Below are 60,948 nucleotides of genomic sequence, written 5' to 3'. Positions count from 1 at the left end.
CTTTTGTGTCGAACCATAATCAAACAAAGTGAAAGTGTAAAAAGTCTAGTGTTGCGGTTAGTTTTTATTAAAAATCTTTCTTTTCGTTTATGAAAACCTACCCTGTTTTATGAAAACTTCCAATCCAGTTTAGTTTGGTCCATTATAAGGGTCCAATAATAGTTTAGTTTGATGGGGCTTGAAAAGACCTTTCCAACGATATATTATAAGCCCAATTCCGATGAATAATGAGGAAATTATGGTCAAAATACTAAATTGGGCCCAAACTGGATTTTACCTACGACCCAATGATCATGAGGAGGGTCCAAAGGTTTAATCCTATTCCTAAACTAATTAGAATTGATTAGAATCTTCTATAAGATTCTAAAAGATCTTAATTATCCTTTTTTGAAAAGATAAGATCATAGAGTTTGAATTTGAATAAAACTTTCCTTTTTTTAGAGTCCTAATTCTATTCGAATTTAAAGATGTTCAAAGACAGTCAGATATTATTTTTGTGCCTCATATTCTTAAAACAAATTTTATATGGTTGGATAGATCTTGAAATTATCTTTCCAATGATATATTATAATATTAAATCCGAGTTATAACGAAAAAGATATGAAAAGAATACGAAACTCTATCCAAAACTGACACCCTTTCACTATTTCGGCCATATATTTTTATCTACAAAAGATTTTAATTTGATTTTAATTTCATTGGAAAGTAGACTTCAAGAGCTTTCCAACGATATATTATATGTCTTATTTGGACTTCTGGATCAAAAGATATGATAAAAACAAAATCCGTAAAAAACTGTATTTGTCGCAAAACGACAAGCTTGTTGCCTGGCGACAAAGTTGATTTTCGGCGACAGCGCGGAGTTTTATTCCTTTTCAAATTTTGATTAGTTTTCTATCAATTTTCAGACTATTTTCTTATAAATAGGGTCCTGAAACTCCGTTTTAATGGATTCACAACCACCTAATTCTCTCTATTCTCTCTTTAAGCAATTCATGCTTTCTTTCTCTCTCTCTTTCTAAACTAGCTTTTTACAAACACAATTCTGCATTCACAAGATCTTGAAACACCTAGCCAAAGGTTTATACTTTTTTGAGGGTTTGGTCCCAAATCCAGTCTAAACTTTTTAACTCTTTCTTTCAATTTATTTATTTTAATTGTTTGATTTTATTATTTTCATTAAAGTTTACTAACGCGTGTATTTTGTTATTAGAAAGAGGTACGAGGCTTCCAAGTAAGTAATTAGCTTACTCCTTATTTTATTTCAATGTAAAAAGCATGTTTATATTTGTTTAATTCCTAATATCATGTTAGGATGTATTTATTGCTTTCTAGTATCATGTTTAGGGTGTCATTTATTCTTTCTAATATCATGTTAGTACCATATTAGGTTTAAAGCTTTGATCTTTGATGCTTAGTGACATGCTAGGATTTGTTATTAATCTTGTTAATATCATGCCTAGGATCTTACTATTATATTTAAGCTTTAACGTGATTGTTATTATTGTTATTATTATGATTGTTATTATTATGTTGCTTGATGCATATTTATTGTTATTGCTTGATCATGCCTTTTGTGCATGTTTAAAGGGAATTTGTACTTGAAATCACGCTTAATAAGATAATTAATAATTTGGTTTAGGCTAATATGATTTTAATTCAAGTGATCGCCAATAATAGTTTGTTTGTGCATTAATATTCAACCAACATAGATAAACAGGTTTAGGGCTAAACTTATTGTTTGCATGTTAGTCAAAAAGCGCACATGAATACGAGTAGAATAAAGTAGAGGCCTATTTTTATAGGGCGAGTTCCTTCTTTTGTAGATTGGATTCGTACCCTCATCCCCGAACCCTATTTGGTTCTTGACCTTATGGAGTTGACGATCTCCTAGATCGTTAAGGGGTGTAACCTTCACCTCGTGAACGGTTTACAAGTTCCTAAAACTTGTTGGCGACTCTTTTGCTCTCTTTTCTTTCCCTTTGGACGCCACCATACTTAAGTGTATGATCACAGTGGGGTTCAAGCTTGGGGTTATGATGCTTGAAATATTCCCCACAGGATTCATAAATAATTGAAGGGGTAATTTATTGTTGTTAATTGTCAATGCTAGATTAATTTCCTATTGATTGATTTAATGATATGCGGTTAGATTTGGCCAGATTTAATTCGTATGAGTTTAGCAATATTGATTCGAGATTCGAGAGATGAGAATTGATGTTTAGGCTTAGTTTCAATTGGCAGGTTACTTTATAAATGGTTAAGTCGAGATTTGAGAGATGAGATTTAATACCGGTAGATTAATTCTGTGATTGTAATACGTAGTGAAAGCCCTTTATGATCTGGTTAATTGATGCATTGATGATTGATTATTATGTTTTACCCTGAAATATTGTTTATTGGTGAACCTATGCCCTAGGTCTTTTATTCATTGATTTTTCTCTATTCTTACTTTTCCCTACTTTTACTCTTCGTAGTTTAGTTTCCCTTTCAATTACACTATTTTTGGTTACTTAATAATTTAGATTGCTTTAATTTATTAGGAATAGAAAGACTTGTTTTCGCGTGGATTCGACTCTACTTCCCTATCTACATTAGTTAGAGGATTTAGGAATTACTTTTGATTAGGTGATACGACTTTAGCCTGTCAACGTTGGTGAGACTTGAGAGTGAGAATGAATTGTTTCTTGATTATACCCAAAAATTTTTAAAAAAATCGGGTTTTCGGTTTGGACCGGAAAATTCCGGGTTAAACCCGGACCGGACTGAAAACCGGAATAGACAATTTTTAAGGACCGGGACCAGACCTGAATGTTCCGGTCCGGTCCATGTCCGGTTTCCGGTCCGGTTAATTTATGTACACCCCTACTTGCAACGGCTAGGGATTAACCCTAATCATCAGCTATATAAGGCATCATCAACAATGAACACACAACAACCGAGCTACTAAATCACTCAAAGCATACATTGTAATTCATTCTCTTGATATTGTGAAAGTTTGATAGATCCTCATTCTACCCGCGGTTTTTACCTTCATTGAGTTTTCCGCGTCACCAATTCCTTGTGTCATTTCATTATTTTTGCATTATCTTTATTCACGGTTTTATTTAGTTGATTCATAGCCAAGATTTTGTTATTTAATCACACTTGACAAAAATTAGCATAAACAACCATATTTGTGGAAAAACTTAATACATACGTGGTATAATTTATTTTTAATAGGCAACATAAATATGATTCATCTATATCTATTGTAAATTGTTTTATAATAGAAGATACATACATGGTTTTAAATTACATAAAAGAGCACCAAAATGAAACTAAAAACAGTTTCATAACTCACATGACACATACAAGGTAGGTTTGGTATCAAAATGACAAATTAGAAGCAAACACACATAACACACGTCGTTGTACTCATTGTAGTAGTTCAAAGAAGTTTGATTAGGAAGATTAAGAGGCATTACTTCTGACTATGTTTCTGATTCCAAGATTTGATATCTGAGTATAATTTTTTTAAATAGTATAATTTTTCGGGTAAAAAATAACACATAACGTAGGGTCTACGCGATATGATACTGAGAAACTTGATATGTGATCTTCTCATGAGCAAGATAATGAAGGAGCAGAGGACGCAAGTGAAGATAGCTAACCAACGAGTTTCGGAAATTGTGGTGACATAAACTCCTGTCATAAAAGCTACCAGAGTTGCATAAAACGATATCAGCAGCAGTTTGATGGTCATATATACAAGCAGCACCTGAAACGTCTGTTGTATTTCTTTTATTTCTTTTTCATCCCAACGTAAGCGATCTAAATCCTGATGTGACAATAACCAAAGAAGACAAAAAAGGACCAACATAGAGCTGCACATCCCTACCACATCCGCAACCATAAACACTTGGAATGCTGCCTTCTTCCCTAAATTGGGAATTCCGATGTCACCTTTGTATCCGCCATATTATCTCAAATAACCCTCCACCTACAACCCAAACACCACCCCCACCTGAAAGATAGTCAACCAGATCCACAAAGAAACCAGCCTAGATGATTGATTATGTGTGTGCAGTTGATTCTGCAACTTCTCATTGGTGTAATTTTGTTGCCTATGATGATTTTCATGTTCCATTAAAGGCTTTCATTGCTCAGATGTCAAGTGTAACAGAACCAGCTACTTACTTTGAAGCAACACAACACACTACTAGAAAACAGCCAAATAACGACGGAATTCCGTCGGAATTAGTGGTCGGAAAACGTTTTGTAGGAAAATGGGCTTTTTCCGATGGAATTTCCGTCGGAAACACTATTCCAACAGAATTTCCGACGGAATTCAGTCCGCTGGAAAATATTTAGGTTCGAGAAAGTCCGTCGCAAGTTTCCGACGGATTGAGTTCTGTCGGTTTGTTGCGACGGAAATTCCGTCGGAAACTTATTTAAAAAAAAAAACGCCCTCCACCACCCCACCACCAGCCCACATCACCAGCAACAACCCCGCACCACCAGACCTCGATCCCACCTTCAAACACCAGCCCCGATTCCACCATTAAACACCACCGACACCAAAAACACCCACAGTAGCCACTAATCCACCTTCAAACACCGCCACCGACACCAACCCTAGCCCTCTCCCACCTTTAAACACCACCACGCCAAAATAAACCCCAACAAACACAAAACTTAGCAAAAAAAAACTGAAAATAACCCCAATAATCGAAAATCAACCCCAAAATTAAACCCCAAACACCACCACACCAAAAATAAACCCCAAAAAACACAAAACTTAGCAAAAAAATGAAAATAACCCCAATAATCGAAAATCAACCCAAAAATACGAAAATTGAGACAAAAAAATCGAAAAACACCACACAAATAAATCAAAACCAATAGATCTACATATTTAGCAAGAATTTCATAAAGAAAATTCCAAACATATAACTTTCATAATTTTTTACAAAGATGGAATTAAAGATACATGACATTAACCAAACAAAATTATGAAGATTTTATCTGATCTGGTTGAAATTTTCTGATCTAGTTTGATTCTAACAGAAGTAATGAATAATAATATGTTGAAGAGAACAACAAAACCAAAAAAATGTATTTGCATAAAAAAAAACCTAATAATATATTATCAATTCTCTTTCATTCATGTTCTCTATTTGAATAAAAAAAAAACTACTTTCTCTCACATGATATTATATTTTTATTAAAATAAATTAACGATCCTTTTCTCAACTTATCTATTATATAATTACAGAGTCGTTTTTGCAGCACTTAACCATATCGCTCCAAACCTCCAACTCTCAATTCTCATGCACTCCCCCCCCCCCTAACTTCCAAATAATTGCATGCTACAATATTTAAGAGTTAATTTTGCAACACTTCACCACAATCCTTCAAATCCCCAACTCTTAATTCTCATGCACTCTTTTTTTTAAAAAAATAATATTTTATTTGGCATCCAAACAACTTCCACCTCTCTTAACTTCCACTATTACTTTTCGTAATAACTCCCAACTACCCAAAAAACTACCTTTTTATTATATACCAAGTACTAGCTATATATATAAAAATCAACTTCCGGATTTGAAATATAATTTTATTATATATCGAGAACTATATAAAAATCAATTTCACATATTTGAAATAAAATTGTGTTAATAAAATTTTTTTTTATACATAGCGTGCATTTTGCACGGGTACACTCTAGTACAATATAATATTAGAGCAAATAAAGTCTCTTGAAACTTGGTGTAAATGAAAATGATATTATTATATTAAAAAAACAAAGACAGTATTCCCTCTATTGCAAATTAATTGCAACAATTAGATGTCGTATGACTTATTAATGAATCAATTTTATTTCAAAAAGGAAAAAAAAAATAATTAATTGCAACAATTTATTTTTTCATTCATTTGTCTATAGTAAATAAAAGTACTCCCTTCGTTCTTTTTAAATGCATCACTTGCCTTTTATGGGTGTTTTATTTTAAATGCATCACTTCTATATTTGTTAACTTAATACTGTATTTCTCTCTCTTACATTAAGTCATCCCACTCAAATTAATTTATCATTTCTCTTCTTCTCAGGCCCCACTTATATAATACTTTCTCTCACAAACTTTCTCTTTCAAACCCGTAGGAAATTTCCGACGGATTTTTAATCTGTCGGAAAATATACCATTTCCGACGAAATTAATTCCGTCGAAAATTTGCGATGGATTTTACAGCCTTTCTAATGGAATTTAGTAAAATAATAATAAAAAAAAACCCCCCCCCAAACCCTAATTAAAACGGCTCCCCTACCCCATATTTCACATTTCTCTCTCTCTCCGCCTCTCTTCCTCTCATCTTCTCTTTCTCTCTCCTCGATCTCCTCATCCCTTCTCTTCTGACTACCCTTCCCTCCTCTCCTAACTCCCCTTCCCTCCTCTCCTCCTCCTCCTCCTCTCATCAACGCCTTCTCCTCTTCTCTTTCTATCTCCTCTTCTCCTCCCTCTTCTCTTCTCACGGTCTTTAATGATTTTTAAGGTCGAGTACGACCATGAAAATGCTAGATCTAGCGTTTTCATGGTCGAATTTGACCTTATTAAACCAAGTTCGAGGGAATTTCGAAGGTTTTTTTATTTTTAAGGTACGTTTTAATGTTTTTATTTTTGTTTATTATTTTATTTTTTTGGATGGTTTTAGGTTGGTGTGTTTGATTGTCAGTTCGGTGGTGGTGGTGGTGGTGGTCGTCGTCTTATGTGTTGAGGGTTTTAGGTGGGTGGGTTGGAGTATGGGTTCGGTCGAGTTGAGTGTTTAGGTGGGTAGATCTGGGTTAAGTGGGTATGGGTTTGGGTTCGGTGGTGGTGATCACTACAAGAAATAACCTAATTTTGGGTTCGGGTTTTGGGTGTTAGGTTGGTATTTTAATTTTTATTTTCATATTTTTTAATTTTTGGTTGTGATTTTGTTTCAACGGTTTTGGTTGTGATTTTGTTTCAACGGTGACGGTGGTGGTGGGGTGGTTTGCTTAGGTGGGGTGGTAAATCTGGGCTTGTTTGTGTAGGTTAGGGTTTTGGTGGTTGAGGGTGGTGGAACGGGTTAGGGGGTTGGTGATACGGGTGGTGTGAGCTGGTTGGTGGTGGTTGATACGCCGTGCCATGGTGGCACGGGGTTTTTATTAATTTCTTAAAACAATTTCCGACGGAATTTACTATTCCGTCAGGAATTTCACACGGATTTTTTTGGTGCTAGAAAACCTCCTTCGACGGAAAATTCCGTCGGAAGAAGACAAATTTCCTACAAACGCTTTTTCGACAATCGGTTACAATGGAATTCCGTCGAAAACGAGTTTTCCGACGAATTTTGGGGTGGTTCCGACATAAATTTCCGTCGAAAATGACCCTTTTTCTAGTTGTGAATCATGAAATTTAAGATATTTTTATAATTTAGGATTTATGTAAGTATAAGGGTAATATTACAGTCGAAATAACTGTGTGGAATTGGTCTAGATAGATAAAATTGTGCATGCTTAGTTTTAGGAAAACAATTGGCTTTAAAATCCTATCTCTTTATTTTATAAAAAGGATTTTATTTTATTTATTTTCAAAAATCAATTAAACTAATAAAATTTATTTTGTTTTCCAAAATTTACGGCATACTCCCCACGATCTTTTCTTAAGTCATGACTTGATACATTGAGGAGTTCATGCCCTTGAATTTAGGACATGTTCTTCTTAGTGGTTGGAGTAGTGGGCGTTATGGATGAGTTGCACAAAGATATTTTTCCAAGTAGAATCTTGGTCTATAAATAGGTAATTAATTTTAGTTGGAAAAATCTCCCTTGCTCAAATAGATTTCAACTTTTGTTTTCTTTAATGGAGTCAAGAGTCTAATTCCACATTAGTGAAATAGAGTGTTCTAATGTCTTTGTACTAGAAGTTATTCTTTCAAATTGTATTTTGGAGAATTGGGAAGTTTGAGTGAACTTTTGTTTATGAGAGAGAGAAGTGAGAAAGAGAAGAGAAAAAGAGAAGAATAGAGAAGAGTAACAAGTTGGGTGATTTGTTCCTTGCGGCGTTGGGTTCGTTGAGAAACTCAAAGTTAGAGTCTTTAGTTTGTAGTAGGTTTTTTGCCCTGCTATTCTAGTGAAGATACAATTCAATTATTTTCCTAAAATACCAAGTTGTCGTGGTTTTTCTTCTTGATTAGGGCCAAGGAGTTTTCCACGTAAAATCTCTCTTGCACTTTCACTTCCTTAAGTTTACTTATTTTTATTTTCACAAAAAGTTTGATAAATATGTTATACTACAATTCAAAACCCCCCCCCCCTCTTGTAGTATTCATTGAAACAACACAATGGTTGTTTTTGCTTTCTTCTCTTTTCTTCCTCCTTAAACTCTCAAATTTAACCGAAGATTTCCCACTATACAAAAACGGAGAGTATTATATCAAATTCATCAATTAAACATCATGCACCCTTGGCCACACACAAGGAATACGAGTATTAAACTTACAGTGGGATTCCTGACATAGCAAGTGCAAAGGAGTTTGTTAGGAATGGTTGAACTCTCCAGCTAAGTTTGCATCTATCTCAATCAAGTACTTCGCCAATTCAAAGTTTCCATATTTAACTGCAGAGTGAAGGATGGTGTTGCCTTTTACGTCTTTTACCTTCCACGGCGGTAGTGGTAGTGGTAGTGGTAATTCTCCTCGCCCTTTCAAATTCATCCATATATATTTGAGTCCCAAAACGGATCTGGCTTATCTGGTGCAACATCTCAAGATGGAGAGGTGTTTTGCCAAGGTGGTTAGTTTGACAAAGAAGGGCAGGGTACTTATTCAATGCATCCACAATCAACTTTTCTTCTGGATAAGCCTCAGACTTGAACCTGTATAAATTTTTATTTAGCAATTGTTTGAGACCCTGAATTGCTAAATGAATAATGTTGCTTCCGTCAGGTAGTCGAGAAAGAAATTGTTTTTCATCGTTTAGCATTATTTCTTTTAAGGTATCCCACTTCCCATTTCCAACTGCTTCATACAAATCATTACTCATAAGCTCATCTTTTATTACCTCTTTCTCAATTTCCTTCTCCTGCAACAACAACATTGTACATTTTACACTTCAGTTTGGTAATTATCAACCACATTAGTTTTCTAAAACATCTCCAATGTTGTAGCTTGTCTTGCCACATCTGATTTTTGAACTACAAAGGTTTTAAGCTACAAAGTTCCACATTGATTGGCTACAACACCTTGTAGCTTGCCTCATCAAACAATTGTTTAATTTTTTTTTTTTTATTTCATGTTTATTATTTTATTAAAATTATTATATACTATAATATTTTTTATTTACTACTTGTATATCATAGATTGATAGATATTATATTTAGGATAATATTTGTCGCAGATTAGGATATATTAAATGTATATTTTGTATGTTTATCGTATCTTAGGCCTAGCGTTGCAAACTCTATATATTTGATCAATGATACACACTCCAGATTGAGGAGTTTTCCCGAAATCTAACACAGATGAATGTGGTTTTTTTTCCTACCTTTTTAGTTTATACAAATAAAACCAAAAAAAATTAAAAAATCAATTTCTGATTCATAAAAATTAAAATTTTTGAAAATAGTGTGATTGAATTAAAACAAAAAAAAAAAAAAAAAAAAAAAAAAAAAAAAAAAAACAGAAACATATCACATATCTATCATATTAAGTATTGTATTTTTTTTTTTTTAATCTCTATCTCTACTCCGTAGCATTTTGCTTGCCAAGCAATTTTACACACATAGTCTTAAGTCTTCCAAATTATTTCCAATCGGTGAAAATTACTTTGCATTATTTTTTTAATTAGAAAAATATATATATATTCTTCAAATTTTCAAGCAGTGTTGCTCATTAAAGCAGGTCTTCCAATGTTATTCCAATGGTCAAGCTACTACTTTAATACTTTAAAATTTGCAAGCACGACCCTATAATAAACCATTGGAGATGCTCTAAGATCATCTTTATTTGATCAAATAATTCAAGTTTTAACTTAATCAAACTGAATAAATACTAATTTTTGCCATTGAAAAATAAAGGTGACTGTTTACCAAATTAATTAAATTTTTGTTGATTAATTTATATTTTTGCAATATATGCTAATCACTTAGAGCAACTCCAACAGTGTAAAATTAGGACTAGCTTGCAATTTATGAAACTAATAAATAATTAGCTTAACCATTGGAATTGCATTACCAAATTAGCTGGGCAAAGCTATTCGCTTAGCTAAGCTAATTAGCTTAGCAAATTGTGGGAATTAAAAAAATTAAATAAATAAATAAAATTATTAAAAATTAGCTTAATCATTGTGGGATTAATTAGCTACAAGGTAGATTAGCTTTGCAATCCTAGTTGGCATGGCAAGCTAATTTCACAATTAGCTTACCTTTGGAGTTGCTCTTATTAGCCAAACAAAATAATTTATAGATAAAAAATGGATTTACAGTTACATTCTTTCGAAACCAGTATGTCCTAACTTGTTAGATCTAGATGTGTAGTAGCAAAATATCAACTTTGGCACTAACGACTGGAGACCCTTGAAAAACAAATGTAGCAAAAATGGATCTACATTTGTTTTAATTTTATTGCCGATACCATAGAGGTCGTGGTCACACCACGAAGCTCTCAAAGCCCGTACGAGGGGTAAAATTAATTCGTAAAAGCCCGTATGAGGGGTAAAATTGTAATTTCATTTAAAACATTTCTTTTATTCCAAATAAAACTCATAAAACGTAATTATCAATCCTAATCCTATTAGGATTCAAAAGAACCTTCTAAAAGATTCTAGAAGACTATAATCAATCCTATTGCATTAGGAATGATAATTCATAATAAACCCTCCTCTAGATCATTGGGTCGCGCATAAACATAAACATTGTTGAGTTGAGCTTCAAAGACGTGGGTAGTTATTACCTTAATATTAGGATGCTTTAGTTAGTGGAGTTTTGCATGGCTTAATAATAGGATATGATTGTTCTTAGTAGTGGAGACGTGAAGTAGTTTAGGAGTAGGTTAGTGGTCCTACTTTCTAGCTTTGGTTTGTTAACATTAAGCTTATATATAACTTTGTATATATCTGTAAATTTGTGTGTGGAAAATGAATTAGAATTTTAGTTGTTTTTTCTCATTCCTTCTCTAGATTTTATATTTCTATCTATATTAAAATATCTAACAAACATCAAACCGAGTCTAGTTTAGTAATTTGGCCATAACTTCCTCAGTATTCATCGGAATTGAGCTTATAATATACGTTGGAAATCTCTTTTCGAACCCCATCCAACTATTCTATTATTGGACACTTGCTATGGACCAAACCAAACTGGATTGACTGTTTTCTTAAAATAGGTTTTCAAAAACAAAGAGAAAGAAAAGAATTAAAACTTAACCGCAACACTAGACTTTCCACACTTTCACTTCATTCGATTATGATTTGACGTGAAAGGTACTCATCACCGGGTTTGATTTTGGGAGACACAAATGGGTGTCTACAATAATACAAATATTAAACCTCATATTTTCTTAATCCTTAATTAATTAATAGTCAAATATTACATTATATTTTTAAGACTTTTTTTGGATTTTTTAAAAAAATATATTATTCGCATTAAAATATGGTTTAAGGTGTAGTTTGGTCTAAATTTTTTTTTTAAACTGCAACACCCGGCTTGGTCACATTTAAAAACCGCATCGTACTTTTCAAACTGTACTCTGAACGGCCTTAGAAAAAAGCAGCAAAATATCTCAATGAAGGAGTGCTAAGCTGTAGTAGTAAGGGAGGAAATGACGGAGTGACAGATAAAATGTTAGTGTAATGGGTATTTTTATGATTAGTATAAGTACCAATTTTAAGGATACTTAGTGTACATTGTACTAAAATATATTGTATTCGATACTGAAATTGTAGTGATGGTTAGTGTACTCTTGAAATTATTGCTAGTGAACTTGTTTTCATCCTTGGAATTTCGGACCATAATTATTAATTACCCATTATTGTTGAGGAGAGATTTTCCACGTAAAAACCTTCTGGGTTGTGTTTGCCTTTTCATATTTTATAATTTTTCCCGACATTGTGTTTACCAGTACCTTAGACCCCAACAGAAGTTACCCCCACTCAGAATATCTCCCAACTACCTCAAAAATAGTCTTACCTAGAGGTGATCAATGGGCAGGCCGAACTGAGTTCGGGCCGGGCCAAGATTAAAGAATCAGCCCATTTATCGGATCATGCCGGGCCGGGACTAACTTCAGGCCGGAAATGTGTGCCCAAACCCGCCTAAACTAGGCGGGCCATGTGGGCTTTTCTGGTCAATTTTCAATCGGATCAAAAAAATCAACTAAAATTGCATAAACTTGATTTTCCAAGCCCGCCTAAATTTTTAAAAAAATATTGGGTTGGGCCAGGCCTAATCCGATTTCGGGCCGAAAATAGGTGTCCAAAGCCCGCCCAAAACCGGGTCGGGCCCACAAGTTGTGCTCAACTTGATCACCTTTAGTCTTACCAACTTGAAAATCAATAGTTACGATGGTTTTGAGGGTATTTTTAGGTGGATTAACGGTAAAAATCCGATTAGAGGTAACATTTTATCTTTCATAGTAGTTTCTTATATTATTTTTTTATTAGGTAGTTTTTCATAAAATTTGGTTTTTATTAGGTAGTTTGTGACAAAAAAAATCCTTTTTAAAACTTGTTAGATCTATCAATAGGTGTAGTAGCAAAATACCAACTTTTAGAACTAAACAGTACAGAACATTCAAAACCAAATGTTGCAAGTAATTAATTTAAAATGTTCTTCCTTAAAAAAAAAAAAAAAAAAATTAATTAATTAAGTTGATATGTTTCTTTTATCATAATGATTACAAAATTTTAGGGTTCGTTTGGTATCGCTGTGGTTTTCTGTTTTTTGGTTTTTTGTTTTTTAAAAGTATATTATATATATTACATAGTGAATTAAAAATTATTTAAACTTATTAAAATCATGATAATTTTGAAAACTGACAATAGAAAAGTGAAAACATCTTTTTCTTGTTTCTTGTTTTTGGTTTTTAGTTTTAAAAAAAAAAAAACTGGAAACTGAAAGCCAAAAATTATGTCAAATAAGCCCTTAATAATTAATATCTCTAATTATCAAAAAGTTGATATCATGAAATTATTTATTATTAAGACAATTTAATTGTGCAATGTCCCACGTGACTATGTTATATTAAATCACAAAATCTAGTTAAATCAGAGTTCCTAAAGAGCCAAAGTAACCTCGAGGTTACGGGATCGATCCTTGCCCCCCGCATATGCTGGAATTTCCCCCGCCCCCTGTTGTACCCGCCCTTGTGGCTCATATGAATCAAAAAAAAAAAAAAAAAAAACCGCAAAAAATTATAAATTAAATTTTTGCATACCACAAAGTGAAGACACTTGTTTGGTTTTGATTCAATTTGAGCTTCGGCTGAGATATCCAGCTTGTTGTTGATAACAAAGTGATCAAAAAGAGTTTGTGCAGAAACACCCTCCTTATTTTCTATGGAAAAATTAGCATTATGTTCAACCATAGCTTTTACCATTCTGAAATCATGGTTCATCACAGCCATATGCATTGGTGTGTTCCCGTCATCATCCTGTTGATTGATGAGCTCCACGGGAATTTCTGGCTTTTCCAAAAAATTTCTTGCCTCTAAGGAAGTCGGAAATCTTATGTAATGTAACACATTTTTTCCCTTTGGATCACATATCTCGATTGACTCAGGACAATCGTTAATTATGGCATCAACAACAGGTAAATTAGAGCGTACTGCAGCTCTAAGTAGAGGGGTCATCCCGTCTGCATCACACCAACAACATACCTCACTATTTTTCTCTACTAACGACTTTACCAAGGACAGCAACATGTCTTCATTTTCTTGTACGAAAAAACTATTCCTGGTAGACAATGTTGCCCCTTGGCTAATAAGCGAGTTTATCATATGTATGGCTGACATTTCAGTACCTATAACATATATACCAGAGGGAGTAGTATTTTTTCTTTTTTTTAAAGGATAAATATAAGGAATCAAATAGATAGGCATTGTTAGGATCGTAACTACACACCTTTAGTGTCATACATAACCGCGAGATGAAGTGGAGTTTGTTTGAGATGGTAAACCCAAGGAGATCATCGTCGCTGTAGATAGCCACTGCGGCTTCCACGTCTCTGGCCTTAGCTTCCTTGAGAAACTCTACATCTCCTCTTGCTGCTGCCTTATAGATTTCTTTCTTCATCATATACTTAAATGGCTAGTTAACTTTTGTTTCTTAATCCAGAGTTTGAAATTGAAACCCAAGTCAAGTGTATAACCGAGTTTTGGCAGAGAAGAAATTATGAGAAATGGAAGTTGATAATGTACAAGGCAGAGAATTGTGATGGGGAGGATAAAGGGCTAATACTGACATTAAACATTTTAATTTGAAAATACATGTGAAATTTTCAAGGAAATTATACTTTATTTAAAAGGAGGAGTAGAGCACGAAAGTACGGGCTTGTTCTGATTGACTGAACTGAGCTGATCTTATTGGAACTGAACTGAATATTTTACAAGAGGGGGAGATTAAGATAAGTGAACTGAATTGAACGGAAATTAAGCTGAATAGAACATGCCTGACTGAAATAGCATAGAGAGATAAGAGAAGGTCTCAATTATTGGATTTCGTTCCCTTATTTTTGTTGTTTTTGTTTTGGTTTTTTCAACACATCTTAATTGCATAGGTAGTTGAATAATTTCATCAAATAATTTTAACACAAAGATTAAATTTCATAAAATCTCAAACTTAAAGTGCACGTCAGGTGGCTATGTTGCTATGAGAAAGTAAACCAAACATATGTATTCTCTATGTTTTTTTTTTTTTTTTTTTGTAAAATACATCAGTTTGCCGAACACATTTGTCAAGACGTAACTTTGACCATTAATATCTTTACATGTCCATTAGTAAAAATTGTAATAAAATTCTTATAAAAAAAATTGTAACAAAATTATATTCTGAAAGCAGATTTTATGACAAATCTAATGATGTAAAACATAATACGAATAACATTTAGTTATTATATAATACTCTTTCCGTCCCATAATATAGTTCTTGTTTTCCTATTGTAGAGATTCAAAATGTTGTTTATGTTTTTATTTTTGAATAGTATGTAAAAACTATTATGCCCTTACTTTTTAACTTTATTTATTGAACTTTTTAAATTACCATTAAATTATCCACTTGCATTGTACTTTTCACTTTTATTAATGTATTTCATCTACCTTTTCTTCGTAGTATTTTTTAAATTTCGTGAAAAAACACAAATAAGAACTATAGTATGCCACTATGAGACGGAGTAATAGTAAAAAAAAAAAAAAATATTACATAACATGTGATTAATGCAAAAAATCAAATTGATGCATTTAAAAAACAATGGAAGAAGTTGTAATTTAATTTACATTGAAAGTTAGGTTAACAGTTTGACACGTGCTTCGCTCAACTACTAAAAATAAAATTATCTTTAGAAGTACATAAAATTGAACCAAACGAGCCATATTATAGTGGGCCAATACCGCAATATGCCAGTATTTACTCATTTGACCAATTCCACAATATAAAATGGAGCCCATTGTACTGGTGATAGCAACCTAGCTCTACATACCACTTGTTTAAAATTGAGCAAAAATGCAAAGTAAATACTGGTAATAATTATATTGGTTATGGCCAACTACTTTCTGAAACCTATATAAATGACAAAGTGACAAGTATGATTGTATGAAGTACTCCTCTGTTTTAAAATATTTGCTCCATTTATTTTGGCCGTTTTTAAATATTTGATTTATTTTCTTATTTGGAAAGTTTTTACAATATTCAGTTAATTTCTCTCACCAAGTAGACCCAACAATAATAATTACATATTCTCTCTTTTTCAATTCTCTTCACTACTTTTGGTTTTTACAATTTTTTATTCTTCCACCATCCCCATTACTTTCCTATTTTATTCAATTTCTCATAAAACTCCACGCATAAAGAAATGAAACAAGTATTTAAAAACGGATGAAGTATAATTTAAGTACCGTTTCTTACCACAATAATATATATATATATATATATATATATATATATATATATATATATATATATATATATATATATATATATATATAATGAAATACTCCGTTTTACACGTGCATAATTTACAAAATTTCAAACCTCAAGCTGTCCAGTGCCCACCGACAGGCTACACCGCTACAGCCTACATGGCTATTGGCTAATGTGTAGTTATTATTTAATTGATAGAGTATTTTAACAAAGTTAATCATTTACTCCTTTATCCCAATGTAGTGAGTGGCAGGTGTACTTCTCAGGATAGCGTTACTAGAGAGTAGAGACTAGCATTGGAACAAGGCTAGTTGATGGTGGAGTTAACTGTAACTAGGCTGAGAGGGCTTTTTTTTTTTTTTTTTTTTTTTTTTTTTTTTTTTTTTTTTGGAAGAAGTCTTAAAGGATATTAAATTTCATTAAATAAAGTCATACGACATTTACAATTGACAATTAACGATAATGAAAACGAATATATCAAATCAAACAAGAATTAATCGGGGAAGGGCTAAGAATCCAAAAACATAAATATAACAATTCGGCACATTCTCGATTCGTTGTCTCATACAACTTTTTGAGAGGCCTTTTAACTGTACGTATAACTTTTATAATTATCTAATCTAGTTCTTAAAAAAAATGACTAGCATTGTAACAAAAAATAAAAATAAATCCATGAGTAGATATAGATATATTACTCCGTATTAAATTATAAAGATTTAAGAAATCGAATAGAGTTTGAGTTGATCCACGATAGGTCAGGTTTTATTATTGGCTAGAATATATTTTGGGTTATCTTTTAGTTAGTTTCCTAATTCTATATTAGTGTAAACTTGTATTACTCCCTCCGTGTTTTAATAAGTGTTATACTTTGACTGGCACATACTTTTAGGCAATTTAATTGACTCAAATAAAATAAGAGATAAGTGGCGTTGTTAGAGTATTAAAATTTGTAAAAGAAAGATAGTGGGGTTAGTAGTACAATGAAAAGTAATGAATATGAGAAAAAGGAAATAATAAAAAAAAGTAGTAGTGGGTTTGGGTGAGAGTCATGGGAGGAGAGAGATATAATATTAAATTGTAGTTTTTTGCCAAAAAAGAAAATGTATCACTTATTAAACCACGGTCGGATGTGGTATGTGTAACACTTATTAAAACACGGAAGGGGTATATATTAGCCATGGCAGCCATCAATAAGAACTAAGGTTTCATGTTCATTCAATTTAGCAGATAGGTTTGTTCGGATCGGATATACTTGTGTCAATATTACCCTTTTAACTGCCTCGATTTGGGATAGGTCAATTTCGAATGAAAATATGTCGAGTAAGATTCGGGTAAAAATCCAATCAACTTCAGATCGATTCATATTTGGTTTGATATATTTGTATCGAGTTCAAAACGGGTTTGGTCAAATAACTTTAGGTCGAGTTCATCCAGGTTTATTTTGTGAATTTCGATTTGGTATATCCAGGTTTATTTTGTGCATTTCAATTTGATAAATTTGTGACTGTCAACCAGTCGTGATAATTTCTTTTTGCGACCAAGTAAATAACGATCATCCCTTTATGACTGTTGACGGTCGCAATTATTTTTAGCGACCGTTTATACTATTTTCAGCGACCGTTAGAGGCAGTCGCAAAAACATTAATTTTTAGTAGTGTAGTGACGGATTTTCCGTTAGAAATAGTGTTAAACCAAAGAGACGGACACATTCTTTTTTGGGGTAATAATATTTTTGGAAAACATTTTATCGATCTATCTGTAGTTTTTCTGGAAGTATTAATAAAGGTTTAGAGTTAAGCTAAAATACGGTCCCTCAACTTTAGTATTTGTAGCATCTTGTTTCCTTATCCTTTAAATGAAGCAAATTATTCCCTCAACCACCTATAACTTATTTTTCCGGTGGAAAAAAGATGAGTCACCAAAGTTTAGGGACCAAAGTGCCCATGTGGAAATAATAATAATAATAATAATAATAATAATAATAATAATAATAATAATAATAATAATAATAATATTTTAAAGAAAGTTTAGGGAACTTCTGATGTTGAGTTGACATTTACTTTATACTAAACAATGAAAGTTTAGGGACTAACAAGATTATTACTACTTATTTATATAAAATAATATGGTTTTTTTTTAATTTTATAAAATAAATTTGTTATATGCTACTTATTTATATAAAAAATTTATTTTATAAAATTCAAAAAAACCATATATCCTATGGGCTTCATCTAATATTTAAATAAAAACTACATACTTATTAGAAACACCTTTAACAAATAGAAAAAAAAATTAAATATACTATTGCTTGAAATATTGTTCATATATTAAAATTCAATTCAAAATAACAAACGTTAAAAGAACATAATTTATAATGTAAATAGCATATACTTCCTTTGTTTTCTTTTACTTGCAACACTTCCCTAAAAAGGAAATGTCATAATACTTGCAACACACTATAAAAGAAAAGTTACTTTATGGAAAAACTATACTATATCCCTTATTTAAAGCACATGACCCACTAAATTACACTCCTAACAACCACTCATCCTATTTTAATGTTTATTATATCATGTAAACCCCACCTTTCTTAATAACCACGTTAAAGGGTGTGTTGCATTTAAAAGAAAACGGAGGAAGTAAATTTTAAACAAAGATCATATTGATCAAACTCAAAAAACATACGATAATAACAGTAATTTAAATATGACATATGATAAAAAAAAAAAAAAAAAAAAAAAAAAAAAAAAAAAAGGAAAAGAAAGAAAGAAAGAATTTGTACGTTACTACACCTCAAATAACATACGAGCCAAATTCAAAAAGCCTACTTTGTATTATTGAAACCCAAAGTCAAAGTAGTGTATTTTAATGGTAGAAAAAGTCAAATTTACCTAAATTAAATTCTATTTCACTTGAGTAAAATTGTCAATTGAGATTTTAATATTGTTTTCTTTTATTTCTTGTAATCTAGGTGGCCGTACTATTAACAAAACAAACAATTTGTTTGTAGATTGGTGGTTGTTATTATGAATTTCGTGGGATACCTACCAAATATTTGAAGAATGCAGAAGCAAAGGCAGCTAGGGGTGCCCAGTTGCTGGAAAGCAGAAAAAAAGAAGAAAAAAAGATTCCAAATTGCAACTCAAAGTAGAGTCACCATGAGGGTTGTGAGGTAAGAAATTTTGAATAATATAATCAAGTTTCAACCTAAGATCGTTGCTCTCAAAACCTTGATTACAGCTATCCTTCTTTTTATTTTTTCTAGGAAATGCTTCCACCTTCCATCTTCTTAGGGTCGAGAAAAGAATTACTCCTAATTATAATTGGAAAATGATTTGGGGGTGTTATGAAAATATACATTTAGATTAATCTAACAAGACCTCGTATAACTATATATATTTTTTTAATAGTCCGTATAACTATTTTTTATCATAACTACATATCACAAAAGCTAGTCAAAATAGAGTTTGTGACTAGTATCAAAAGACAAAACCTATCAACTAAAAAAGAACGGAGGAAGTATGTTGGAGAGCTTGTCATGTCCTTGGTTTTAAGCCATCGGAAATTTCCAATCGCTAAAGAACTTAATTTTCCAATGGTTTTAAAAGCCATAGGAAATTTTCGAGGGCTTTATAAATTAATTTTCCGATGGTTTAAAAGCCATAGGAAATTTCCGAGGGCTTTATCCATCGGAAATTGTATACATTCATCGAAAATTTCCTACGGCCACTAAAACCATCAGAAATTATGTAATTTCCGATGGTTTTATATGGCCATCGGAAACTATCCATCAAAAATGTCGTGTTTTCTTGTAGTGGAAAAAAACCAAACCATATTTCTTATTCGGTTCGGTTTGGTTTTAAACCGAGTTTGTTTCACCCTTAAGACACTATTACTACCACGGTACTAATCTCCATGTATATACAATAATGAAATAAATAATAACTAGTTTTCCATGACAGCTGAGAGCCTAAAATAAATTTCAACCATAAATATAAACATGATTCTATAGTAAGGGTGTGTTCTATTCACCTGATTTTCATTTAACTGAACTTATCTGAATTAAACTAAACTTATTAAAACTTATTTTAATTGTAATTAGAAGTTCGATAAACCTTGTAAGAACTTATTTTTCTTGAACTGAATTTGTAGGTTGTTGCCGGTCCCTATTATTTCCGGCGACATCACGGCTTTGTGGCTGACAACAAGATTTGTTTGGGATCTACCTTTGACATTGCTCAAAGCTTTCACTCTCTTCAAGCTTTCGCTGTTCCATTTGCGATCTACCTTTGTTATCCAAGTTTGTTATCTTAATTTTTTGTGTTACTTTTGTGGAAAAAAGGGTTACTTTTTTGGAGAAAAGGGGTCGCTTTTGTTAAAAAAAAAAGGTTACTTTTGTAAAAAATATGGGTCACTTTTGTAAAAAAAGAGGTCACTTTTGTAAGAAAAAAGGGTCACTTTTTCGCAAAATATTCGATGTACAATAAAATTATTGTAAACCGGGGGCATGCAAAAGTTATTGCTTATTGTTTATGCCAAATTACACAACAATGGGGGTAAATGGTTGGCATTAATTCCACGTTAATCCATTTTGATGATTTAACTCAAATGGTTTATATAGTTTGCTTTTCCTCAACAATGTGGGTTATGATGCTAATTCTATGTTTGGATAAAATAATGGAGGGAAAGTGTCACTTCCTTTAAGCTTCGTATATACTTACAAGATTGGTTTTCATTTTCTCATCACCGTATCCCTTATCATTCAATTAATTACCTGATACGCGAAATGGACTTATTATAGTCACATATAAGAATTTGGGTAAAAATAACTTAATACATACGAAATATAATTTATTTTTAATTGGCAACATAAACATGATTCATCTTTTGTAATAAATTGTTGTTTATAATAGAAGCAACATACATGATTTTAGATTAAGTACATAATAAAAAAAAAATAAAAAAAAAAACACCACAATTGAGCTAAAAAGAGTTTCATAACTCACATGACAGTACATTTAAAGGTAGCTTAGGGTTGGTATCAAAAATATTATGATAATTACAAGCACACACATAACACACGTCGTAGTACTCATTGTAGTAGTTTGATCAGGAAGATGAAGTGGATTCTCTTGCAGGTTCTTGCTAGTCCCTATTATGTCCGGCGGCACGATTTTTTGGCTGACAGCAAAATTTGTTTTTAGAGTATAATTCTTTGAAATAGTCGGCTAAAGCTTGACACATAAAGGGCAGTATACGCAATATGATACTGAGATACTTGATATGAGGCCTTGTCATGAGCAAGATAAGAAAGGAGCAGAGGACGCAAGTGAAGATAGCTAACCAACGAGTTTCAGAGATTGTGGTTACATATATTCCTGTCATAAAACGATATAAGCAGCAGTTTGATGGTCATATCTACTAGCATCACCTGCTTCTCGTCTTCTTTAAAAACATCCTCTTCAATATCCTGACGTGACAATAACCAAAGGAGGCAGAAAAGGACCATCATGGAGCTGCACATTCCCACCACATCCGCAACCATAAACACCTGGAATGCTGCCTTCTTTCCTAAATTGGGAATTCCGGTGTCACCTTTGTATCCACCGGGAACTGTAAATGCTGCAGTGAATGTAACGGTTGCCAACAACGCCGCCACAACCCCCATTGGGTTCATATACTCCTTTACATCCTCTCCACGCACTCCATATGTACTTCTATCAAACTTGATATCATTCTCATTGTCAAAGTCCACACCTCGTGACTTAAGGAATTTTTGAAACTGGAAATATATATTGAAAAACAAAAGAATTATGATACATACTTTTAATTTCTTGGTAACTGTTTTTAAAGAAACATACTTTAATTGAAAATTAGGCTTAAAAAAAAAAGTGGATCGCAAGAAAAGGTTGAATTGAATAGGGAAGATCAAGATGCATCCTGTAATCAAAGATGGTAATTTTGTCAGAAAAAAACCATTTATAACACCTATTTTGTTGGAAAAAACCTTATAAAAACTTTTTGGCAAGGAGAAACCAAATTATAAAATAATTTTGTTGAAGACAACATGAGACCTCTAATCACTCAACTAACCACTAATTTTCCCTTAATTTTTCTAATTACTCATAACTCTAACTTAATATCTTTAATAATTAAGTTGAATTATTAAAAAAAAAAAAAAAAAAACCACCCTCACCATCACCATCCACCCTCTCCTTCTCCCCCTCCCATGGCAGCAGCTCAGCAGCCCCCCAGCCCCAGGGCAGCCGCCGCCTGGATCCCCTCACCCTCGCTAACCAACCTCCACCACCAAACCGACTCCCTCCCTTTTCCCTTTACCGTCGTCGAACACCCTCCTTCGGAAAACCACCCACCAATACCACCTTCTGCCATAACCAAAACCCAGAAAACCTCCCCGAAACACCAACGAAAATGCTTCATACGCAACCAAATCCCCTCCTCGATCTTCAACAATCCCTTCTTAAACACCACAATCTCTCTCCTCCCATCTAATTCCAACTTCAAAATCCACAATCAACTCTTCTTCTGGATAAGTGGATAAATCAAAGCAATATGGTTGGAGACGCTGAATTACTAAATGGATGATGTTGCTTCCATCGGGTAGTCGAGAAAGAAAATGCTTTTTATCTTTAAGCATTTCTCTTAAGATTTGCTACTCCCCATTACAAACGGCTTTATACACATCAATACTCATAAGCTCATCTTTTATTATCTCTTTCTCGTTTGCCTTCTCCTGCAACAACATTGTACATTTTACACTTCAGTTTCGTTTGGTAATTATTCACCACATTAGTTTTCTAATATCATCTCTATTTGATCAACTATTTATAGCAATTATAACTAACTCAATCACTCTGAATGGAATTACAATTACAACTAACTCAATCAAGGAACTCCACAGGAATCTCTGGCTTTTCCATAAATTTCCTTGCCTCTAAGGAAGTCGGAAATCTTATGTAATGTAACAAATTTTTGCCCTTTGGATCACATATCTCAATTGATTCAGGACAATTGTTAATTATGGCATCAACAACAGGTAAATTAGAGCGGACTGCAGCTCTAAGTAGAGGGGTCATCCCATCTGCATCACACAAACAACATACCTCACTATATTTCTCTAATAACGAGCTTACCAATGAGAGCGATGAGATGTCTTCATTTTCTTGTACAAAAAGACTATTCCTGGTAGACAATGCTGCCCCTTGGCTATTAAGCGAGTTTATCATATGTATGGCTGACATTTCAGTACCTGTAACAATAACATATACACCAGAAGGAGTAGTATAAATTAGGAATTTTTTTTTTTTTAATAACTATATATTATTGTTGTCGTTTTGATAATAACCACCAATAGTTGGTTTTTTATTTTTAATACTGGTTTATTTTACCATTGACTATTTTAAAAACATGAAATTTTCCCATCAGGTTGCCCAAGCCTTCATACATGACACCATCATGCCTTCTTCTCCCTCGATTCTCATGTTCAATTGGTTTTATTTTTTCAATATAAATTTAAATTGGATTAGGGAAAAGCATTTGGTAGTCAATTAAATATAATTCATCAAGCTCACACGAACATAATTAAGTCATTAAATTTGTTATTCTTTATTTAGGATTTATTTCAGATTTGGGGGATTATTCAAACTGAGATAAATTTATATATATATATATATATATATATATATATATATATATATATATATATATATATATATATATGCTCAATTAAGGATCGCTGATCATAATTTAGAAAAACGATTGATTTTAAATATACCCAAAATTCATATGAAGCCTAATTTTCATAACAAAGTAATAATTTATGAATAATATTATCAATTTTGGTACTAATTGAAGACATAATACGTGAAATCAATGCAAAGTAGTCCCAATTTTTTAAATTAATCACTAAATAACAAACTCCTAAATTCATTTCAAAACTCTAAATGATGAACACTAACTTTAATTATTTCCGATTTGTAAATTAGGTACCTAATTTAGTGAAATAGGAAGAACAAGATTAGATAAAGGAATAAAATTGATAAAATCTGTTGATAGAGCCCACAATGACGTCAAATAGGAAGCTCACAATGACGTCAAATAGAAAGCTTTGGGTAATATGATGGAAAATTGTCATGCTTTTTTAAAATAGTAGATGGTAAAATATTAAAAAAAAATGTTAATGGTTATAACTAAAAGGACAACAATAGGTTGATTATTTTCAAAAGACATCCTATCAGGTATTCAGGCCAACAGTTATCATCTGGTTGCCCCAAAAATCAGGCCCAAAATTTTTAAATATATAGTGGAAAAAAGGTTAAGTTATTGAACGCATTGTTTGGCAAAGAGTGCAGAGGAGGTTGTATTTATCTTATTTCATTGTTTTAATTTTAAATATAAATTGTCAAGTGTGTTTGGAGTACTATTTTTTAGAAATGTATTAAGTTATTATTATAATTATAATGGAGTATTATTAGTATTTTTTGCATCCTACAATTAAGAAATATGATTTTGGTTATGAAAAACGTTAAAAAATGGTGAGAAAATATTAGAAGCTCTTCATAATCTATTGTTAAAAAACCCAAAAATATAAGAGGGAGTATAAAATTTTCTTTTTTAATAACGTTTTAAATTGATACTCGTATTTTACAAATTTAGAAACAGTCGTAAATCGTATAGATTATTTAAGTTACAGATAGACAATATTAAAGAAATAGGCAATCTGAAGTACACACCTTTAGCGTCATACATAACCACGAGATGAAGTGGAGTAATCTGCAACTTGAATACTTTTACCACCATTCATCAACGCCAGATGAAGCGGATCCTCCAAGGCGACGGCGGAGAACCAGGCAAGTTGTTATGGGCAGCAACAAGGTACTCAGCTAATGCTTGAGTACGTTGTTTGGCAGCCAAATGAAGAGGGGTGTCGCCGCCAGAGTTAGTTTCGCAAATGAGCTTTCTTTGGTGAGAGGGTTCTGGAAAGCATTCCAAAGTAACCTTGATGAAATCAAGCTGACCAAATTGGGCAGCAACATCGTCGCTGTACATAGCTGCCGCGGCTTCCACATCTTTGAGGAACTCTACGTCTCCTCTTGCTGCAGCCTTGTAGATTTCTTTCTTCATTCTCAGCTCAGACGCTGTGAGCTAAAGAGTAGTTTAAACTCTGAAAATATGTGCTTCAAAATACCGTGGTTTTTACAATTTTTGAAATATACGTGCTTAAAAATTAAAGGGAGATGATTTAAACCAGTTTAAACTAAAAAAAAACAAAAAGAGGATATTACGAAACAGACGAAGTAATTGCTTCCTACTTTCCCAGAATCTAAGATATACGGGTCTCTACTCCATTGTAATAATTAACTTAAATTATTTCATAAAAAGAGAGATTATTTAATTTAATTATTACCCCAAAAGTCATATTTTATTAATGGAGTCCACTGAGGTCTTTATCTGCTCCACTAAAAGGGCCATCGTGGTTTGAAAATTGAAAGTCTATAATAATCGAGACTCGATCAGTAAGTTGGCTTTTTTTTTTTTTTGGTGTTAAAGAAAGCCACAAGAGCGGGTGATGAGAATCGATCCTAAGATCACCTGAAACCGGGAGGGAAGCTCTAACCACTTGAGTTATCCCTCATTCTCAGTAATTTGGCTTTGTGATGGCCTGTTAGATTTGTCTTATTATGTACTTTATAATATTAAGATGTGTAACATTTTCAATCAACAAACACATGTAATATTTTATAGGAAAATTTATCAGGAACTACACGGTTAATAGTGGTATTTGGAAACAACTATCCACTAAAAAATTTTATCAAAAAAACTACCCTAAATTTAAAAAGTTATAATAGCACTACCCATTTGCATTTTTCGGCGAGAATGTCCGGTACATGAGCCCACTTTTTCAATTTTTCTCTGAAAAGACACGATGCAATGACAAATTGGACCTTAAATCATAACCCTAATATAACCAATTTGAATTAAAAGCAACAAATTCAACCAATTTCAAATTATCCCCAATTTCTAAGAACCCAAATTTTTCTAATCGTTACACCCGGCCCTAACATCGAAATTCATAATTAATGGATTAAAAGAAAAGAATTACATATGAATTGCATACCCTACTTGTTTTCACTTCTTCAATTAGGAATTTTCAGAAGAAAATTTGAAAAAGTGGGCCCCACACGTCGGACTTTTTCGCCGGAAAACGCAAATATGTAGTGCTACTCTAACTTTTTAAATTTGGGGGTAGTTTTTTTGATAAAATTTTTTAGTGGGTACAGTAGTTGTTTCCAAAAACCCCTATTAAGCATGTAATTCCTGACAAATTTTCTTATTTTATATTGATATTTAGTACATATTACTAAAAGAAAATCTAAGTGGACACTTACAATGTGAGTATGTGGCACTAAAAATTTTCCCTCCAAAATACTTAAAAAAAAATTGTTTAATTTTTACTTGACAGTAGTCACGAGACTCACGACGAAGGCGTTTGTCGTGACATTAAGCCATTAGAATAACTGAATAATATGGGTCCTTGAGACTTAAGTTGTTTCAACCATATAAATAACTAGGTTAGAACCGGTGCAATGCACGGTTTGTATAAAATTTATTTTTAATTTGTACATTTTAATAATAGATCGCTATTATACATGTATATAAATAAGAATTACGTACATTTTGTAATTTAAAATCTTTTATTTTCATCAAAATTATGATATAGTATCTATCAACGTCGTCTAATTCATAGTTTAATGTAGGAGACCATTTATTAGTGTGGTACATTTTGGTCAGGTGAACAATAGATTGGGTTTAATTCGGGTTCTCACGGGTTAAAACGGGTTAGGGTAATTCTCGGTTTTGAGTCGGGTTCAGTTCAAATCAATAATTTGCGGGTTAGAATCAGGTCGGGTCATTCCCGGGTTTGAGTCAGGTTCGGTTCAAGTCAATAATTTGCGGGTTATAATCAGGTCATTTTCAAGTCGGGTCATTCTCGGGTTCAAATCGGGTTCGGTTCAAGTCAATAATTTGCGGGTTATAATCAGGTTGGGTCATTTCCAAGTCGGGTCATTAAGTCAATAATTTGCGGATTACAATCAGGTCGGGTCATTTCCAAGTCGGGTCGTATTCGGGTTCAACTGACTATAAATAGATAATTATCATTTTTATCAAGCTAATTATTTCCTTTGTATATAATACATATGACAACATACTAGGGAACTATAGTCTATAATTTAGAAAGATCAGATAATTATTTCCTTTAACCATACAATAAATATATACTATATTTAACTCTAGAATTTGGGGATGATGCTCCATTCTTTTGTTAGTTTGGACCAACTTGGTCTCCCTAGACAAAATGCTTTGATCAACAATAATAAGCTGGTATGAATTGCATTTAAGGTGATTTGAAATCGGGTCAGGAATAATTTGGGTTGAATTTAGGTCAGGTAAATAACAAGTCTTGTTGATTTCGAGGCGGGTTAGTAACAAATCAGGTTGAATTTTTGGGTCGGGTTAGTAATAGGACGGGTAAAATTCGGGTCGGATCAATAACAAGTCGGGTTGAATTTGGGTCTGGTCAACAACAAATCGAGTTGATTACGGGTCGAGTTTGTAACAAGTCGGGTTAGGAACAGGTCGGGTTGAATTTGATAGCCACGGTACGGTACAAAACAGTCCTCGATGGGTAAGTATATTTTTGTACAGAGTCCTCTTGCATCATTTACATGTACAAGTAGCTTTATTTTAACACTGATAGTATAATACGAGTATATAATTTAATCTATACATTACATAATTATATATATATGTGTGTTTCTTAAACTCTCCTTTATTATATAGTTTCAAGATTTCCTCTCATCAAAATGGATGAAGCTGCCACAAGTCGTTAAGAGTGGTAAAAGTCTATACGGAATACATCACTCGGATATGAAGGAATACATGGGCACACTAGCGGTAGTAGCTGCTTTATTGGCGACAATAACGTTCACAGCAGCATTCACAGTCCCGGGTGGTTACAATAATGAGAAAGGAACTCCAATTGTGGCCAAGACATTAGCATTCCAAGTCTTCATGATTTCAGAAGCGGTAGGAATGTGCAGCTCCATGATGGTCTTATTTTTGCCTTCTTTGGTTCCTTAACTCAGGCCGATTTGAAAGGGAGGGATCGGACCTTGTTGATCTAAGCATTGGATTACTTCAGCTATCGTTTTATGCAACTCTCCTTGCATTCACAACTGGTGTTTATGTAACAACGTCCCCTGACGTACAATGGTTGGCTATCTTCACCTGGATGTGTGCTTATTGTCTGCGTAGTCTTAGGGGCTGCACCAGATGGATTGTTCACAAAATAGTATCCAGACGATAACGAAACATACTGTAATGAAATGAAAGACTCTTTTAGGCTTCTAGCATTATTAGCTATTCAATCTTTAATCATCCAACGTAAATGTAATGATGTATATACATGTTTGCTTCTACAAATGCTAGAATTAATATTTCTTATTAGACTTTCAGAAAATGGGTCCTAATAGGACAATAATTAGAATGCGGGTGTATGATGATGCACATGGATGTTGTGAGCTAAGGCTATGCTTAGTTTAATTTACCTAATTTTTGCTTATCATATCAGATTTATTTTTATTTTTTTTAGATTTAATCTTATATCAACTTTTTTTTTATTGGTTATCTGATTTCTAGTTTAACTAAAGTTTGACCTTATTAAGCAAATTTGTATCGACAAAATATAGAGAAATTTGGTTAATTATAGAATGTTGCGATAATACAAGCTTTACACCCTTCTTTTTTTTTTCTTTTTTTTTTTTGTTAGGCCAAATTAACCATGTACCTAAATAACAAGTAATTTAGGGGAATGGAGAGAATAAAGGAAATAGGAATAATAGTCTAATTAACAAACAACAAAAGAAATATAAGTAGATGATTCCCTTTTCCTTTTATAATACCTCAAACCAAACGACCCCTTAGTGGAGGGAGAAATAATAAAATAGTGGTGGGTCTATCAATTAGAAAGTAACGCAAATCTAGCAATTATTGTAAAACAGAAGAAATTTTGGCTTGCTTTTACCCAAAAAAAAAAAAAAAAAAAAAAAAAAAAAAGCCTTACTGGTTTTACCATCTTCAATTTTAAAAGTTTTATTTTACCTTTAAAAACAATTCCAAAAATTGGATTTCACTACCAACTAACAAATTCCGTCCATAAATCCGTTAGTGGGGCTCTCCCTTTTGAGATTTCTTCTTCATCTCCCCCGAACTTCCATGACTACCACCCAATCACATCAACGCCACCCCTGCTCGTGGAACCCATCCGCCAATAGCACGTGCAATCGACCTCCACCTAATTTTAACTACCATCTGACTTCAATGGTGGAATAATAGGAGGGGGAGACAAATTTCATGCACGTCAAAATTTCATGTGGGGCTAGGGAGGGGATTGGAATTTGGTGTGGGCTAGGGAGGGGTTTCAAATTTGGTGGTGGCTAGGGTTTTAAGGTGGTCAGAATTCAGTAGGAAGGGGTTTTAGGGGTGGTCAGAATTTGGGTGCTAGGGTTTTGGGGTCGGGACTGGTGGGACAGGGACAGAATCCATTGGGAGGGGATCAGAATTCGATGGGGCTAGGGAAGGGACTCGAAAATCAATAGGTGAAGGGGTGTCAAGGCTTACACTGGGGTACGAATTGAATAGGGTGGTTGGCTGGTTGGGACGCCGGTAATGGCGATGGCGGGGAGGCGATTCCAACGATGAGGGTGTCGCCAGTTGGTGGCTGGCCTGGGTTGTTTTTTTAAAAAAAAAATATTATTATTATTATTTATTTATTAATTATAATTTTTAAATTTTTTCACCTAATAAAATAGTGACACTTGCTCATGGTAGGTTCTACTAACGAATTTATGGACAGAATCCGTAGTTGAGGGTGATTGGTGGTAAAAGTCAACTTTAATTTTTTTATATGTTTTTTTGGTGTTTAGAGAGCCATAAGAGCGGGGGGTAAGAATCGATCCTAAGATCCCCTGAAATCGGGAAGGAAACTCTAACCACTTGAGCTATCCCTCACTCTCTTAATTTTTTTTTTTATATATGGTGGTAAAATAAAACATTTAGATTTGGAGATGGTATAAGTCATGAAGTAATTATTTTATGGTATAAGTCAAAATTTCTTAAAAACGGATATAATATAAGGGCAATGCTATATGTAACTCTAAAGACTATTGAAAATTGTATAAAATTAGGAATTCATGACAAAAACACGCGTAAATCAGTATAATTAGTGTTTATATTTTTTTATACGACTTTTTAGTGTATATTTAATGCTTATATGTAGCCCTAAATACTACGTATATCATTTCCATAATATAAAAGAAAAGTGTTTCAATTATTACTACGTAGTACGAGTAATTCTCCCTTCGTTTTTAAATATTTGTTTCATTTTTCTATGCGCAGAGTTTTAGGAGAAATTGAGGAAGGTAATAAAATATGAAGATAGCGGGATTGGTGGAATAATAAAAAAAAAAAAAGAAATTGTAAAAATAAATTGTGCCGGAGAGAATAGAAGGAGAGAGAATATAGAATTAATATTGTTAGGTCCCGTCCGTCAGAGAAATAAATTAAATATTGTACTCCGTAAAAACTTTTCAAATAAAAAAGTGGAGTAAATATTTAAAAACGGCTGAAAAAGAAAAGTGTACCAAACATATTAAAAACAGATGGAGTATTATAAAAAAAACAAAATACTATTCAGCTGTGTTTTTACTTTTTAGCTCTTCTCTTCAACCCAGAACTATTACTCACTAGCAGCACTAATGGCGGAGAAAGGTGGAAAAGGGTTTTCTCTTGGCAAAGGAGCAGGTTTTTCTTCTTTTTTCACCCCTTCTGTGTTTTTCCTATATAATTTTCTCTTCTTTTTAAATTTGACAATTCCAATTTTAGGTTTTTCATTTCTTTGAATTAGAATTAGGATTCAATTTCTCATCTTTTTTCCCTCAACGGGAAAATAAAAAATGCAAAATTGCCGTTAATTTTAAGCAATTCTTTATGCTTCAGGGTTTTGTAATTCTGAACTGTCAAGATATTTGTTTTGAATTATTTTTTTAATCAAAATGCCAACTTTATTTAGGGTTATAATTTTTCATCAGTGTAATTTGTATTCCTATTTTAATCTGGGATGTTTGTTTCCAAAGTATAGCATCAGTGATAGCTGGGATTAGGGGAGTTGAGGCAACTTAGTGATTGGAACTTAAATTTTGTATCTTTGTTTTGTTGGAGTACAAATTTGAGTGATTGGGTTTTGTTAATCTGAAATCATGGGTATGATTTGATTTGTACTTGATAAAAGTAGGACACAATGAATTTACACATGTAGGCTGATTGCCTTCATACCATTAGAGTCTTGGCGAGTAAAGGCATGTAGTAATCTAAGATGACATACTAGCAAGTCTAGCACCTGTGAAATATAGTTTTTGTTGAATGATAGATGTATTTCTTTTCAAGTGATTTCAGCATGCTACAGTCTAATGTAGTGATGATCATGCCTACATTGCAGCATATCAATTTGATTTGTCCCAAACTTTTACCCCTTTTAGCTCGAGAGCCTACTGCAAGAGTAATGATTGTGCTCACCTCTACGACTCTACCGAGACCCATGCACACTGAGAATACAAACCATAGCATGCATATGTGTGTTATGCTTTAAGTTGCATGTTAGGTTGTTTCGTGCTCATAATATAATGTTATCCATATTTTAAAGTTAATTCATATCAAAACAATTTGTGGATGCTCTTCCATGTTGTACATAGAAAAGAGGCCATTAACGTGCTCTTTCTTGCAGTGCCCTTGAAAGGAAAGGATGATGACTCCACAAAATTAAAGAAGGGAAGGAAAGTGCAGTTTGAAGATGAAGGTACCATCCTCTTCTCCTGCTAATCTACACTTTGAGTAATTTCCTTACTTTCAACCTCAATGTCAGTTCTTTTTAGGTTATGTTGTTGCCTTAAGTTGATATGTGTACCTTTTGTCATATATGAAGTTTAGCCCTCTGCTTTTTTTCTGTTAGTAGTCATAGTTTATCCTTTATAGCATTAGCTGGCTATGCTAAAGAGTGTTTGAATCTTTTTACCTTGTGTGTAATGTGGTTCTTTCTTGATAGATGAAAATATCTGAGACTCTGAGTCATTTTCTATTTTTGGCTTTTATTTTTCTTCGATGAAGCTGATACTGCCTAATGCCTATATACATGTACTAGTTGCATTGAGTGTTATATGTGCATGTTTAGTAGTAATTTATTTGTTGAATTTTTTAATTTTGTAATTCCTTTTTTTTTTTTTTGGTGGCAACTTCTTGACATATATCAAGAGTCCCCTGCAAACTTTTCGTCAAAATCTGGAGGAAAGGGTGAACCTTTGAAAGGAGGGAAGGGCTCTGCTCGAAAAGAACCGGCTAAGTATGAACTTAATGTTCAGTCAGGTTTGTAATTTCTGTTTGACACTTTTAATATGGTGTTCAACCAATTATTAAATTATTTACCCTTTATTCTTTAAGAGTTTAAGTGCATACTATTCCTAGACTTCCTGGTCTAGAAGTTAGAAGTAATCTTTAATGTGCAGTCAGATGACTGAATTATAAGTTGGGCTGCTTGCCCGGTGTAAATTAAGCAACCTTTTATGCGTATGTGGATTAATTTATGGTCCTCTGCAAAAGGAAGCTATCCCTGATCAGGTGTTTGATGCTATATGCTCCTTTTATAGTTGTTCATGTTTAGCTAGTAGTTGAAGAGCTTGAAGTAAAGTTAGTAAAGAAGGGGTTGAAATATGGAAAGAGAACATAAGTTTACTGAGGGCAGAGAAGGGATAGGAGGAAATAAATAGGAAGACTAGGAACTATATACTTGTACTCATTATTTCACCTCTAGTACTTGTGTCGGATCCTCAACACTTAGACTTGAATTATTGGGTAGGATACTTTGTAACATAGGTCTTTATCTTGCTCCCAACCCGAATTCATTAAAACTGTATAGATATCTTGCTATCTGATTGGGTCTCTCACAAAATTAGGTGTTTCTAGGTTGCTAGGTTATTCCAATCTTCCAATGTTCACCACCAAATAGTCAGAGGGAGTACCTAGTGCATATTTGCTACCCGCTTTTTCTTATACCTCTAGCCGAATGTCTTCCACTTTGCTGGCTTGGACCCTCTTAAATAATGATAAAGAGATAGGCCTTGGAAATTTGGCCAGCAATGTAAAAGCAGTCACAGATTATTAAATTAAATTTGCGGTGTCTACATGTGCTGGAAATGCTAATTTCTTCTGCTTGAGTTCATCTGTTGTAAAGTTCTTCCCCTGGCTAGCTTACAGGAAAAGAATAATGCTTTATTGCTCTGGGAGGAACTTGGACCTTCAGCTATCGTCGTAAGATAATTTAGGGTTAGGATCTCTGTAGAGTATGTTGCAGAATTTATTGAGAGCAAGTACACCACCATTGTATTGAATTATATTCTAAGACAATGAATTAAGAAGGTATTGTCACCTTGTCCTAGACTCCTAGTCGTTGAGAGATCTAGCAAAAGGATATCATACATTAATCTGCAACGATTCCGTGATACCACTTTATTTACCATCACTGTGATGGAGGTTACCCTGTTAACAGCTGCAAATAAATTTTTAAAAATTGACTCACCACACCATTCTTCATGCTAGAATGGCATTCTTAAGTGACTTTTATCCAGCCTACCATATAATCAAAACACTCTAAATTAAAGAAAAGAAAAAACTCAACATCCTGAATCTTGATATTTTCCAACTTATTTGGATACAATGGTGATGGTGAATGAAGACATTAAGTAAATGGGTAGAGTGGATAGATTGGAAAGAAACTTAGATTTTAATCTTATCAACCTTTTTCTGGAACATTTTAATAATAGGAGCTCCAGGTTGAAGTCTTAAATACATAGTTGAGATTAGATTTTAATCTTATCAACTTTTTCTGGAACTTTTTAATAATAGGAGCTCCAGGTTGAAGTCTTAAATACATAGTTGAGATAGAGTCAATCTCGCTTCTGAAAATGAAAAGTCCCACTGCTGGGACCTTATCTGTTGTCTATTAAAATCATCTACTCGGGCTTTATTATAAGGCTAACTGTTGCTTCGAAAAGAACAATGTGAGTAGTGGGAATTTCTGTTGGGCTTTCAAAAGATTGAAATATCGTATGCAAGCTCCAAACTTTGATTTGGGGGAACACAAAACCCTTGGAGGGTAAGCTCAATTCGAGGGAAGTGAAAAGAAAAGTTATTAGAGGGGGAAGGAGGCAAAGAAAATAAACATAGAACCATATATTACAGTTAAAAATTATTCGAGGGAAGGAGGGAAAGAAAAGAAAATAAACACAGAACCATACATTACAGTAAAAAATTATTTGAGGGAACAAAGAAAATAAAATAAACACAGAACCATATATTACAGTAAAAAATTATTTGAGGGAAGGAGGCAAAGAAAAGAAAATATACACTCGAAGTGAAAGGACATTATCAGTTCCCTTTCCCTTCTAGAAATCCTTTAACCAAACAGCGACTAATTAATATTGTAGGATTGTTGTATGATTTGTCAGATTGTTGGTGTGTATGCTTTAGAAGATTTCTTTGCAGCTACTTCATTGATACTTCATACTAATAAATTTGTTGCTGCTCTCTTCCACTTATCCCATGAAAATTAATGTAGTAATTGAGATATGGTTCCTTGGTTTTAGGGATATTGCTTGTTTAAAGTTTCTGTGATCAGAAGAATTGTATCCATTTGTTTTAGGAGAAATTTTTCCTTTTATTATTATTATCATTAGTATTAAACATGCTCAACTTATTTGTATGTCCATTTGCATTATTATTAATGGTTTTTATATATCCCTCCTATTTGTTTGCCTGTAGAGCTTCCGAAGAACTCCAAATGTGTGATGGATTGTGAGGCAGCTGACATCTTACAAGGAATCCAGGAGCAAATGATTTTTCTCTCTCGTGATCCAACTGTCAAACTTCCTGTGTAAGAATTCATGTTTCATAGAGTTGCTTAGAGTGGAGAGGGGTGGGTGAGGAGCTATATTTGGCTTCTCAAATGTTTCTGTCAAGATTAGTGTGGATATTTCATATTCTCTAACAAGTCTTTTATCAGTTCATTTGACAAGGGATTACTATATGCCAAAGCTGGAGGACGATATTCTAATCCCAAGGCTGTCAGAAAGGCTCTCGGGTATCCTTTTACAAGTCTTTCATCAGTTTATTGTATTGTAATGTAACGACTCTCAATTGTTAAGCCTTTTAACTCATCAAGCAGGACTCTCAAGAAGTACGGAGTTTCTGATGGAGAGGTAAGTCACAAACTTGGTGAATTGGTAATTGAAAATGTATGATATCACTAACGATAAGTGCTCCTATTCCAGATATGTGTCATTGCCAATACTTGCCCTGAGAATGCTGAAGAGGCTTTTGCCTTGGTCCCTTCCCTGAAGGTATGTTGCATGCAAGTTATTTGATTGCAGATTCGCATTTGTGTTCGGGTTACTCACTTACCTTTTTTAACCCTAAAGGCCAAGAAAAGCAAAATCAATGAACAACTTGAAGAGGCTATATCTCAGCTGGTTACATTGAAGGTGCCAACAGAAAACCATAGAGAGTAGAAAGGGGAGGTACGTTTGTTTTGCTTTCTGCAGTAGAATTTGTTCCACCATGTCACCAATAATGCTCTAGTTTAGTGCTCGACTCAAACTTAGTGGAGCATTGTGACTGGTGAAACTAAGATATATTTCTTGTATGTGATTATTATCTAATAATTGATTGTATCCAATTTTGCAGATGCCAAGTCTTTGCAGCATGTCGAAACTGCATGATATGCATCAACTGCACTTACCTGGCCTTTGGTAGTTGGTTTTGTATAGGTCTTAATTTTGAAAGAAAATTTTCTAGTGTAGTCGGTTAATTGGTGTCAAACTGTAACATGTAATTCCTAACTGTATGAACTCATCTACTTTTTAGTTTCGATGCTTTTCCCTAACTGCTGATCTTTAGTCAATATCTATCTGTGTGCCAATTACTTTATACCCTTCTGTTACTATTCTTTGACCCTTTGTTACTTGTGCAACCTTGCTCAGGGTGGAGGTTGCCCTCAGGTCAAACTCTGGAACAGGAGTAATAACAGAAGCAAACATAACATAAGCAATTTCTGTTTAAAAAAAAAAAACATAAGCAAAGTAAAGCCACTAGGCAAGTGCGGCTTTCCCAGACTGCTGTAACTCATAAGAGATGATACTCCCTCCGTGTTTTTTTAAGTGTTACACTTATCAAATTCAGCCGTGTTTTAATAATTGTTATACTTCCTTTTTTGGTAAAAAATTACATTAAAATATTATATCTCTTCTCTCATAGTCCCCCATCCAAACTCACTACTACTTTTTTTATTATATCTCTCCTCTTACATTTATTACTTTTCAATAAACTATTAACCCTAATATCTTTCTTTTATAATTTTTTAATACTTTAACTACCCCACTTACCTCTTATTTTATTTAAGTCAATTAAACTGCCTAAAACTATGTGCCGGTCAAACTATAACACTTTAAAACACGGAGGGAGTATGCTTTGCTTTTGTTAAAGACAGAGACTGAATTTTACTTCCATTATGCTATCCGAGCATGAATGAGTGGCGAAGATTTCATAGCTAATTCATCACTGCTGTAAGAAATATAAACTGCTTAAGGTAGGCATCACAATTCACATGCATGAGTTTACAACACCAGTCCCAGTAGTAAAATAGTCGCATGTATATCAGCATTGGCAACAAAGTGACAAACACCATAACAAGCCTTATACACAATCGAAACAACCAGAAACAGATGTTGGTAAGGGAGAACAAAAAAAGGTTTGACACATAACAAGATTTCACCAACTGTGGAGCTTAGTAGACTGGCCCTGGGACTGGGAGCAATCTCTTGCCCAATGTCCAGCCTGGCCACACTTGTAACAAGTACCAGATGATTGGTTTCCTATCGCACCAGCAGCCACATTTGATGTAGTTGTAGGGCAATCTTTTGCCCAGTGCCCTTCCTGGCTGCATTTAAAGCAGGACGAACCACTTTTCATGCCATAGCTTCTGTTGTCAGTGGCTTCGAACTTCTGGTTTTCTATTGCACCAGCAGCTACGTTGGATGTAGTAGTAGGGCAATCTTTTGCCCAGTGCCCTTCCTGGCCACATTTAAAGCAGGACGAACCACTTTTCACGCCATAGCTTTTGTTGTCGGTGGCTTCGAACTTCTGACCATAGCTGGTGTTTGGAGCAGTTCCTCTATCAAAGTCGTTCCATGATCTTGTAAACCCAGAAGCTGCCTGTGAAAATATTTTTGACTGACCAAATTAATAAACTTGAAAACCAAGTCAGAAGTTTTATTTTACAGTATACAATAATTAAAGTCCTAATACTCAAATAAATTGCCAGAAGATGAAAATTCCGTGGAATGGCACCGAACACAATTAGCAACCCCCCTTCCATACCGGAGTCCAGAGCACAACAGGACATCCATCAAACCATATTTTTCCTTTGTCCAGAACCAAAAATATGCAGCTTTAAAACCAAGCAGAAGAACAAAATTACAAACTGTATTTCACACAAATCCAATTCCTGAAATGAAGGAAATCCTCCAATAATGTCCAGCAAAATAAAGTTCATGAAGGCTAAATATATAATCTAGTTTCCTGAGCAGAATCCACAGATATTTAGGTAAGTCCACAGATATTTAGCATTCAAGTGCTAGAATGATACACACTTTAATACTCCACACATAAAACATTTTGTTTGTAGAGGATCCATTGTTATTGTCAACTTAGAAATGATCAAATAGAGTTTTAACTACTACATTACTTCAAAAGAAAGAATTAATTCTAGAAAATGAAAAGGAAAACAAGGTAGGTAGTTAACCAGAAGTACATCTGAGCAACCAAATCGAGATTGCAAAAGGCACTAGGAATCTATCATACGAATTAAAAAAAAAAAGGTAAAAGACATAGCTATATGACTGGAAGTCATTAATCTAACGTATACAGACATTATCATAGCTTAAAAGTACCTGGTTCGGCTGGTTAGTAGGGCGCTGGTAGAATTGCTGCTGCCCTCCATTCTTCCAAGCCTTATCTGCTGATACAAAAACAGTAGAATTACTGTAAGGAAATATATGAAGTTCAAGAGCAACAACGGCCACAAAATGTAAAACCTTTCCTACCTTCAGGAGAAGCAATTTTTTCAGATGTTTCATCACACCACTCAAAAAACCCACAGCCACCATTCTCCTGCAAAAAAGAACCTAAAAGTTAGCATCCCAACATTATTATAGTCTCATATAGGAAAAAAGAACCAATAATTATTAGAAGGTGTAAAGCAGTAAACTCAAAATATTCACCCACTGATGTAGGTTCATTCCACAACGCACCCTGTGTAATGGTTAAATAGCTATCTCTACTGCTCAGCACAACAAGTTTGCATCAGAAAGTCTAATAAAGGGGTAGGAAGGGAACTGATACTCAGTAGCATACAAGAAAAGAAAAGCTCCCTACTACAAAGACAAGATATGGACTATATTCCACATAATTATGCATAGTAATCAAGACAATTCCACATAACAATGCAGACTTAATCAGGAAAAGTAAGATGAACCAAAACCAATCTTCCAAAGAAATTTGCAGCTTGCAAAACAACCAGAGCCCAAATTTCTCAAACTCCTAGTTACGTAAATTTGTCTTAAGAGTCTCTTTTTTTCCCTGAAGATTGGATCATATAGGGCCTTGTAGCAATAGCAAATTCACAGTTGATTTTACATTCAAATTCAGGACAATATAAAAGCTGCAAGCTCCCTAACATTCTTGTTGACTATGCCATGAATCACATCAAGTCAGCATTGATTCAATCATCATTAATACAGCTTTAAAATACAGTTTTTCTTCTCTAAAAACACAGAATAAATTCCTGCCATAGTTACCACATATATAAGCAATAGTGCAATACAAACAATCACATCATGCGCTAGCCAAAAAGAGGTCCGAGTAACAACCACAAATGAGAAGACGACTACTAACAAAATGTCATTCATACATAATTCATTAGCAATAAAATATCATCTTTCTTCATTAGCAAACAATTCATTGCTTTCACAATCCACATTTTAAAAACAATTAGTCTTATTACCAATCAAAACACATTAAGTCATCCAAACAACCAATACATCAACACAAATACAGAATTAAACTAACTAAATTTAGAAAGTGGCCTATTGCAATTCATATTCAAAAACCAAAAATGATCAATTAATTTCATAATTTAAACCAATATTTTATCAAATTAAACTTGATAAAAACACAAATCACATAATAACATAAAACAACAATTCCAATTCCAACTCCAAATTCAAATTCAAAATCCCTAATTAGAAAATAAACTCACAAACCTGACGATTAGGGCAACGAAAGAACTTCCGACCGCGATTACGCTCCGTATTAGCAGTAAGAACCAAGCAACTCCCCATCCCACAAGGACACGCCTTCTCAACCCCCACCACCGCCATTGACGACGGAGCAACCGACCCATAATTCACCCCAAACGACGTCGTTTGAGGACAATCCCTAGCCCAGTGACCTTCCACTCCACACTTGAAACAAGCACCACCACCTCCGCCTCCTCCGCCGCCTACGCCACCTCCGCCGCCGCCTACGGTGGTTGTAACAGTCGACTGAGTGGCTCGGCTAATCTGCTGGTGTTTCTGCCATGTGAGACTCTTGCTTCCTTTGAGAGCAGCAGTGTAAGCTCCTTCTTCTTCGATTACTTCACCGAATAATGGTTTCGGATTTTCCGATTTCGGTGTTGTATCGACGGCGATGCGGCGGCGTTTGGAGTAGGAGGAGAGTAAGAGGGCTTGAGCTTCCGCTGCATCCAGTTGACATAGGAATTCTATGTCTTCTTCTTCTTCTGGGATTTGGATTATCGGAGTTCTGGAGTTCGCCATTGTTGTTCTTGGTTGAAACCTTGAAGAAGGCGAAGAACACGATACTTTCTCTCTCTTCTTCTTTTTCCCGCCTTTTTAATGGACGTGAATCGTGATTATCAAAAACTGAATGTGATTAGTGTAGTCGTTTGCAATTCATTTACCCGCGTTTTAATCTTAATACAATTTTTTTTTTTTTTTTGAAAACATCTTTATACAATTTTAAAACATTAATCTAATAATTTACGGAGCAAATTAGATTAATCTTAACCGCACGTTTTCTGTGCGATCAAAGAACCTATTATGTAAACCCGAGTGAACTGTACATCTGGGGTTATTTGCTCATTCAATTAAGGAAATTTTGCAAAGAATTATCATATAAATAACTAGTTTTGAGAAGAACTACTATTTAAAACTTTTTTATAAAAAAAAATAAAAAAAAAAAAACTACAAATACATAAAAAGTTTGAATAGCACTACCTTATCAAGTTCTCTGACTAGAATCTTCATAATTTTAGGATGGACGTTCTAACTGATGGGCCCCATAGCTGGAGATTATAACCTGTTCCTATCAACCTTCCAGTTGTTGCAATCCTAATACTAATACTAATATTATAAATAATACATAGTAAATCAAAATAATGAAAAGAATAAATTATTATAGAAAAAAGATATGGGCGGTATATGTATAAGAAGCTAAAAATAGAAAGAATTGACAATAAATAAACATTTATTACACCAATTTATTGGTCGTGTTTATAAATTCTCAACTTAACACTAAAAAGGAAGTATATTAAATGCTTATATACACCTATTTGGGCTGCATCCTGCATATAGCATTACCCATTATAATAATATACTTGTATAAGTCCTAATATTTTTATTTTTATTAAATAAATTGAGAGAGGCAAGTTAGAAAATGGAAAAGGCCCCACCTCTAGTTTTACATCGTGAAAATAGCATCTAGCCATCTGAAAGAGAGAAACTATGAAAGCATGCATAAGGGAAAAAGAAGCAAATACTTTCGATTTTCAATTTGGCATACATGTTGTGCAAGACAAGGAAGAGATTGCTCATTTTCAACGTGTCAATTTACCCTATTTTGGATTTAAAATCTTGTGCTATGAGAATTAATATCTTCTTTTAAAAAAATAAAATTTACTAGTCAAATTAACATACAGTGGGCGAATTTAACAACAGTTTTTGGAGTAAACTTATATGCTTTGATCAAATGAAAACTCTAAATAATTAATTTATTGTATTTGGTAAATTAGTAGTGAATAATTGTTTTTAGCTTGTGAGGTAGAGTTGTACAAAAGCTTTTGAAGTAGGGAGATATCAAAAGCTAATTAAAATTTCATTAAATTACCAATAATTTAACAATGTGTAACAAATCACTAATTTGTATTGAGCAAATTCACCAAATAATAGCTCATTAAACAGTTTACAAAGTTACTTATAATAATTAATAATTGATAGATACCGTCTACATTCACAAGAATCACAACTAACATCTACTTACACAACTACCAACTAGTGCAAGGCTACAACAACGGATTTTACCGAATATGTCGCATAGGTAGAAAAAAAAAATCCGAAATATCTCGAATAGCATTCTCCTTTTGGAAAATTATAAATATCCAACCAATAAAATTGACAAAAAGAACTTAAAAGTATTCATTTTTGAGTAGTAGTATAATGTAATAAACAATTGCTAAACAACGTGTAGCTCATGCCCAAATTAAAACCTATCTTCCAATTTCCAAACCTTCATTTTGACGTAATTCTTTTTTTGCACTTAGCATTAACTTTTTCTCTTTGATTCAATTTTCTTGTTTAGCTAAACAAAGCTTTGAACAACCACTTGTTTTACACAAATGTTTGTATAATATATTCACTTCTTCCTTCACCTTATTTTGTATTCCAAGCTAATAACTTTCTCTACAATTTCTCTCTCTAAAAGTGCATTTTTTTTCTATAATGGGAAGGATTCATGGAAATCACTTGGATCTAAGCTTGCTTCATTCACCAGCTTTTTCTTCTAATTCTTGGCATGATTTCAAGTAAGTTCTACTTCAAATTCTTTTCTTGGATTTGATTACTAAATAAGTTAACGCGCATAATTAATGACATACATTGATACAACTCACAAATCTATGTCACTTACGTGACTGTGATTCATTACCATTGTTGTAAAAAATTGTGTTTGATGAAGTGTTGTACAAACAATTCATATGTTAGTATGAAAGAAGATGAGAAGGATCAACAGATGACGATATTCTACAATGGCCGTATTTGTGTTTTGGATGCAACCGAATTACAGGTACAGAATTTAGTTCAATAGTACATGCAGTACTTACCTTCTTTTAGAGAACAAAGTTATTCCTAATGGCTCAATTGTGGACTTGTGGTGTAACCATTCACATGTACGCAGGCAAGAGCAATTTTATGGTCAGCAACACACGACGTAGAGACAATGGTGAGGACGATGTCTGGAATCGGAGCAAACATGGCCACATTCTTCCTAAATCTTCAACTTCATGGCCTTCCAGGGTGCTCAATAAAGAGATCGTTAAGATTATTTCTCCAACAAAAGAGAAAGATAAGGAGCCAAGCTAATACTCCGTATCCCTACCGTCTCCAATCACACAACCTTCGGCCTTTTCGCCTTCTGTAGGGGACTATACAACTATGTGAAACCGTTTAGTTTTTCAGATTTTGGATACTCATCCTAATATCAGATACCAAATTTCAATACAACTATGCTGTTGATTTGAGTAACATAATACGAAGTACATTTGTACCAAAACTTGTACCTCTATACTAGTTCATTGTTTATCAAAATTGATTAGTAGTTTCGAAATTTGGGTTGAAATTTAGAAGAAAAAGGTACCCTTAGCCAGAATTGTAAACTCCTATCAAAGGAGAAATATACTCCGTAGATGGGAGAAAAAGAGAGCAATCCAATATTGGTTGAAGAGGAAGGCCATAGTATCAAAACTCGAGAGTCCAAGGATTAGCTTGTATTTGAGACCTTCATGCATAGTCTCCAGCTTACGGCCAACATTCGCATGTTTTTGGTTCATCTAAACTGATAAAAGTCCTTAACAAAAATTGCACCAAGTATGACACTATAATCGCCCCACCAAAGCATCAACACCCCCACCCCCGAAAAAAAATGAAAAGAAAAATGAGAAAGAGATACTAACATCTTAACTTCTCAAGTCTACCTGAATGTGAACTCTGCTGCACATTAATGAATATAATATATGGAAGCTTTTAATGGAGCAGGTGATTCTCTGACAATAAGCACCTGCAAATATTAATTAAGCTTCTGACAACAAACATACTAGCTACAACAATAATACAATGATGGAAGTGTTGAAGTTACATCTGCAATACTGCCCTGCAGAGAGGAAGTCGCGTGACTCGCCCAACAGTACAGTTCAGGGACATCACACAGGATAATTTACAATGTTCTGCCAGTCGCGTTATGCGCTATTACCTTAAAATTAGCTGATAAACATTCAGTTCGATTCCACATAAGCCCAGTTGGATAATGAAATAGGGAGTTCCGGGCTAAGGGCGAAGATACACATTTTAGGCATCTGCTTGTAAGCCACCTTATCCGAGCTCGATGGTTTTCATATAGGTCGTACATCCTCAGCAATTGGCACCAGTCATCAGTAATCAAGAGAGGTTACAGATGCCATCCCATTGCTATTATGTCTCAAGTCCTGTTGAAGTGTGTAGTCATCACAGCTGTTGAAGCTGTTTTGGTGCTTGGGCCTTATCGAATTTGGAAATTCAAGGCCATCTTTGCCCATCTGCTGCACTTCTTGAGGGGATAGGATCTTGATGTACCACACATTGTTTACGAACTCCCTAAAAAAGGAATTGCATTGTTTGGTTAAACAGATGAATCAAGTAAACATAAAATCATGAAATACACCATACATAGATGAGAATGTAACCACCAAGGCACTATTCTCGTGTTTTCTTTCATGCAATTACTGATTATTTATGATTAAATTGGGTTTTGATGATGAAAACTAAGTTTTGCTGATTATATGATTTGTACTGAATATTTTTTATTTGAAGTTGAAGAGAAAATCAGCTATTGTGTGAGCTAGCATATCCTCACAAGTTGCACAAAAATTTAAAAGCATATTATATCCTAAAAAAAGTTGATATCCACACGAGGATTTAAGCCAAGTTGCAAGTTCATTTGCATTTGCATTTCCAAACACAAAAAGAAAAGAAAAAAGAAACAAGTTAAGCCTTCCCTTTCTTGCCTCGCCCATGTGGTTCAGGGAGACTATTTTTGTTGATCATGTTCGAAAAAACAACTATTGAAAGAGGATTTTACCAGGGAACAATGGGCCAAAAATATTCAGCCAATGGGAATTTCTCAAAAAAGATTAAGAACTTACTGCCAGGGGTCATCACCAAGCAGGAGAACGTCATTCTCACGGTCAACAAATACAAGCTGCCAGCCTGATCTCAGGGGATCCTCCAGTTGGCCTTCTAAGCCAAACAAATGAGCAAGTTCACTGCGCAGTTCATGATAACTGCTAAATTTAGATATATCCAGTGATCGCCCAAGGGACCCCGATTTCTGAACCTGTCACACAAGAACTTTATAAGTCCCGATAAACAAACAAGATTATAGTTGCTTGCAAGTAACTAAAGTATGTGACAAAGTAGTAATGAGAAGTGGTAATGAGGCTAGTGCCTATCTAAAAAGCAACACAGCTAGAAGAAAGTTCAGAATTTTTTCCATTTATCCAGACATAGGTCTCACACCATGGCCAAGCAAGCTAATCTCCATAAATATCCTCTTAACTCTTCCAAAACTATCAAAATACATGCAAGTAAATCCCAAAAGATGCTAGACATGCCCACTGTACCTCAAGTGTCAAAAGCCTCAACCAATTCATTTTCAAGTGTATTTTTTTCATGTATCTTAAAACTGGCTCGTGAATTGAATCTTATTCTAAACCAACAACTTCTGGACAGAGCCCCAAATTCATTTCTGAAACAGCCGAAAATATATTCTCAAGGTTCTCATTTAGTTGATAGATAAGAAGCATTAAGGTTATAGAGGAGCAGGATTGAAGGAGATGCAATGTAAATCTCCTATAATTCCCTTCTTTCCCCTTCCTCTTTTCTTTCTTTTGACTTCACGTATGCTCTCTTCAAAATCTTATTTACAGAAATCATAACAGTCATTGGCCATCATTTATAGCATCTCCTATAGGCTATAGTCTAGCATGTATAAGTGTAAAAGAACAGCTTTAAATTCAGAGGCTACAGTACAAAAGGTCATTAGTTACACGATTAAAAAATTCCAAGACTAAAAGACTCACCTTTACAAAGGTTCCACTAGGTGGGTTCGCTTGATCATCATTTTCCGATGACTGCAAGAACCCTGATTCATCAACACAACTAGCAGTCATCATATCAGAAGCAGGTGAAAAATCAGTCCCAGCAGCACTTGGAAAACTGGAACAAGCAAATGGCATGGACAATGAGTCATTCTCATTGTTACTACTTCTGAGGTTCACCAGCTCATTCTGCTGAGCATTCACCCCAAATAACATATTGTTCTGTGTATCACCAATCCCTTGGTAGATAGAAAATTCCCTACCGGGCAAAGGTGGTAACAAAGAAGAGAGATCAGAAATCCTAGTTTGTGGCCCTCCTAACTCTTCAACTTGAGGCAACGAGCACGGGGCAGTACTAGAAGAAAGCTGAGGAGGTTCAACTACAACTCGCTTCGATAATAAGGGAGTAGAAGATACCAAAGGGTTAGAGTTGGGTAGATTAATTTGTCGGGATCCCCCATCGTGTGAGAATGAATTCAATAAACTATGCATCGGAGAAATGCCAGCTGCAGTAACAGAGTTCATGATCGAGTTCGAGAACATTTGCTGCGAGCATGCAGAAGAAATTGCTTCCAAGGATGTAGGCAAGGCCTGAGTTGATGACCCAAACGAAGGAGACTTGCTGTTGCCAATAACCTTTGGAATTTGTTGATCAGAAAACTGACTTCGTAGTTGCTCAAAGTGTGGAAGCTGCTGTTGTTGTTGCTGCTGCTGATGCTGTTGCTGTTGCTGTTGCTGATGCTGCTGCTGCTGCTGCTGCTGCTGCTGCTGATGGTTATCATATGCACGGGAATTTTGCAGTTGTTGCTGCAGGAGCTGACCTTGAACTTGATTGTGAGTCACATTTTGGTTTTCTTGAAAGTTTGGGACTAAGTTCTGCTGTGATTGAGCTTGCTGCAACAAATGATTTGTTAGAGATGACTGCTGGCAAGACACATTTTGATTTGGCTGGAATTGGAGAAGAGATTGGTTAGGACGCTTCTCCAAGCCCCGTGGATCTTGTAAAGCAGCAGATGCCATTGTTTGAAATATATCAGGTTGTAGGCCCAACATAGCAGGGTCCAGCCTTGGTTGCATCCAGGGTGTGAGCCCATAACCTTGGAAATTTAAGGATGACATGCAACGATCTCCAACCTCTCTCTGGAGCCACATAAGCGGAGAATTGAGGCCCATGTCACCATCCTTCAAAACTAACCATGAAAATACAGAGAAAAAGAAAGTTGAAAAGAGTAGGTGCACAGACAAGAGCAGAGAAAAGAAGAGTTAGTTTCTGATACACAAATCAAACAGACAATTACAGCCAAGCTAAAAGCAGATGAACCAACCTGGAAAGGATGGCAGACCAGATGGCCATGGACGCTTCAGTCTTAGTGGAAATGGAGAGGGATACATAGGAAACGTAGTCAAAGGTTCAATCTCCCATAAAGAGACCCGGGGCTGCCTTTCTCCAGCAGTGGACTCATCCCAGCCAACCTGTATGTACAGAACTTTTCAGTGAATAATGTTTTTAATGTTCTCACATCTCAGACCAGTTTCCTATAATATACTACCTCCTTTTTAGTTGACACGGTGACATCTTTCTCTTTTCACGCTTGCCAATGCACTATTTTAACGCTCAATATCTCTAAATCTCGACATTATAAAATTATAAAAAATGGTTTTTAATAAAATATACATTGAGTCGATTCAAACAAGATCCCACTTGACTATGTTTTATCATAGATTATAAACCACAAAAGCTAGTCAAAGTATAGTTAGTGAATAGTGTAAAAGTCAAATAGTGTCAACTAAAAAAAATAGAGGTAGTATTAGATACAGACCAGGTCAGATCCAAATAGAAAAGCACACAAGTAATCAGTTAATATGTATCAGTAGTACCCACACCACAAAGTGTAACACTAATACCCCCAATGCTAAAGCAGAGAACTAAAGATCTAGAATACACATATTACTTGCAGAGGTGATAAAATTGCTTAATACTTCGTATAATCTAAAAGGAAGGAAGTGACAAGACTAGACATACCTTCACTGAACGCCAATGGGAGTTTGGCCAACGAACAGGATCCAAGTCACTAATCCCCGTAATTGTGCCCATATACCTACATCGCAAAGATGTCAATGGAAAAGTGATGTCAATCCAACAATCCATCTCACAATCTTATCTGGAAAAACAAATTGCAACACAAGAATCTGAATTCATTTTAATCCAGGAAGACGGCTTTGTGGAAAAGGGGAAAAAAAATTACTTTTGGGTTTGCCACAAATTTTAAGGATTAAGCTGACCCCAAATCATTTTGGACTAAGGCTTTGTTGTTGTATCTGTATTTTGTGAATAGAAAATTTAATACTTCCTCCGTTTCTTTTTAGTTGACACGTTTGCCAATGCACAAATAAAATCATGAATATCTTTAATTACCGATAAGCAAAAATTATGAAAAGTTGTTTTTTTGAAAATATATATCATGACGAATCTAACAAGATCCCACATGACCATATTTTTCATTACGTATAAAGCACAAAACGCAGTCAAAGGAAGAGTGTAAGTAGTGCTAAAGTCAAAACGTGTCAACTAAAAAAAACAGAGGTAGTAAATGACTGTAGAGAGGAAAAGGGTTGATGCGACAGTGAGGAGGAAAAGTTAATGTGAAGCAAAAGTGTGAATTATTCTTGTAACAGCCCAAAATAGGAAATAGTGGATAATTGTGAGACAGAGGAAACAAGTGGTAGATCCCGGCCCTTCCTACGCATCCCACCCAAACAGAAAATATGGAACTCATCAATGATTTTCTTTCCACCAGCCACTAAGACTTAGCAAACAGTCTTTAAAAAAACAGTTTGAAAGTTTTAACAACTGAAATACCAAACAACTCTACATATGAGCCTTCTACACATCAAGTACCATAAACCCAGAGGTCTCATGAGAAGTTCAGTTATAAAGTCACAACAATCTGTCTGCTTTAATAAAGATACATCCTATAATACTTCTTTCGTTATTAACTTGTGTGAAAATTTTCACCTCTATCTGTACGACTGTACCTTCTCTATTATCCACTGAACTCACCATCTTATCTCAACAAACCATAAAAAATTTTCATGAAATGGCAGCCTAACTATGGCTTTTGAATCAGCAGCCTTTAAAACAGAACCTCTATACAATTGTAGTCTTGCAGAAATACAGATGCATACATCTAAATCCTCTGCTCACTCCATATACCTTAAATAACTTTCCACATGGAAAATTTGTGACAGCTGCCAGAGTATATAGTATTCAGAGCAGTATTAGTGACTATACACTATTTAGTCTCCTTAACCCCCCAAAAAAGGGACCGCAATAACCAACGACAATGGGCAACTGGTAAGTACTCCCAAGTTTCAACAATGTCCATTTATCTTGAATCAATGTACAGTAGCAGAGAAAATTATAAAATTGCCCATAAGATCAAGTTGATGAGTTTATTGAAGATCACTTTGGAATGATTGTTCCTTCAAATTTCAAGAAACAGATTATGCTATTCTTTGTAATAAATCCTTCAAGAGTATCTGATAATGACCAATAACTTTATAAATGAGACCATAGATCATGTTGCATGAAGTGTTACTGTGTTAGCCCCATAAAAGTTTTTTTTTTTTTTTGTTGGGTCATAATTAGCATTCCATTCAATATTTAAACTGAAGTGCTTTATTGTCCAACTTGAATTGAGTTTTGGGCTATTCTTTATGATGAAAAATTTAGTGCGTGAGACTTAGGATCTTTGACGAGGCAATTAACAAGGCAAATTATAGTGTGTGTGTCTTTGAATTTGCCAGAAATAATCATCCAGGCTATGCACATACCTGCGAACACTTGATTCTTCTGTTTCAAACAGCATCCGAAATCGCATGCCGACAGAGACACGGGTATGGTAGACAGCTTTGACATACTTCGCTAACGGAACCACAAATTCAGAAGGGCTAGCCCTGGCGGATTACAAGAAAGAATTTATTTTACCAATCAAGCGCGTCAACAATTCTATGAGATGTTTGTAAAAGTACAAGCTTATACCTGGGATTAAAAAATACAGTGAAACGGCTGTTTGTAGAAGCTGCGTGAGCCGCTGCAGCAAGAAGACCTATATGCATGCTATCACTTGATAATACTGATGAAGGCATCACAGTTTGTGGACGATTAGCACGCCGAATGCCAAGGAGTAACTGATTCTTCTCATTCCTGATGGAGAACACCATATGATAATCAACAAAAATGTATTATAGCTTGCATACGTGGCAATAGAAAGCTTCATTCGGAAGCAGTTCATGAATATATGTTTCTCAAAGAAAAATTCCTAGGCACCAGCTTTACTGGGACCAAAAAATGAGCCACTGAAAGTGTTACTTGAGCCTTAACATTTTTGATTAAGGCTTTGGTTGATTGATTGATTGATTTTATCAATTTTGAATGCCAAAAGATAACTGAACAAAGTGCACATAAAAATTAGAAATGGGCCAAGAAGATGCACTTACCAAATGAAGATGACAGAATCCCCAGCAACTAGTCTTTTAGCGCTGACAAAGACACTCCATCCAGTGGTAAGAAGGTGCCTCTTAGGCTGCCCTGCATTGACAAGTCAACATTCAAAGATGAAATCAGGCCATGTTTTGATGTATTAGTGTTTTACCAGACATCGAAAGGAATTCACTTGCTTCAATGATCAAATTTTTTGCAAATCTGGTCCACACGTACAATCCATTATTCATGCTTGATGAGTTGATGCCAACCAATTTATACTGCAATTCTACAACACATGACAACTAGTGGTTTAACTAATGACAACACATGTATGTTACTCTAACTTCAGTCTAATGTTGGACATGAATGCTTGTAGCTTGTAAGGGTCAGATTAGGCTATTTCATGAAATTTTTCATGATTTTGGGCCAACTGATGAGTCAAGTGTCCACTTGAGGTGAAATGAAGGGTCCAAATAACATAGACATTAGGATCCAACAATGCCATCTCCATGGGATCACTGAAAGAAAAAACCAATCTCTTTATACTAGACTACAACTATCTGCCACTGATAGCATCTGGAAGTCAAGGCATATATGCTTACCCCGAAAGATGTGTCTAAATTTCCACTCATTATCATGCAGATCCCTAGCAATCAATTCTTGAGCAGGAGGTTGCTGGGTGTAATCCTGTCAAATGTCAGATTGATAATTAACATTGATGCGCAGAGTAAACAAGCAAAGAGGAGACTAACAAGCCAGATTACTATAGAACAACACTTACAAGGGGAGGAAAGACTTTTTCAGCTGCCCTACGAGGAACAGAAAATCCTCCATGAGTACTAGTGTCACTTGCAGTCAATGTTTTACAGAAATAATTAGTTGGCTGTTTGCTGGGAGTGCCCAATTCTGCAGGTAGGAGACAGACATCTTTTTGCTCTTGCTACAAAAATAACAATTCTTTTACCAACTACCAGTGCAGAGAAACATAAAAACAGAAATTTCAACATGTTAAACAGAAAACAAAATACCAGAGTCAAGGGTTGCAAGGTCATCTGAGCATATACTTCATCTGTCTCCACATCTGCCTGTAATCATAAATATGAAGCTTAGAAGCAGCTGGCACGAATAATTATATGTTAAGTACCTAATAAAAAGCACTTACATGCATGGTCACATCATGAAGCTGACAAATAAGTTGGGCAGGCAAGCTAGGATAATTAGGAATATGAGCATCTACTTCTTTGTTAGTTGAAGCTGCAACCTGCAAATACTTCCAAATATTGTCAGACAAAATCAGCAGTCAGACCAAATCAGCAAAGCGATTAATATTGCATTTTTTTGAGAAAGCTAACATATAATTTGTATATTGTAATTCCCCTAATAATATCATCCTCTTCCCCCACGCCTTAAAAAATTGATAATATAAGATAAGGAATATTCAGCAACAGCATGTAGGATGATATAATTACTATGATGTACAGCAGAAGCAAAACCTAAATATTTAAGTTTCAGCATCCATTTAGCAACAAAGTAGAGGACTACTGAAAATTCAAATCCAGGGACCAGACCGTGTGCCCTTGAAGTAGTAGCAGATAATAAGACATTCAGCATAACCTTAATGCAACAATTTTGTAGCTTTATTGTTTCAGAAGGTGAAATGGAGGGCCTTTTTTTAGTTATTATCCACATCTCCAAGTAGGGGACATTGGAAGAAGGAAGGAGAATACAAATGTATAGAAATAAGACCAAGGAAAAAGAACCCATAATGGTTTTTCAGATCTTATGCCAAGATGAATAATAATATCAAACATCTTACAACGACTAACCTGCTCACTATGACCCTGAGGAAAATATACAACACGGCTTCCCACAGGGGGCAAGGAGACTAAAGGACCAGCGCATGCATGCCATAGTTCTGAATTCAAAACTTTCTTCTCGCCTGAAAATAAAATTTTGGCCAAAGGTCAGATGCAATGAAAGATGCATTGCTTCATAACTAGCAGAGACAGCAAAAAGGCACGTACATAGTTACATCAGCCACAATTGGTGATTCTACTAACTGAAGATAAACCAAGAAGAGTTCGTGATATAGGAAGAAACAACTTTTTGACATCTACCAAAAGAAGTAGCATAAGTCTTGGGCAGATTGCGGGTGCATTGTAAAGGTTATTTAGCATACCGTGGCCTCGATGACAGCCAGTCAGCCAGGAACCATCAACAAAAGTGGTTCAGCAACTGCTATCATTTGCATTCTGCCTATTTTCAACTTCCTATCACTATAAAGCAAAGGAGACCTAAACCATACCCTTAATATGATGGGGAACGGAAGCTAAAAGAATGAACACATGCTGTCCAAAGGCTTTGAATCCTCTAAAGGTCAAAATGCTGGTTTCTTTACGAAATATCTACTTGTTCATCAGAATTGGCAACAAAATCTAATCCCTTATCCAGCTAAGAGATTATGAATATAACTAGAAATTAAGGCAACAAAATCTAATCATTTATCAACTGCAATGAGTCTCACATAAAGAGTGACAATGCTAAATATTTACACCTCATAGATTAGCAGCTATAACACAAACAAGCTCCTTAATTTGCCAGCAATCATCCCCTAGCCCAAATTTCGCTCCTCCATTACAATTTACAAATTACATAAATCTAGTGCAATCAGCCTGACAGCAAGTGAAAACACCTCAAACTTAAATATTCCAGCAACACAAACCCGACAAAGCAAAAACAACAACACTACACATTTAAGGCTTAGTTGAAGCTACTAACAATAGTAAGTAGCAAATACTCTACTCAATTTTCTTTCATCACTTGATAATTATCTATACAAATTGCAAAGCATGAAAACTTCAAAAAACACTACAAAAATTAAAGGAAAACAAGAAATCAGCTTACCTTCCTCAGGTTGATGAGGGAAAGCTGAAGGTGACAACCTCATTTTGCAAAATCAATCAAAAAAAACCCAAAAAATAGGGGAAATTTTTTGAAAAAAAAAATAAAAATAATAAAAAAAAAAACTAAATTCTTCCCTCCACCACCCCCACCCCCCCCTCCAAAAACCCACCTAAAATTCCCCAAAAAAGGGCAATAAAATGATTTCAACCAAACCCAGTTCCACTGCAAAAATCCACCCTTCTCTGCTTCATGCGCCTCAGATCTTTCACTCCCACCCACCAAAATCAAAAACCCAGAAAAATGAAGCTTCTTCAGCAACTCAACAACCTCTAAAAATGGTGAAAACTTCACTCCAACAAAAAACCCATTTTTCAGCAAAGCTCAGCTAACTAGGGTTTGAACTCGATTACCCCCAAAAAGCTTCTAGTTAGATCTCTAAGTTGGAGGATGAGAGAGAAAATGGTAGAACAAACTCCCAACTTGGTGATTGATTGATTGAAGCTGGTATGAAAGTTTAAGCAAGAGTACAATCTTTGGTAGATCTTTTGGGAAGTTTTTCGGACAGCCAAACCCAGTAAAAGAGCAAGAAGAGAAAAGGAAAAGGGTAATGAAGGAATGGAAGAAGAGGAAAGTGTGCTACTCTAGAGCTTACTTTGGGTTAGCCCATTATTATTGTTATCATTTGTACTCTTTTTCTATAGTCCTCTTGCCAATTGCCCACCCCCATCCCAAGGTTACATGAATAGTTTGAGTTACCAAATGTGTATTCATCACAACTTGCTTCATGGATCGATGCATGTCCTAATACCGCGTTCTCGCGTCATTTAGGTGTATCATGGGTAGGGTGGTCGTCCATTCTAAACTTGTTAGCTTCCTGGAAAAAGTAAACCTTTTTATTACGACTAATGGAATGTCGTTGGCTTTATAAAAAAATAAAATAATAAGTAGTTTCGCTCATTCCAATCCAAATTCATCATATTTGATAACAAATTATGAAAATAAATATAGTTGATGTTTTGAATATAGCTATTGTTTACAACAAGGGCGAAAGTAATTGTTTCTATATATAATTAAAAATAAGAAGAAAGGAGTAGTTTAATTCACTAAAATTATTTTAGTAATCTAAAACATCCTTTACTTCCACCTCCTCACAAGCAAAACTATAAATACTCTATTTTTCATACTTATAATTTAATGGCCTAAAGTAATAACACCCCTAGCAAACAAAACTCTAAAACTTTGTTCACTTCACCTTTAAAAATACAATATTTAGTAAAAATAATTTTAATTCAGTAAAATTAATTTCAGTTCAGTAAATAAGTTCAGTTTAGAAAAAGTAATTTCAAAGAAGAAATATTATAGAGAATCAATAAAATTAAATTTAGTTCACTAAAAATAATTTAAATTCAGCAAAAATAATTTTAGTTTTTTTTTTTTGAGGGGAAAAGCAGCAATTAATTAATAATTAAACGGTTAACAGAGTTTACAAAAGGCTACCTGACATGGCACAAAGGTACATCCTGGGGATCATTTAGAGAAATTACATTAGCAGAATCTAAATCTAATTGTTTAATACAGACTGCAAGAGGAATTAGTAAGATACAAGTCTGATTCAAAATAGTTAGATTTTTCCTTGCTTCCTTAGCCAGAATGTCAGCCACCGCATTCTTTCCTCTCTCCCCATAGAAAAGCTTGACCTCAGGCTGCTGGAGCTGTTCCCTCCATGAATTTATGTTTGGGGTTAGCACAGTATAGTGTCTATTGTTGATTTCTTCCACAATTGTTTTGCAATCAGTTTCCAGATGGCAATTCCCCCATCCTTTCCCTAGCAGCCATTAAAGTGCTAATACTATAGCCTTGAGTTCAGCATCTTTTGGAGATGGGCAGTACCCTTTCCATTGGAAGGCTTCTATCCAGTTGCCTTTATTATTTCTGCAAACACCTACACAGCCAGCTATTTTGGAGTTTGGAAGGATAGATGCGTCTACATTTATTTTGACAAAAGTTTGAGGGGGAGGATCCCAAGCATCTGTCAGGGGCTTTAATCTAACCGAGTGGTATGTGGAGTAATACCATTCAGCAGCAGCTCAAGTGCATTGGGATGTAGATGTTTGGATGGGCGAATTGGAGCTGGAGAAGATCCATGAGTTCCTCCTTTTCTAAATCTGCCATAGGGCAAAGGTGAAGGTGATGCTCTAAGGAGTGTTATACTGGCTGGGTTGATTGTGTTTAAGGTTCCTTAAGGTCCATGTTGTGAAGGTTTCTGCAGAGGTTTTTTTGCAGTGGTTTGAAATGGTTATGTATTCCCAGAATTCCAGTGCCCTTGGGCAGTTGAGGAATATGTGACTCGAGTTTTCTGGTACTGAAGGACAGAAGGTACAACAGGGGTTTTGAGTGCACTTCCTGGTGTTCAAATTTTTTGATGTTGGCAGTCTGTCCCACACAAGCTGCCATAAGAAGAGTTTTATTTTTGGTAGGGTGTTAACCTCCCATATACAAGACCAGTCAAAAGATGTTGTTGTAGTGTGAGGGAAATATTCTGAAAGGAGACACTCCTTAGCCGCAACTGATGGGCGTTGGAATGGTCGTACATTCCACACTCAATCAAACACATTTATTAACAAACACCTTACAAACCAAGCATAATGACAAGTAAGAGTTCGGTCCACAAGGAACGGGATATGATTGCCAAAGATCTTTACACTTAAGCTAACTCGAAGTCAATTGATGAATTGGGGTTCGTCAAGAAGACAAACAAACTATGGTTCTAAATCAATGAATTAAAGATACTAGGGAATGAGATCCACTCAACCAAGGCAAATAGGTAAACGGGGAGTAAAATAGACAAGATATAGCAAGGACTATATGTAAAATCAACCTCATGCAATTAGAAAACAACTCACACTACTAAACTTAGATTCCTCATTAGTTTAGCAATAGACGATACATAATCAAATTACAATAAGTAATGACGTACTCAATTTACACTTCCATGTCAAATTAGGCATATCATACTATCAAGCTCCTTAGTCAAGGGTAGCTAAACCTATCATGAGGAACTAACAAGCAATCTCATATAATCAATTTAATTGCAATTCAAACATCAATGCTTCTCCCACATTTGCATAGTTAACCCAAAAGGTCGAGTTTCACCCAACCCCTAGCAAGAAGACTACTCACAACTCATGTTTATCAACATGCAATCAAGAATTAGGGTTCTAAATACTTCAATAATTGGGGAAAAGTGGTTAACAATTGAAATAACTATCATCCAATAACAAATTACCAAGAACTAGGAAGATTTAAATAACATGCAAATACCAAATAAAATCTGAAATTAAAAGGAAGAAGGTTGGAGAAATTACTAATTGAAGCTTCAAATGTTGAATACAAATTGCCAAACTTTGAGAATAATTCTTGAATTTCACTAATACAATGATTTGATTTGATGAAAACTAAGCTAAATTAATCCTAAGGAATGTTTCAAACTAAGGGAGGTTTCTGAAAACTAGGCTACTGTCCTGCTTCTCCCGTCCTTTTAAAAAAATCACAAAAGGACCTTAAATAGTCCGTACAAAATTGGCTGAGATCGGGAAAAGGTCCGACCGAACTCTGGGTAAGTTCGGTCGGACTCAGGGTAGGTTCGGTCGAACCCTGTGTAGGTTCGGTCGAACCTCCCTGATCCTTGTTTGGTCGAACTTTTGAGGTTCGACCTCTCCTGCAAAATTGCTGAAAACAGGTTTGACACTGCCTTCACTGCACCCTGGAGGTTCGGTCGAACTTTTGAAAAGTTTGACCACACCAAGGTTCGACCGGACCTTCCAGAGGTTCGGCCACACCTCCTCTTGCACTTCCTTTTCTTGCTTCCTCTCCTTCCCTTTTGCTCCTCTTGCCTTTGTCCATGGCTTCCATGCTTGGCCAAGGGGCCTCCCACCGTGCATAGGACCGTCACGGAACCTGCAGAAGATACCAAAGTTCACGAGAGCATGGGGATGATAAAATAATGCATAAAGATTATCAAAATAAGCATTACTTTTCATCAACACAAAAAGAAGCCATAAGAGGATAATGAGGTGAAAACCTAAGAAAAATAAGAGGAAAAAGACCTAAATACTACCCCTAAGAGTGACATAAATGTCACTCATCAAACTCCCCCACGCTAAGCCTTTGCTCGTCCTCGAGCAAAGCAAAGGAAAAAGAACAAGGGAGAAAGAATTAGTTATTCAAACATGCAAGAAACAAAAGAAAAACCGAAATTGCTTTTAGCAAAAGCAACAAGCCATTTAAACCCCAAGGTCGCCGATGAGGACGAGTTGTGATCTCGTGAGGGTTTCCAGAGAGCATACCCCACAACTCTTACAAAATTGCGTTCAAGACAAACCAAAAACAAGGGAAAGAGAAACAACAAATCCAACACAAATCATAGCCAAATCAAGCTTTTGGAGATAACAAACATGAATGAGTGTCAAACTTTCTGAGTAGTAGAAGTGAGCATGCAAGGGGATGCCGAAAGTTGATTGAAGGATAAGTTATGCTAAGCATAGAGAACTCAAACATGCACCACTCCCCCCGCATTCCATACAATCTTACCGCGTTCCCTCATCTAGATTCAAATCCGCCCTTGGAGATAGCATCAAGTGACTCCTCGAAGGAACCGGAACAAAGATAAAACACTGCAAAATAGGGGAACCCGACATCTCACCAAGTCATGCCTTCTCTATATGCTTGAGTTCCAGCTCCCTCCACCGATTAGTGACTCAACCAACCTAGGTCAACAGGGCATTGGAAGGGTTATAACGATGGCTAGGGGGGGGGGTAAGGGTGTGGAGGAATTTGGAAATTGGTGCTTAGCCTAACCGTGAAGCAAAGGGTGATCAAGCCTCTTTTTCAAAATCAATCATCAACCAATTTTCAAACTACGTTGCCACAATCTTGAACTATAATGCCAAACACTTTTGAGCTTTCGCTTTCCTCTTACATCATCATTCATCAACCCTTCGTTTGTCACATTCTCCCTTTTTTTTTTTTTTTTTTTTTTTTTTTTTTTTTTTTTTTTTTTTTTTTTTTTTTTTTTAGCTTCAAAGGCTTTTTCTAGGATTTACATTTGCTTTTCTTGAACATATATTCACAAAAACACTGCTTTACTTTCCAAGTAGAACCATTCCCTTCCAAATTTCAAATCAAAACTACAATAAGCCCTCATGGCTTGAGCTTCACGATTCTAAGGGTGAAAGTAAAACAAAAGGGCCATGGGCTTGCAATGTGCTATAATCAAGGAGGGGAAGATTCAACATGGTAAGGGCAAATGCAACCCAAAATAGTCACCGAAGGAAGAATGCCTTTGTCATTTGTAGGTTAGTTCGGTCTCGATCTCGGGAGCCAGACGCCAAGTTCTAGATCTAAGCATGCCTTGGTGAGGATCCTACGCCGCTCATACAAGTAATGTTGGAGGCTTGAACAATAAAGCTCACATCGGGTTACAAAAACCATCTCTAGGGCTTCAAATCCCCTAATGAGAGCAACACCTTCTTACCACAAACAAGTGAATTTGGGTTCGATGGGCCTAACGAGTTCTAGAACAACTACCTTAACATGAACATGTCCCAGAGTCAACCAATGGCAATCCCGAAGCATGCAAACTTATAACACTCAAGAAGCAAAGCATTCAAACACACGAGTCAACATTATTATGCTCGAAATGAAAATGAAACAACTAAGCTTTTCGTGGTTTGCCATGAATAAAAAGGAAAATCTTTTTCATTTTTTTTTTTTTTTTTTTCACATTTTCGAATTTTTTTTTTTTTTTTTTTTTTTTTTAAGCAAGGAGTACAAGAGAGATAAGAGGCTAGTAAACATATAATTCTCAATCGACAAACAAAGATCGTTCGGCATCAATACCAACGATCACCAGATTCCGTGGAATCAAATGCAAACAACCTCGAACAATCAACTCCATTCTAGTCTAAACTAACTATGCACACAAAGAAAAATAAAGGAAAGTAGGGAAAGATCTCACCAAATGCTGCTTGAAATAGAACACAAGGCAAAATTGCGATCTCACTAAGGTTTCCGGAGCTTGAGTTGCTCCTTATCCCATCATTTTGTGCTTCCGTTTTCAAGCTACAAGGAAAGTGAGCCAAAAGAAAAGAAACACTACAACTATACAAAGAAAAGTTAGTGAACAAAAGGAAAAGACTAGAATTATAAACAAAAGAAAAAGATTGACAAAAAGCTATCTACAAAATTTGGATTTTGGGATTTGGATTTTGGGATTTGGATTTTGGGATCAAGAGAGAAGAGGGAAAAACAAAAAATATTTTTTTTTTTTTTTTTTTTTTTTTTAACATCATCATCATAAGAATATTACCAACCAAAAATCATCTCTAACTACAATAAATTCATTATCCGTGATGGTTCTCCATATGCACAAGCTACCATCCTACCACACTACCCTCCTATGTACACTTCAACCAAAAGGAACATCCTCCCCCACGCTAGTCTTTTGCACGTCTCGAGCAAAAGGAATAGGCATGAAAGTCCGGGGGGGGGGGAAATGGAGGGAGAGAACCCTCATTGGGGGTTTCTATCCTCCCGTTCCTGAGGGGGGTTCATGAAATCAAACCCCGGGCGATCCATGGATGGATGGAAAGGTTGGTTAAAGTGCTCATAGGGCCACCCTTGGGTACCCCAACCACCATCAAAAGGGCTCGGGGTTGATGGACTTGCCGGATCATAGGCGTAGTCGCACCCACCCGGCCGATAAGGGTTGTATGGTGGGGTACCAACACGTTGGGATGGGTCGATAGGACCTTCCCAATAAGCATAGGTGTTGGGGGAGGGGTTGTTAGGGTCATAGGTGTCCCAATGTGGAACTGGGCCCTCTTGAGGCGGGTGGTAGGGATAGTTAACATAGGGCGTTTGAACGCCCGCTTGCACAAGACTATCATAGTTCATCCTTGCGTAGTACCCCCATTGTTCAATAGAAGCCTGATTATCAAAACGAATACCATCGAGGGTACTACGCAGGGCACTCATATCAAAAGGAGAAGAGGAAGAAGAAGAAGATGTCTCACCTCCCCCACTGGGGGGGGGGAAATTATGCTCCACTTGGTAGACTGGTTGAGGGTGAGGGATTGCACCGCGGGCTTGTTTTTTCCTTAATTCATCGGGGATGAATTTTCGCGCAATCTTCCACCTTAGCGGGTTGGAAGGGTCTACCGAAGTGTGAGGAGGATCCGGGAGGACACACCATTCTTCTCCATTATCTACCAAGAGGATAAATTTGCGATTCTGGGTGGAGTAGTTGATGAAGCGTTGGTTGCGGAGAGCAACAATAGAAAGAGCATAAGGAGGGTAGCCGACGGCCTCTTCTTCTTTGTTTTGGAGCACATGGGGGAGCAAATCAATTTGGTCCTTGTAAGCTCCACCATTCAAAGAAAGGGCAATGAGGGTGATCATGCCCCCCATGTGTATCTCATCACCAAGCCGCCCATCTCGAGTGTCCAACAATCTCGAGATAAAAGTGGTGGAGCATTTGAACTTTAAACGCTGAGGATTGTCGGCCAAGAAAAGGCAAGCTACCTCATCTTTCACCATAGAGCCGAGGTTTGCCTTGAAGAATACGGCATACTGAAGGAGCCGGGCAAAGTATCTCAAAGCAATATGGATGATGTTGTTGACCTTTGCGGTGTTAGTGCGAAAGATGGGCTTGGTGGAGATGCTCTGCCACCATTCTTGTTCATTATAGGGAATGCGACACATTGAGGTCATATCGGAAGGCCGATGCATCCCGGTTGCTTGCCAATGGAAGATCTCATTGAGCTCACTCTCGGATAGGGAATGGTCTTCGTTGAACATACGAAAGTGAAGAATAATTTGAGATTCATTCCCTTCATCATCTTCTTCAATGACTTCCTTGCGGAGGGAAGCAAGGAACTCCAATGTGACGCGCTCATAGGTGTGAGCGTGGAGGTCAATGAACTCGCCCCAACCAAAGTTTTGTGC

At 35.1% G+C, this 60,948-nt stretch overlaps 6 protein-coding genes across 9 annotated transcripts; 2 read left to right on the top strand and 4 right to left on the bottom strand.

Moving 5' to 3' along the window:
- Window positions 1-5,837: 5,837 nt before the first annotated feature.
- LOC110702008 (delta-latroinsectotoxin-Lt1a-like) lies at window positions 5,838-15,325 on the bottom strand. 2 transcript variants are annotated; one of them, XM_021879646.1, is made up of 3 exons: window positions 14,117-15,325; window positions 13,432-14,015; window positions 5,838-9,082 (listed from the first exon to the last, which is right to left on the bottom strand). In XM_021879646.1, exons 1-3 carry the CDS (start codon window positions 14,130-14,132, stop codon window positions 8,615-8,617), a joined length of 1,068 nt encoding a protein of 355 aa, XP_021735338.1. In that variant the 5' UTR covers window positions 14,133-15,325; the 3' UTR covers window positions 5,838-8,614. The 2 variants fall into 2 exon arrangements, with proteins under 2 accessions (XP_021735338.1, XP_021735337.1); XM_021879645.1 differs by having other exon boundaries at window positions 13,432-15,321.
- Window positions 15,326-20,765: 5,440 nt separating this feature from the next.
- Window positions 20,766-24,966, bottom strand: LOC110702007. Of its 2 annotated transcripts, XM_021879644.1 has the most exons (3): window positions 24,883-24,966; window positions 23,284-23,399; window positions 20,767-22,883 (listed from the first exon to the last, which is right to left on the bottom strand). In XM_021879644.1, exons 1-3 carry the CDS (start codon window positions 24,947-24,949, stop codon window positions 22,803-22,805), a joined length of 264 nt encoding a protein of 87 aa, XP_021735336.1. In that variant the 5' UTR covers window positions 24,950-24,966; the 3' UTR covers window positions 20,767-22,802. The 2 variants fall into 2 exon arrangements, with proteins under 2 accessions (XP_021735335.1, XP_021735336.1); XM_021879643.1 differs by having other exon boundaries at window positions 20,766-23,399.
- Window positions 24,967-30,870: 5,904 nt separating this feature from the next.
- Window positions 30,871-36,241, top strand: LOC110702006 (DNA-directed RNA polymerases IV and V subunit 4-like). Its single transcript, XM_021879642.1, has 9 exons — window positions 30,871-31,012; window positions 31,992-32,063; window positions 32,516-32,626; window positions 35,078-35,189; window positions 35,319-35,396; window positions 35,481-35,514; window positions 35,587-35,655; window positions 35,734-35,832; window positions 35,999-36,241. The coding sequence occupies exons 1-8, from the start codon at window positions 30,967-30,969 to the stop codon at window positions 35,821-35,823; spliced, it is 612 nt and encodes a 203-aa protein (XP_021735334.1). The 5' UTR covers window positions 30,871-30,966; the 3' UTR covers window positions 35,824-35,832; window positions 35,999-36,241.
- A 532-nt stretch (window positions 36,242-36,773) lies between these two features.
- LOC110702005 (DNA-binding protein HEXBP-like) lies at window positions 36,774-40,733 on the bottom strand. 2 transcript variants are annotated; one of them, XM_021879640.1, is made up of 4 exons: window positions 39,634-40,733; window positions 38,416-38,482; window positions 38,263-38,330; window positions 36,774-37,525 (listed from the first exon to the last, which is right to left on the bottom strand). In XM_021879640.1, the coding sequence occupies exons 1-4, from the start codon at window positions 40,186-40,188 to the stop codon at window positions 37,082-37,084; spliced, it is 1,134 nt and encodes a 377-aa protein (XP_021735332.1). In that variant the 5' UTR covers window positions 40,189-40,733; the 3' UTR covers window positions 36,774-37,081. The 2 variants fall into 2 exon arrangements, with proteins under 2 accessions (XP_021735332.1, XP_021735333.1); XM_021879641.1 differs by having other exon boundaries at window positions 36,776-37,525; window positions 38,263-38,327.
- Window positions 40,734-41,822: 1,089 nt separating this feature from the next.
- Window positions 41,823-43,352, top strand: LOC110702004 (protein TIFY 5A-like). Its single transcript, XM_021879638.1, has 3 exons — window positions 41,823-42,230; window positions 42,409-42,490; window positions 42,602-43,352. Exons 1-3 carry the CDS (start codon window positions 42,148-42,150, stop codon window positions 42,842-42,844), a joined length of 408 nt encoding a protein of 135 aa, XP_021735330.1. The 5' UTR covers window positions 41,823-42,147; the 3' UTR covers window positions 42,845-43,352.
- Window positions 43,353-43,424: 72 nt separating this feature from the next.
- LOC110702003 (auxin response factor 6-like) lies at window positions 43,425-53,620 on the bottom strand. The gene is made up of 14 exons (XM_021879637.1): window positions 52,945-53,620; window positions 51,867-51,979; window positions 51,203-51,301; window positions 51,069-51,125; window positions 50,822-50,980; window positions 50,643-50,727; window positions 50,055-50,145; window positions 49,597-49,761; window positions 49,389-49,511; window positions 47,578-47,653; window positions 46,880-47,027; window positions 45,537-46,744; window positions 44,601-44,791; window positions 43,425-44,052 (listed from the first exon to the last, which is right to left on the bottom strand). Exons 1-14 carry the CDS (start codon window positions 52,985-52,987, stop codon window positions 43,851-43,853), a joined length of 2,760 nt encoding a protein of 919 aa, XP_021735329.1. The 5' UTR covers window positions 52,988-53,620; the 3' UTR covers window positions 43,425-43,850.
- Window positions 53,621-60,948: the final 7,328 nt, after the last annotated feature.

This window comes from Chenopodium quinoa, unplaced genomic scaffold, assembly GCF_001683475.1.
Source record: "Chenopodium quinoa cultivar QQ74 unplaced genomic scaffold, ASM168347v1, whole genome shotgun sequence".
Classification (NCBI taxonomy): Eukaryota; Viridiplantae; Streptophyta; class Magnoliopsida; order Caryophyllales; family Amaranthaceae; genus Chenopodium; species Chenopodium quinoa.
This window is presented reverse-complemented; position numbering and strand designations above follow the sequence as displayed.

Coding starts and splice junctions, on each gene's coding strand:
- LOC110702008 (XM_021879645.1), bottom strand. CDS start 14,094: ATGCCTATCTATTTGATTCCTTATATTTATCCTTTAAAAAAAAGAAAA. Junction 9,083..13,431: donor ACAAGTGTCTTCACTTTGTG/GTATGCAAAAAT, acceptor TTGTTGTTGCAG/GAGAAGGAAATTGAGAAAGA.
- LOC110702006 (XM_021879642.1), top strand. CDS start 30,967: ATGGCGGAGAAAGGTGGAAAAGGGTTTTCTCTTGGCAAAGGAGCAG. Junction 32,627..35,077: donor TGAACTTAATGTTCAGTCAG/GTTTGTAATTTC, acceptor GTTTGCCTGTAG/AGCTTCCGAAGAACTCCAAA. Junction 35,515..35,586: donor ACGGAGTTTCTGATGGAGAG/GTAAGTCACAAA, acceptor CTCCTATTCCAG/ATATGTGTCATTGCCAATAC.
- LOC110702003 (XM_021879637.1), bottom strand. CDS start 52,987: ATGAGGTTGTCACCTTCAGCTTTCCCTCATCAACCTGAGGAAG. Junction 49,762..50,054: donor GATTCTGTCATCTTCATTTG/GTAAGTGCATCT, acceptor GTTCTCCATCAG/GAATGAGAAGAATCAGTTAC. Junction 49,512..49,596: donor ACTGTATTTTTTAATCCCAG/GTATAAGCTTGT, acceptor GTAATCCGCCAG/GGCTAGCCCTTCTGAATTTG.
- LOC110702005 (XM_021879640.1), bottom strand. CDS start 40,188: ATGGCGAACTCCAGAACTCCGATAATCCAAATCCCAGAAGAAGAAGAA. Junction 38,483..39,633: donor TTCGTTGCCCTAATCGTCAG/GTTTGTGAGTTT, acceptor TCTTTTTTGCAG/GAGAATGGTGGCTGTGGGTT. Junction 37,526..38,262: donor CTACTAACCAGCCGAACCAG/GTACTTTTAAGC, acceptor ATATTTTCACAG/GCAGCTTCTGGGTTTACAAG.
- LOC110702004 (XM_021879638.1), top strand. CDS start 42,148: ATGGGAAGGATTCATGGAAATCACTTGGATCTAAGCTTGCTTCATTCA. Junction 42,231..42,408: donor AATTCTTGGCATGATTTCAA/GTAAGTTCTACT, acceptor TTCATATGTTAG/TATGAAAGAAGATGAGAAGG. Junction 42,491..42,601: donor TGGATGCAACCGAATTACAG/GTACAGAATTTA, acceptor ACATGTACGCAG/GCAAGAGCAATTTTATGGTC.
- LOC110702007 (XM_021879643.1), bottom strand. CDS start 24,949: ATGGTGGTAAAAGTATTCAAGTTGCAGATTACTCCACTTCATCTCGTG. Junction 23,400..24,882: donor GGTTATGTATGACGCTAAAG/GTGTGTACTTCA, acceptor TTATTGTTACAG/GTACTGAAATGTCAGCCATA.